Source organism: Oncorhynchus nerka, linkage group LG22, assembly GCF_034236695.1.
Source record: "Oncorhynchus nerka isolate Pitt River linkage group LG22, Oner_Uvic_2.0, whole genome shotgun sequence".
NCBI lineage: Eukaryota > Metazoa > Chordata > Actinopteri > Salmoniformes > Salmonidae > Oncorhynchus > Oncorhynchus nerka.
Genome location: NC_088417.1, coordinates 47711873 through 47781642, shown reverse-complemented (window position 1 = coordinate 47781642; position 69770 = coordinate 47711873). Strand labels below are relative to the sequence as shown.

The following is a 69770-nucleotide window of genomic DNA, read 5'->3' as shown; positions in this document are numbered from 1 at the left end:
TACAAAATTGCTTCCAACACTCTACTCAGAAAACTGGATGCAGTTTATCACAGTGCCATCCGTTTTGTCACTAAAGCACCTTATACCACCCACCACTGCGACTTGTACGCTCTAGTCGGCTGGCCCTCGCTACATATTCGTCGCCAGACCCACTGGTTCCAGGTCATCTACAAGTCCATGCTAGGTAAAGCTCCGCCTTATCTCAGTTCACTGGTCACGATGGCAACCCCCATCCGTAGCACGCGCTCCAGCAGGTGTATCTCACTGATCATCCCTAAAGCCAACACCTCATTTGGCCGCCTTTCGTTCCAGTTCTCTGCTGCCTGTGACTGGAACGAATTGCAAAAATCGCTGAAGTTGGAGACTTTTATCTCCCTCACCAACTTCAAACATCTGCTATCTGAGCAGCTAACCGATCGCTGCAGCTGTACATAGTCTATCGGCAAATAGCCCACCCATTTTTACCTACCTCACCCCCATACTGTTTTTATTTATTTACTTTTCTGCTCTTTTGCACACCAATATCTCTACCTGTACATAACCATCTGATCATTTATCACTCCAGTGTTAATCTGCAAAATTGTAATTATTCGCCTACCTCATGCCTTTTGCACACAATGTATATAGACTCCCCTTTTTTTTCTTCCTATTGTGTTATTGACTTGTTAATTGTTTACTCCATGTGTAACTGTGTTGTCTGTTCACACTGCTATGCTTTATCTTGGCCAGGTCGCAGTTGCAAATGAGAACTTGTTCTCAACCACCCTACCTGGTTAAATAAAGGTGAAAAAAAAAAAGAGATATACAGTGGGGAGAACAAGTATTTGATACACTGCTGATTTTGCAGGTTTTTCCTACTTACAAAGCATGTAGAGGTCTGTAATTGTTATCATAGGTACACTTCAACTGTGAGAGACGGAATCTAAAGCAAAAATCCAGAAAATCACATTGTATGATTTTTAAGTAATTCATTTGCATTTGATTGCATGACATACGTATTTGATCACCTACCAACCAGTAAGAATTCCGGCTCTCACAGACCTGTTAGTTTTAAGGTAAGCAAACCCTCGGCCCAGATCTTCGTCCGCCGCTGTCGTCATACCTGGAAGAGAGCCCGGTTGGCTCTTCTCAAGACCACCTCCAGGTATCGACGACAGGCGGACCGCCACCGGACCCCGGCTCCCCGTTGTCGCCTGTCCACTCGGCATCTGCCCCTCCGGGTAGAGTCCCGCAAACTGTCCCCCTGTTTTATCGTCCCTTTCCCATCTCAAAGATCCTTAGGGCTAAGGATCTTATGCTGTTTGTCTTCTGTTGCCCCGTACCCTCCGTATACATCCCACTTTTCATGTGTCTAAGATTAAACCGATGTCTCACAGCCCTTTGTCTCCTGTTTCCTGACCCCGAGCCAGCCTGCCGTCCTGTACCTGCTTGATTCTGACCCGATCACGAACCTCTGTCTGCCCTCGACTTGCCCTTTTCCTGCCCTGTGTTTATAAAAACATCATCTGTGAACGTTACTCTCTGCCTCCCGTGTCTGCATCTGGCTCATATCCTGAGTTGTGATATAATTAAATCAATGAATGAGGAGTTACCAGGGTTTTCATATTTAGCTATGTGGGTTTTGAGATCAGTTGAGTTAGTTTAAAATCAATGCATATACTCTTAAATTGATTTGAGGCCAATGATAGCCAATCCAGATTCAAATCCCCTAAAATGACCAACTCCGAGGACAGAAAAGGTGTTAAACACTTGGAAATAGCACCAATAACAACCATCATGGCAGCAGGGGGTAGGTAAATCCCAGCAATGAATAAATGTATATTCTGGTTTATGGACACATTTACAACCAAGAGCTAACATTTATCGGGTACTCAAAAATGCAAAGATTTGGATGCCGTCAAAAGTTTGGAAACACCTACTCATTCAAGGGATTTTCTTAATTTTTATATTTTCTACATTGTAGAATAATAGTGAAGACATCAAAACTATGAAATAACACATAAGGAATCATGTAGTAACCAAACACGTGTTAAACAAACCGATATATACTTGAGATTCTTCAAAGTAGCCACTCTTTGGCTTGATGACAGATTTGCACACTCATGGTATTCTCTCAACCAGCTTCATGAGGTAGTCACTTTCGAATGCATTTCAATTAACAGCTGTGACTTGTTAAAAGTTATTTTGTGGAATGTCTTTCCTTCTTAAATGTGTTTGAACCAATCAGTTGTGTTGTAACAAGGTAGGGGTTGTAATGTATACAGAAAATAGCCCTATTTACCACAGCATTCTGCAGTGATACGCCATCCCATCTGGTTTGAGCTAAGTGGGACTATCATTTGTTTTTCAACAGGACAATGACCCAAAACACACCTCCAGGCTGTGTAAGGGCTATTTGACCAAGGAGAGTGATGGAGTGCTGCATCAGATGACCTGGCCTCCACAACCACCCCACTTCAACCCAATTGAGATGGTTTGGGATGCTATGACCGCAGAGTGAAGGAAAATCAGCCAGCAAATGCTCAGCATATGTGGGAGCTCCTTCAAGACTGCTGGAAAAGCATTCCAGGTGAAGCTGGTTGAGAGAATGCCAAGAGTGTGCAAAGCTGTCATCAAGGCAAAAGGTGGCTACTTTGAAGAATAAAAAATATATTTTGATTTGTTTAACACTTTTGTGTTATTTCATAGTTTTCATGTCTTCACTAATATTATACAATGTAGAAAAGAGTACAAATAAAGAAAACTCTTGAATGAGTAGGTGTGTCAAAACGTTTGACTGGTACTGCATACGGCCACTACACCCCCTTTCTGTAATCTGTCACATCTAAATACATTGTAATAATTTACTTCAACGTCTTTATCAGATACATAACCTTTTAACCATGTTTCTGAACGAACCAGAATGTCAGGACACGAGTCCTGTACCCAAACATCAATTGTGTCCATTTTGAAACAATAGTTTGCGCATTTAGGTGCATTAGCCTAAGCCCCCAGCTCAGTCCCATAAGAGCTAACAGGCATAGGGTTATCTGCAGCTATTTGTTGAGTGAACTGGGACTTTGCCAAGGTCCCTGGTCAACCACATGAGAGCAGAGCAGACTGAACACTTTACAGACCTCCCTCAAGTCGCTGGATGCAGTGGCTAGAGCGGGAACTGGGAGAGCAGTGTTGGCAGATTTCAGTCCACCCTGATGAAGCACCTGCCAAATGAGTGGAGCTGCTGCAGGGGATCAGAGTGGCTGCCAATGCTTCATTCTGGGTGTGCCCAGGAGGCCTTGGTGTAGCTCTTGTTGCATGGTTGGGTCTGCTATAGTGTGCAGGAGTGTCCCAGGCCTGTCCTGGTGATGGGAGTAGGGAGGCTAACCAAAACTAACCAGCAACATCGTTTAAGGTGGGGACTGCCTCTTTGCACAGGTATACATTGTTTTAAAGACAGTTCAGGCTGAAGATGGGATGATGGGCCAGGTGTAGACTTGGGCATATCACACCGTCTGAGACAGGCTGGCATTGACCCTCTGGATGGTGTCAGGGTGGACATCTCTGGAGCAGGGTAGATATTACTTTTTTTTTTTTGTCCTCCACTGAAGACAGCCAGACAGGCAGGACAGACAGGGACAATACAGTATATGTACTCACTCTAGTAGTATGACCTCTGTAGGAAGAGCTTTAGCCCATTTGAGGGAATTTCCCCTTGCAAACAGACTATTTATTATTCTCAGTTCCTTCATCTCCAAAGCATGGCATGGAGGCTACTTTTTCCTCATTAGTTTAACATTCAGACATTTATTATATTATGCATCTAATCTGTTCAGACATTTAATGTGAGTTTTTGATTTATAAAGACCCAGGGGCTTCAGTGTAGATTTCTGATACATATTCTGTGACTGATTTAAAAGTTTTTTGACATTTTGAAGCATTTAAGCAATCAAAAAATAGGCACACAAAGAACAAAAAAGCGTCATAATTCATAAAGGTCCTGTTAACTGACTGATGTTATTTCATAGAACAAAAAAATCTAAAATATATGCCTGTGTTGACCTCAGACCATACATTCTGTGTTTATTACCAAACCCTACTCTTTCCCCATTAATTTCCCCCATTGGAATGGCTGAAGGAACCAGAGGTGTTCATTTCCGGTTTTTCGGACTACACGCTGGCAAGCTCTATAGACATACTGGACACTTCGCAAGGCCTTTAAATGAATCAACCAAAAATTGTATTAATGCACTATATGCTCATGCCCTCAAAAAGTTGCAATTAAAGACGTGAAGAAGTTTGCTGTCTATATTTCCTCTTCAGACAGATTTGTGGTGAGTTGTAATTTGAGAAGTAGTGAAATGAAAGCACTATACAAATGCAAGGGATGTCTTGCAAAGCATCCAGGTTGGGATTTAGCAACCATGTAAAACATATTGAAGTACTAGGCTACCCATTGCATGTGAGAAGACTCCTGGATAAGATATACCAAATAGTTAATTATACACACATTGGGTTGGTGGTAATCCAAATTATTTGTATAAAGGACAAATAATATTGACCACCATTAAAAGAGAGATATCCTTTTTTATATTGGGAAAACCCTGGGCTTTTTGAACGGAGCAAAAACTCCGCAGCAGGAAAATACCCTGCTTTTCCTCATTGGACTGGGACACACCCACACACTGTATTACACAACTCCCCCGCGCGCTCCGAGCTCAAACACAACAGTCATTTTATGGATAAAACGGGTGACGTGTTCCTGCTTGACGAAGGGTTTCCTGGCGGATTAACCTCTGCACTGTAAATCAGAACACTGTTAAATACGCGTTTCTGTATTTATGCAATATGAGACAATTGAGATGAAAGCAGATCACTCCAAGTCCTTATAATAAAGTGCATGGCAGTTTCATGCTGTTAACATTCGAACATTGGCGATTCTTGAATAGTAATACATAACATGATTACTTAACTTTGTAGCAGTTGGCAATTGGTATAAGTGCTTTCTTTTGTAAACAAGCAGCTCGTGTCAGCAGTGATTTACATGAAGTCTGACTGGAGTCTGTGGCACCCTGTACCAACTGAACAAGTCAACACTTCCCCTGTCGGCGCTTTTAATACCTACACCATTTCCGGGAAAAGCGCGACTTCTCAGTTCTATTGCGATTTATTTAAAAGGTCTTGCCTATGCCTGGGCTTTTGATGCTTGGCGGGACATAATTGCACCAATAATAGAATAGAAATACAACCCACTGGTTGAATTTGGCATAGTTATGCAATTAAATCATGGAATCGTTTTCTCTAATATAATTAAATTAAATTATAGGAATACGTGTGGGAGGATTACTTAACTGATAAGATAGCCTGTTCACTATGCATCATCTCTATATATTCTATAAACACAAGTTAAATGAATAAACTATCAATAGTCATGCAGAATTTAAAATTTTCACTGAAAACAATAAGAAATAAAAAAGCCTAGATATTGTAAATTATACTTCGTTATACTGCTACGATCAACATGCATAGCTACTTTATTGGGTCTGTTCACGCCTTATCATGACTATCATAGCTTCGCTCACAACGGCATGATTTCTCGGAAATCAGGTTGCCTGTAGTTTGAGCGCGCCGTCCTTGTTGTGACATTCCGCGCAGATGCGGACTGCTGCCAAAACCGTATGCATGCTACTAAGTGGGGAAGTCCCAGCATCTCTGTATAAAAACCATTGTTCCTTCAGCAGAGTGTACACACTGTCAATGAAGACCAGAGTGGATATTACAAGGAATAACAGAGGAACAACTTCTCGCTCCATCTTTACAAAAGAGAATACCTGCTTTTAGGCTACATTTCTAATCAATCGGATTAAGCGACATCATATTGCAGCTGTAAGTGATTTTATTTTATTTTTGCATGCACTACTAGGCCACATATAAACAGTGCTCATAGCTCTCTTTTACATAATTATAGACAATATGGTTTGTAATTTATAGTAGGCCTGTAGGCATGAAAAAAATAGGGACTCGCATTTGTTTTTACGTGTGTGCAGCAGCGTGCATCTTGTCATTGGGCACAGTCCACATATTTTGACAGATAATATTACACTGACACGAACGCGCCTTGAAGCAAAGGGTTGTGGCGGTACGGTCAACATGTTGGTGAATTAACCTAGCCGAAGTAATGCAAGTAACCAATACAAAATTACAGTAGTATATTATGACTTTTCAAGAGTTCTAGTTCAAATATAAATAATTGCACGTTTTAGTAGGTCTAGGTGTAACACTGTTTGTAACGTATCTAGGCACTGTAATGCATTGGTTTAAATCCGTTCGCTTGCTCAGTGCACGATCAGAGTGTGCATGTTATTTGTTGAATATGTCCATCGTGTTCTTTTTAAGCACTTCTAAAGAACCTGCTCCATTTAACCTGGGATGCACTAGGTATAACCAAACTCTTTATCTGCTTGAATAAGACAACGAAAAATACTTTCAAAGACGTTCAATGTAGTCCTATTAAATGCACACGACAGAAATACTAGTACTGCTTTCTTTCACTGATTTGGATAGTCCAGTAATTTGACAGTCGTAGCCATGACCATTGTCAACATCACACTTCCTGGTCATGACGAGACTAGGTATCCGATAGTGGGCGCTAGAGCTGCATATCGTCTAGAATTGATGTGCATTCCCGATACTACACTCGTGCTTCTCCTGGACCGGCTCGTACTTAAAGCATCCTCCATTCAGACTGTAAAGGCACAATTCCCCTCCTTAACTATCTTTAATGGCGAACCCCCGAAAAATATGTGTACTGTCTTAATAAAACACAATTTGCCACCACCATTTTTGTATTTTCGGGCAATTTAGGATGTTGTACACCGTTCGCTGAACGTGTTGTTCAACATCCTAAATTGTTTGAAAGCACGAAATGTTAATGGAAAATTGTGTTTTATTAAGACAGTACACATATTCTCTGGCAGCTCGCCATTAATGATAGCTACGGAAAGAAATGATGCCTTTGCAGCCTGAATGGAGGATGCTTTATGTATGAGCTGGTCCAAGGGGGATAGGAGTGTTTACTGGGAATGGACATTAATCTCAGACTATAGTCTGCCAAGGCTAGGTCATGAGCTTCACTGGACTAAACATCTGCACTAACTGAGAAGGGCAGTGGGAGGGCCTGAGTAACATGCTTGTACATCTACCTCACATTCCATGTGGCTAAAACTCAGCTAATCTATTCTCCTTGCTCTCCCAGGAACCATGCCTGTGTCTAGGATGAGAATGAGACCTTGGTTGGAGGAAAAGATTGAGTCCAACACCATCAGTGGATTGGTGTGGGTGGACAAGGTAAGACTCATCAGACTCATCTAATTAATTCTTTATGTACAAAGGAAACAAATACTCTCTGAAACATTGCAGTGGTCGGACACTCCATTGTAAGAAGAGAACTTAGTCCAGACATTGACAGCTCCAAGCATATTAAGCACTATTACCCATGAGAAGGACTACTCAAAACCAAGCATGTAGAGGAGAAGCTGAGGTGAGAGATAGGAGGCGCTCATTTGAAACTCATTGCTTTGTGGTTTTTGTCCAGGACAATAAGATTTTCTCCATCCCATGGAAGCACGCTGCACGTCATGGATGGGACTTGAACAAGGACGCATGTCTGTTCAAGCAATGGGCCATGCACACAGGTGAGCAAATAACACATACCTAGACTACCTACTATAGCCCCTCTCATAATAAAATGTCATTTCACCTAGATGCATCATATGCTCTGCGCAATATGCACTTCAGTATCGTAACGTTTTTTCAATATACTTATTGCATCGTAATAACAATGATGTCACTTGTCTGTGGATGCAGGGAAATTCATACAAGGCGAGACTAAACCGGACCCTAAGACATGGAAGGCTAATTTCCGCTGTGCAATGAACTCCCTTCCTGACATAGAGGAAGTGAAAGACAAAAGCATCAACAGAGGGAGTGGAGCGGTGCGTGTCTACAAGATGAAGAACGTCCACTCCAAGCCAAATAACAAGAGGTCAAAAGCAAACACTGTAAAGAAAAATAACAAGGTAAGGTTATATTCCTTTTTTAACTGCAACCCCCTTTAGAATCCATTCAACCCACTTTAGAATCCCTTAAACCCACTTTAGAATCCCTTCAACCCACTTTAGAACCCCTTCAACCCACTTTAGAACCCCTTCAACCCACTTTAGAACCCCTTCAACCCACTTTAGAACCCCTTCAACCCACTTTAGAATCCCTTCAACCCACTTTAGAACCCCTTCAACCCACTTTAGAATCCCTTCAACCCACTTTAGAATCCCTTCAACCCACTTTAGAATCCCTATCATCATTGTAGTAATGTATTCCCTGTGCATGTCTATTTCGGCTGGCTGTGTCCAAGCCAGTGTCAACAGAGATGAACATTATAATCTTACTTCATGTTTTGCTATTGTCTCTTCTAGGGGTCACAGATCAAGACAGAGGGAATGGCGTACAGCGAAACCATTTGCCCCGAGGACCTCAATACCAACACACACCCGCAGGAGGACAGTATGACACAGGAAAGCATAGTAGACAGCACAGACAACCTAGATGAATTCACATTTGCTCCAGAGTGTTCCACCAGTGTGGAAATAGGCCCAGACAGCACCAACAACTTCTACACATCCTTCCAAGTGTCACCAGACCACCCCACAGGTAAGATTAACCTTGCTAGATGCTTGGGTTTGACTAAACTCTTTGTGTTTGAGTGTGGGCTGCGAATGTAATTGAGGTTTGCACAATGCTCATGCCAATTGCCCTTCTTTAACTTTACAGACTATGAAGACAGTCACCAAGAAACCCTTATTGAGGTAAGTTTGTCTCTACCACTACAAGTTCAGTGTGCTTTTTTAATTATCAGGAATAATCCATGTTTGCCAGATATTCTGTATTGAATACTAGAAATTCGAACACAGTTAAACCTAACAAAAATTCAACCAGACTCATCACCTGTGTTTTGCTCATTTAGATGACACAGCATTGGGAGCAAAGCAGTGTAAACGATAAGGGGTTCCTGAGCAATGAAGTAGACACCTCAGAGTCCTTCGACACTGCAGAGTCTTACCACAGTCCAGAGAGCCAATGGAGTGATAACTCAGGTAAATTATGCTAGATGGAATCAGGCTGCTAATTATACTGTAGTATTCAACGGCAGGATTTTGTCCTGTCTCCATGCATTGTCTTTGTAAAACATTTGTTAGTCAAAATGAAAGACTACAAACAGGAAAAGGAATAGGAAAACTCTGGATTCTGTCGGCCATTGTAAACATATTTGTTAAACAAATCTGTCACATGTAAAACACTGAAGGCGATTGAGGACAGTGCTTCAATCAATAATATTTCCTTCTTATGTGCATAAGGTGTGAAACATGATAACGCATATATGGTAAATAGATGGCAGACATAGAAGTGAATGATTTGACCAGAGCCTAAGCTTCAGTTTTTACCATTGCATCACAAATCATCGAACAAGGCCGCTGTCACTATTGCAAAACATAAGACAAAGTCTGTACCATCTTTCAGCTGTGATTCTCTTGCATCCCTGACCTCCTTTGTTTTGTTCGTCTGACAGGGGCGGAAATAGAGCTGCGGCTGTACACAGAACTCATCTCAGGACTACCGATCATTGACGACATCCACCCTTACACCGACTACTGGTCACTGAACAACAACACATCCAGTTATCCCCAACAGATCACATGCCCACTCTGAGGCCCGCTCTCTCAGACCTTGAACAGAACCAAAAGACTTCATTCCCGACTTTTTCTTGAAGTCATGACCTCAAGCTACACCATCTTTGGCATTTGACGAATGCTGCTCTGTGACAGTTGGAGGATCTCTAAAACCTTTGGTAGCATTTTTGAAAGGAAGTATGTCTGGTACTCTCTACTGTGTTTCCACTCTTTGTTAAGTCGTGCTCATAGCTGTATTGTACTCAGTATGAATAGCTCATTTACAAGATCCACAGTTGATATGATGGCACCTAGCCCGTTGCCAAAACATCACATCAACTCTCCGCTTGGATGAGCAACATCAGGTTTTTCTGTTTCACTGTGACAAAATGTTCCGTTATTTACACACTATATGGTATACAGCAGTATATTCCCGGACGATAATCATTCATAACGAACTATTTTGAGAAAATGTCTGTTCATTTGGTGAAAGGTGTTAAAGATGTCATTTTGTGTATATTTGTATATATATTTTATATCATTGTTTTTTCTGTTTGTACAAATTAAATCAAATGCCAACCTATTGTGAGTTGTGTGTATACTGTATAGTTCATATATTGTATACTATACTTAATATCTAAAAATATTTATATCTGACATGACATACTTTTAGAGAGGTTTTGATGAGGGGAGAACAGCCTATGAGTTAGCTATCTAATACATGGGGAGCTGACAGTGTTCAATGCATCACTGCGCAACAGGCAACAGCCTGATGCAAGTCTATAGTAACATTGTAAATTACAATGTAATAATTGTAGAATAACACTTTATTGGAAACAGATTGGTTTTGAAGGGAGTCTTATTGCCATTCTTCAAAGTGGCAGGGCTTTTAACAGAGCATAAAAGTTTTTTTTTTAATGGTGAAGGGGATTTAACACAGCATTGTGTGTAAATCACATGATTATTCCCAGCTGTTGTAAACTACACTACTATATAAATTAGAGAGGAATTACTTTCTCAGACTCAAGCATATAAAACACTGTTGAATACCGATGCACATTTTTTCATGTCAGGTTTGTAAACGTTTCTCGGAAACGGGTCAAACTACTTTTGCAACTGCTTTCCACAGAAGCTATAAGGGCACAGGGCGAGACCCAGATGCAGACACGGGAGGCAGATGGTTAGAGTCTCTGATATTTATTATAATCCAAGGGGCAGGCAAAGAGAATGGTCGTGGACAGGCAAAAGATCACAACAAGGTCAGAGTCCAGGAGGTACAGAGTGGCAGGCAGGTTCGAGGTCAGGGCAGGCAGTATGTCAGGCAGGTGGGTTCAGAGTCAAGGCAGGCAAGCAGATAAACAGGTGGGTGGAGACAATCCTTGTTTTATAATTGTTCTCATTTCCTATTTCGGTAGTTTGTCAAATCATCGCAGTGTACTTAATACAAGGTATACATTTTATTGTCCATTGTATTATACAGTCGTGGCCAAAAGTTTTGTGAATAACACAAATATTAATATCCACAAAGTTTGCTGCTTCAGTGTCTTTAGATATTTTAGTCAGATGTTACTAGATATTTTAGTCAGATGTTACTATGGAATACTGAAGTATAATTATAAGCATATAATTATAAGCATTTCATAAGTGTTTATTGACAATTACATGAAGTTGATGCAAGGAGTCAATATTTGCAGTGTTGACCCTTCTTTTTCAAGACAGTTGCAATCTGCCTTAGCATGCTGTCAATTAACTTCTGGGCCACATCCTGACTGATGGCTGGCCATTCTTGCATAATCAATGCATGGAGTTTGTCAGAATTTGTGGGTTTTTGTTTGTCCACCTGCCTCTTGAGGATTGACCACAATTTCTCAATGGGATTAAGGTTAGGGGAGTTTCCTGGTCATGGACCCAAAATATCAATGTTTTTTTCTTCCCCGAGCCTCTTAGTTATCACTTTTGCCTTATGGCAAGGTGCTCCATCATGCTGGAAAAGGCATTGTTCATCACCAAACTGTTCCTGGATGGTTGGGAGAAATTTCTCTCTGAGGATGTGTTGGTACCATTCTTTATTCATGGCTGTGTTCTTAAGTAACATTGTGAGTGAGCCCACTCCCTTGGCTGAGAAGCAACCCCACACATGAATGGTCTCAGGATGCTTTACTGTTGGCATGATACAGGACTGATGGTAGTGCTCAACTTGTCTTCCGGATGCCCCAAACAATCGGAAAGGGGATTCATCAGAGAAAATGACTTTACCCCAGTCCTCTGCAGTCCAATCCCTGTACCTTTTGCAGAATATCAGTCTGTCCCTGATGTTTTTCCTGGAGAGAAGTGGCTTCTTTGCTGCCCTTCTTGACACCAGGCCAATCTCCAAAAGTCTTCGCCTCACTGTGCGTGCAAATGCACTCACACCTGCCTGCTGCCATTCCTGAGCATGCTCTGTACTGGTGGTGCCCTGAAGCCTTCTTCACAACAATTGAACCGCTCTTCTTGAAGTTCTTGATGATCCGATAAATGGCTGATTTAGGTGCAATCTTACTGGCAGCAATATCCTTGCCTGTGAAGCCCTTTTTGTGCAAAGCAATGATGACGGCACGTGTTTCCTTGCAGGTAACCATGTTGACAGAGGAAGAACAATGATTCCAAGCACCACCTTCCTTTTGAAGCTTCCAGTCTGTTATTCGAACTCAATCAGCATGACAGAGTGATCTCCAGCCGTGTCCTCGCCAACACTCACACCTGGTACTTTTGTGGCAGTGCTGAAATGCAGTGGAAATGTTTTTGTGGGGGGGTTCAGTTCATTTGCATGGCAAAAAGGGACTTTGCAATTAATTGCAATTCATCTGATCACTCTTCATAACATTCTGGAGTATATGCAAATTGCCATCATACAAACTGACGCAGCAGACTTTGTGAAAATTAATATTTGTGTCATTCTCAAAACTTTTGGCCACGACTGTATTGACCCATCTTGTTCTACATTCTAAAACTGGAGCTGAAAGAACTGTGCTGAATTTGAGCTAGTCTAGAAATACAGAATCATAATAATATTTAGATATAGAGTATAGTTGTTTAAACATTTAATTTTTATTCAAATACTTGTGCAATAATGCTAATGGAGTTTGAGATATTTTCCTCATAAGTAGTGACCTGTCCAGAATACTTGACAAGGATGGAATTGGTACAGAGAAATCACCACACTTTCAACTGTTAGCACGGCAACAGGAGCCTTATCCATACATCAAATCAAATCAACTGTTATTTTTCACATGCTTCCTGGACAACAGGTGTAGACTAACAGTGAAATGCTTACTTACCGGTCCTTTTCCAACAATGCAGAGCTAAAGATAAGGTCCCAAAAAATCAAAATAAATGAAATAGTGACACAAGAATAAAACAAGGAGTAGAAAATAACATGGTTATATACAGGGAGTACCGGTATAGTAATTATATACAGTGCATTCGGAAAGTATTCAGATCCCTTGACTTAATCCACATTTTGTTACGTTATAGCCTTATTCTAAAATGTTAAATGTTTTTTTCCCCTCATCAATCTACACACAATACCCCATAATGTAAAATAAAACATTGTTTTTTAGAATTCTTTGCTAATGTATATAAAAAAATAAAAAACTGAAATATTACATTTACATAAGTATTCAGACCCTTTACTCAGTACTTATTGAAGCACATTTGGCAGCGTTTACAGCCTCGAGTCTTCTTGGGTATGAGGCAACAAGCTTGGCACACCTGTATTTGGGGAGTTTCTCCCATTCTTCTCTGCAAATCCTCTCACGCTCTGTCAGGTTGTATTCGGAGCGTTGCCGCAGATCTATCTTCAAGTCTCTCTAGAGATGTTTGATCGGGTTCAATTCCGGGTGTCTGGCTGGGCCACAAGGATATTCAAAGACTTTTCCCGAAGCCACTCCTGCATTGTTTTGGCTGTGTGCTTAGGGTCATTGTCCTGTTGGAAGGTGAACCTTCACCTCGGTCTGGCGTCCTGAGCGCTCTGGAGCAGGTTTTCATTAAGGGTATCTCTGTACTTTGCTCCATTCATCTTTGCCTCAATCCTGACTAGTCTCCCAGTCCCTGCAGCTGAAAAACATACCAAAATCATGGTGCTAGGTTTCCTCCAGACATGATGCTTGGTATTCATGCCAAAGAGTTCAATCTTGGTTTCATTAGACCAGAGAATCTTGTTTTCTCACGGGCTGTCATCTGTATTTTACTGAGGAGTGGCTTCAGCCTGGCCACTCTACCATAAAGGCCTGATTGGTGGAGTGCTGCAGAGATGGTTGTCCTTCTGGAAGGTTCTCCCATCTCCACAGAGTGACTCTGGAGCTCTGTCAGAGTGACCATCGGGTTCTTGGTTACATCCCTGACCAAGGCCCTTCTCCCCCGATTGCTCAGTTTGTCCAGGTGGCCAGCTCTAGGAAGGGTCTTGGTGGTTCCAAACTGCTTCCATTTAAGAATGATGAAGGCAACTGTGTTCTTGGGAACCTTCAAGGCTGCAGAAATGTTTTGGTACCCTTCCCAAACCTGTGCCTTGACGCCATCCTGTCGCAAAGCTCTATGGACAAATTCTTCGACCTCATGGATTAGTTTTTGCTCTGACATGCACTGTCAACCGTGGGACCTTATATAGACAGGTGTGTGCCTTTCCAAATAATACCCAACCAATTGAATGTATCACAGGTGGAGTCCAATCAAGTTCTAGAAACATCAATGGATGATCAATGGAAACAGGATGCAGCTGAGCTCAATTTCGAGTCTCATAGCAAAGGGTATTTCTAAAAACCTGTTTTCACTTTGTCATTATGGGGTATTGTGTGTACAATAATGAGGAACATGTTTAATTGAATCCATTTTAGAATAAGGCTGCAACATAACAAAATGTGGAAAAAGGTCAAGGGATCTGAATACTTTCTGAATGCACTGTATGTTAAAGCAGCTTTACATAGACAGGATCACAGTATTGTTTTCAATAATTAAATTAGCAATTTCAAAAATTGGTTTCTCCATTGAATCCTATGGGAAATATTGATATCAAATTCTATGCATTTTTGTTAAAACGGCTGTCCATACATGCAGTGAAGTTGGTGTTAGAGGTATCAAAACTATACTTTTACAGTTTTTTTCACAGTCCATACGGTTTCCCTTCATAACGTCATAATTTGACCTGACTTATACTTATAAATGGGGCCCTGAGTTTTTCCTGGTCATTTGAGTTTATTATATGGCTTCAAGCTCCCTGCATGTTCAGCTGCTTCTCAATAAGTTGGGTCTTAGTTTCTAAATGTTCATGTGGCTTAGCTGATTCATGTCGGAAACATTCTCCCTAACTTGTCATTTTCTCGGGTACTGTACTCTGGGGCGGCAGGTAGCCTAGTGGTTAGAGCATTGGACTAGTCACTGAAAGGTTGCAAGATCGAATCCCTGAGCTGACAAGGTAAACATCTGTTCTGTCCCTGAATAAGGCAGTTAATCCACTGTGCCTAGGCCGTCATTGAAAATAAGAATGTATTCTTAATTGACTTGCCTAGTTAAATAAAGGTTAAACAAAATCACAACTCCACCACTGTCTTTGAGAGGGAGATGCATTCCTATGGTTCAGTTTGCCCTTGAGGACAAGTCTCCCACACATTTTGTTTCAGCTTGTAGACTTTATTCTGCATGGGAAGATATAAAAATAAGGAACCCCTCAGCATTAGTAGATTGGTATGGAAACCAGTGTATGCAGTTTAGGATAGGCATCTCCAATATACCCATGGCAAAGCAAGGAGGAAGTATGTATCCCTTTGATGTTACAAGACAACATTGCATTTTGGATTGTTAGACATTATACAACGGCTGGGTCCAATCCTGAATGCTGATTGGTTAAAACCGCATTCCAGCTGGTGTCTAATCGACAAGTTGCCACTGGCTAAATCTATGACATTATAATGCCTATTTACTCTGTTCTATTTGACTGTGCCATCTACTGTCTCATCAGCCCAGCCAAGCAATTTATAAACTTGATCTCGACTATAAAAAGCATCTGGACATTATCTGACATTTCTTTTAGACTAACATTTAGCTGCCAACAGCAGAGATTTGTATAAACCTTGTTGTCTGTCTCTCCGACTCTCGAAGCCTATGTTTGGAGGATATATTGGCACGGTTTGCCAGCCCTCAACTTCGTTTAGGGCTTAACAACACCCGTGCCAATATTGTTTATTGATAGGTTTGGTTTCTGAGCTTGAACTATTATGAATCATTTGTTTTAAAAGAGACATGAGGGGTGCCATAAGGAAGCTGGGGAGGGGCTGAGTGCAGGGAAAACGGTCACGTGTGGCAGTACTGATAAGGGCCGGCAGGTAGCCTCGTGTTTAGGGCATTGGGCCAGTAACCAAAAGGTAGATAGATCAAATCACCGAGCTGACAAGGTACACATCTGTCGTTCTGCCCCTGAACAAGGCAGTTAACCCACTGTTCCCTGGCTGTCATTGTAAATAAGAATTTGTTCTTAACTGATTGGCCTCGTTAAATAAAGGTTCAATTAAGAAAAAGGGGAGGAACCGTTTAAGTCCCGTATCACTCAGCGCCCTGCCTAGCAATTAAAATGCAATGTTTAGTGATAAGGAGGAGACTCCATCCAAAGTGGGGTATGTATACTACCACAGGTGAAACTTTGTCTGATGCAGCTGTATAGGCCCTCTGGGAATAATGAACTTGGCGTAAGCTTTCATAGAGTCCGTTGAGTTTGTACTCTGAAACTGAAAACGTGAATGATATGCTCCAAACACCGGCTTCTATGGCATTATCACTTCATTATCATCTGTATACATAACCTTTACACGGCTTCATTTCTTATTTCAAGCATGTGTATTACAATAGACTTAATCCATGATCCGTCCTGCCCATGAAAAGAACCAGTAAGCTCTGTCACAGTAGCTCATATGTAACCACAAACACACAAAGAGAGGGAGGGAGGAAAGGAGGGAGTGTACCAAAACCATGTGACAGATGAAAAACAGAGGTGCTTTCCAATCCACACACACACTGTAGTGTACATAGAATGTCTAACTGATACACAGGCTGTCCCATAAGAACAGCATTTCCATGACAAAAAAAAGAACCCTCTAACCTATGTGACTGTATTTCTCATTGACCAAAGGGGCTATTCGTCATGTCTATAATGAGATCATTTTACTGTTATCATTAAGATGCTATCCAGCAAAGTGGTAGTCTGGTAGTCGGTTTCACCTGCAGATAAACAGTATCTTAGTTGACAATTACAGTACCCGACCTGAAGACGTATTGTCAGGAATAAAAGTATACACCTTCATATTTTGTTGAAGACATACACTTTACCACTTTAAAGTGATGATTTATTGCTTCTGAACAAGCAGAAGTTGAACATGAGTTGTTTTGACGGTTGTGAAATGAGACGGGCAACACAACCTCACCACAACACAGCAGCATGGGTAACTTCCCTTATCACGTGGAGAGAAAAGTATGTTTGGTATTTCCAAAAACTTTCAGCCCTAATGACCCAGCATGGCTGTACATACTGACTCTCCACCCAGGGGTGAGTTTACGCTGCAACTCTGGTCTTCTGCAAACATTACCCAGAGAGAATATAAATGATCTATGACTGTAAGAGCATAATGTGTTGACGTAAATGTTTTAGTAGGTCTAGTACTGTAATATTGACTCCTACTGTCACATATCAAGCACACAAAGCATGTGACAGAAAGGGTGAGAGCTGAAATATTAACCACCCATGCCACTCATTAACAAACAAAACATATAGTCCTTATTGGGGGGGGGTCAAGGATATCAGGGTGAAGACTCTCAATGACATAGGTAAAACAAACATAGCGAGCGACAGAAAAGGTGAGAAGTGTGTTCGTGTGTGTGTGTGTGTGTGTGTGTGTACGTGTGTATGTGCAGGTTCTGAATTGAATGAGCAAATATCTAATCTCAGAACGGGAACAAAACTGAGGGGGAGGTTGTTATTTGAACAATATCAACAATGGGATTTTGAATTGTATTTCAAAGTGATGAATTATCATTTGTTCTCGCTCAATCAAAGCCAAGGGTTACCAAGGAAACAACAACTCAGATGTTTGATGATAATCAGAGATGATCAGAGATAATCAGATGGTACGTTTTTCTGCTCACCTGGGAAAAGAGCGAGGAGGAGGAAGGGGGATATGGCAAAGTCCAATGCCTTTCATTTAAATTAAGTCAATTTTACTGGAAAGGCAGACTCGACAAACACACATTGGCTTTATCACCTGTCTTTGCACCAGATAGTGTGAAAAAGCCAACAGGGTTGATAATAACCACAGGCTTTTCTGATTGACAGGATGTCAATAGGCAGAGATAAAGTAGAGTAGAGAGCATTAGGATGAATTTAGGGCAGTGATTCTGAATACCAATGCTCAGCAATGGGAATGCATTTATGAGTCACAGTCAAGACTCAGCTGATATGCATGCCTTTTGAACATATGTAAATGTGTTCCTATTAAACTCAGTTCTGTCTATGCAAACTCTGCTATTATAGATGAATTATTACACTATGGCCTATAATCAAATTGGATGGACATGTAGCAACGGAAGTGCCATAATCATTGTGGCATGGTGGTGATATTACTGTCGATGAGATGTTGCATGATCTTGTTGAACATAACACCATCCCCACCACTTTAAACCCCTCTCTTTAAATCCCTTCCTTTAACACTAAATCCCTCCTCAAACGCACCTGCTCAAACGAATAGTCAAACTAATAACATGTGATGTGTCAAGGCAAAATGATTTAAATGAATGCAAGGAATCACAACAAGGGCCAAACAAAACAACCTAATAGAGCCCGGCTGGGGTAGGTTGATTTTCAGGTTTAGTTTCTGTGTTTACTGTGTCTTTAAACTTGACTTTGATGCTTTTGTTTGGCTTCTCTGGAAACCCTTCTCCGGGCAGGCACACACACCTACCCACTGGCAGCTACTCCTCCCAATGATGACTCAGGGTACTAATGCACTACAACACAACAATGCACCCACGACACACAAGTATGAATACTGACTAACAGAATGATCTGACGTGATCTGATGTGGCACGGTTGTATGTGCGTCCCAACTGGCACCCTATTTAGGGCACTACTTTTGACCAGGGCCCTATGGCTGAGGAGGAAGAGATCCCTGAGTGACTCAGGCTCTAAGCCTCCCTATGTCTGTCTGCTGATTTACTAGAAATACCAAAGCTTCTCCGAAACACACAGAGACCAGGAATGCCTGGTATGACATCTACCATGTAGTGGAAGGGCGTGGGTTGATAAAAAAAACAACAATGGGTAAATCAAGGTACATTGCATCTGTTGGAATATTGTTATTTAGCTAGATAGCTCATGGTTAGCTATACTACACTACACTAAATGACCAAAAGGGGACACCCCTTCAAATTTGTGGATTCGGCTATTTCAGCCACACCCGTTGCTGACAGGTGTATAAAATCGAGCACATAGTCATGCAATCTCCATAGACAAACATTGGCAGTAGAATGTCCTGTACTGAAGAGCTCAGTGACTTTCAACATAGCACCGACATAGGATGCCACCTTTCCAAAAAGTCAGTTAGTCAAATTCCTGCCCTGCTAGAGCTGCCCCGGTGAACTTTAAGTGCTTTTATTGTGATGTGGAAACGTCTAGGAGAAACAACGGCTCTGGCGCGAAATGGTAGTCCACACAAGCTCACAGAATGGGACCGCAGAGTGCTAAAGCGCCTGTCCTCGGTTGCAACACTCACTACCAAGTTCCAAACTGCCTCTGGAAGCAACGTCATCACTAGAACTGTTTGTCGGGAGCTTAATGAAATTAGTTTCTGTGGTTGAGCAGCCGCACACAAGCCTAAGATCACTCCTGAGCAATGGAAACACTTTCTCTGGAGTGATGAATCACGCTTCAACATTTGGCAGTCCGATGGACAAATCTGGTTTTGGTGGATGCCAGGAGAACGCTACCTGCCCGAATGCATAGTGCCTGCTGTAATGTTTGGTGGAGGAGGAATAATGGACTGGGCTGTTTTTCATGGTTCGGACTAGGCGCCTTAATTCCAGTGAAGGGGTTTGATTCTGTGCTTCCAACTTTGTGGCAACAGGCCCTTTCCTGTTTCAGCATGACAATGCCCCCATGCACAAAGCGAGGTCCATACAGAAATGGTTTGTCAAGATCAGTGGGAAAGAACTTGACTGGACAGAGCCCTGACCTCAACCCATCAAATACCTTTGGGATGAATTATAATGCCGACTGTGAGCCTGGCCTAATTGCCCAACACCAGTGCCCGACCTCACTACTGTCCTTGCAGCTGAATTGAAACAAGTCTGCGCACTAATGTTCCAACATCTAGTGGAACGCCTTCCCAGAAAATGTTTTACACAAATTTGGTTATATCCATGTTAGTGAGCATTTCTCCTTTGACAAGATAATCCATCCACCTAAGAGGTGTTGCATATCAAAAAGTTGATTAAATAGCATAATTACACAGGTGCACCTTGTGCCGGGGACAATAAAAGGCCATTCCGGTTTCAACTGTACCGGGCAGATGGAAGACAGAGTGTATGAATTTGTGTGGGCGAGCGGTATGGTGATGTCAATGTTGTGAACAGAGTGCCCCATGGTGGCGGTGGAGTTATGGTATATGGGCAGGCATAAGCTATGGACAATGAACACAATAGTATTTTATCGATGGCAATTTGAATGCAAAGAGATAGGGTGACGAGATCATGAGGCCCATTGTCGTGCCATTCATCCGCCGCCATCCCTCATGTTTCAGCATGATAATGCACAGCCCCATGTCGCAAGGATCTGTACACAATTCCTGGAAGCAGAAACATCCCAGTTCTTCCATGGCCTGCATACTCACCAGACATGTCACCCATTGAGCATGTTTGTGTGGCTCTGGATTGCCATGTATGACAGCGTTATCCAGTTCCCGCCAATATCCAGGCACTTCTCACAGAAGAGGAGTGGGACAACATTCCACAGGCCACAATCAACAGCCGTACCAACTCTATGGGAAGGAAGTGGTGGTCACACCAGATACTGATCCACGTCCTTACCTTTTTTTTTAAAGGTATCAGACTCTGACCAACAGTCCAGTCATGTGAAATCAATAGATTTGGGCTGAATGAATTTTTTTCAATTGAGTGATTTCCTCATGAAATCTTTGAAATTGTTGCATGTTGCTTTTATATTTGTCACGACTCCGACCGAAAGACACTCCCCTTCCCGTTCGGGTGGCGCTCGGCGGTCGTCGTCGCCGGCCTACTAGCTGCTACTGATTATTTCCTCCCCCTCCTCATGTGTTGATTGAGTGCACCTGTTTTGAATTAGGTAGTAGGCTTTATTAGTCAGCCGGCCCGCAGAGTTCCTTGTGCGGGATTAATTATTGTGACCATCTGTTTTAGTGTACTTGTGTGCACGTCTATGGGTTTTGTGTTTTTCCCATTTTGTGGGTTTTCCCTGGACCGTTTAAGTCCCCCTGTTTGTTCATTACGCCCTGTGTGTTCGTGTGGGTTGGCTTATGTTCGCCGTTTGTCGGTGCATTAAAATAGCACTCACCTGAACTCTGCTTCCTGCGCTTGACTCCTCACCCACTACACTCAGATCGTTACAATATTTTTGTTCATGGGCCATAAACCAACAGGAAAATGCTCATCCAGAGGAAAAACGGAAAAAAAGACAGTCAAAAATAAATAAAGAACAAGGTTTTGAAGTGTCTGTCCTATACCGTATCTTGGAGTTAACAAAAGCTCATTTGTCTTTTTTTGGACACATATTTAACCTGTTATTTTTGTTGGCACAAAACTACAGTACATCCGGAAAGTATTCAGACCCCTTGACTTTTTCCAAATTTTGTTACGTTACAGCCTTATTCTACAATGGATCAACAAAAAAATCTCCTCATCAGTCTACACACTGTACCCCATAATGACAAAGCTAAAACTGTTTTTTTAGACATAAAAACAGAAATACCTTATTTACATAAGTATTCACACGCTTTGCTATGTGACTCGAAATTGAGCTCAGGTGCAGCCTGTTTCCAGTGATAATCCTTGAGATGTTTCTACAACTTGGACTGAGGTAAATTAAATTGATTGGACATGATTTTGGATAGGAACACACCTGTCTATATAAGGTCCCACAGTTGACAGTGCATGTTAGAGCAAAAACAAAGCCATGAGGTTGAAGGAATTGTCTGTAGATCTCCGAGACAGGATTATGTTGAGGCACAAATCTGGGGAAGGGTATCAAAACATATCTGCAGCATTGAAGGTCCCCAAGAACACAGTGGCCTCCATCATTCTTAAATGGAAAAGGTTTGGAACCACCAAGACTCTTCTTAGAGCTGGCCGCCTGTCCAAACTGAGCAATCGGGGGAGAAGGGCCTTGGTCAGGCAGTTGACCAAGCACCCGATGGTCACTCTGACAGAGCTCCAGAGATGTGGAGATAGGCGAACCTTCCAGAAGGACAACCATCTCTGCAGCACTCCACCAATCAGGCCTTTATGGTAGAGTGGCCAGACGGAAGCCACTCCTCAGTAAAAGGAACATGACAGCCCACTTGGAGGATGCCAAAGGCACCTTAAGGACTCTCAGACTATGATAAATGAGATTCTCTGGTCTGATTAAACCGAGATTGAACTCTTTGGCCTGAATGCCAAGAGTCATATCTGGAGGAAACCTGGTGCCATCCCTTTGGTAAAGCATGATGGGGGGAGCATCATGCTGTGGGGATGTTTTTCTGCAGCAAGGACAGGGAGACTAGTCAGGATCGTTAAAAAAATGAACAGAGCAAAGTACAGAGAGATCCTTGATGAAAACCTGCCAGGAAAATAGCTGTGCAGCGACGCTCTCCATCCAACCTGACAGAGCTTGAGAGGATCTGCAGAGAATAATGGCAGAAACTCCCCACATACAGGTGTGCCAAGCTCGTAGTGTCATACCCGAGAAGACTCAAGGCTGTAATCGCTGCCAAAGGTGCTTAAACAAAGTACTGGATAAAGGGTCTGAATACTTATGTAAATGTGATATTTCGTTTTTTTATTTGACACATTAGCCAATGTTGCATATACACTTTGCTAAACAACCAAAATAACTCTAGCTCTGCAGAGGGCAATTTCAACCCAGAAATTCCTACAATCACCTACAGTCTTTGGTCTCACATGCTTAAGTGTTGAAACATCAAAATCACGTGCAGAAACCAGAATGAAGAGTTTACAGTAGGAGCAGTGAAAGACAAAACCACAAATAAACTATTTTTGTATAAGCAAAATATTATACAAGGTATCCAAATTACAACCTTGAACTTTTCTTCACTCTCCCTCTGACTTGATGAATCGAAGGTTGAACTGAGAGTAATAAAATACAATCGTCAAACAGGATGCTGCTATAAAACAATCTCAGTGGACAAGCTCAGACATCTACAGTTGTTGTTGTCTGCAGCAGGCTGTGACTGCTGCTCTGAGCTGCAGGTCCGATTTCTTGTAAATCACGTGACTTTTCCTAGGGCTGCAGTGTGGGCCTCTGGCCAGGGAGTGTCGCGACTGAGAAGAGGAGTGTCACCACTGAGAAGAAGAGAGAAGCATTTATAGGAAACTATGGGCCCTGTCATGGGTCCACATCCATTACCTGTGCACACATGTTGAAATTGTCCAGGGCCTGGACAAATTAAGATGCCAAAAAGCATCTTAAGGCTAAGTTCATCATTAGAACCAACCACACCAATTGATATAATAAACCAGAGTCAGATAATTACTGCAATGACTGCGATTTACACTATACACAACATTGACAAATACCAGGTTACATAAGAACTAGGCTACATACCGGTGGCTGACTTGACACACGTACCAGAGAAATGCCCTTATCTCTGCATCAGCAGCATTAAAACAGATTTTTTTGAAAGATTTGATCCTTAATGTGAATCTTAATGGGCATTTAAGCACTGTAGTTTGTTTTCTGTAGGTTAATTGTTTGAGGTGAATACTTGTTGACATCAGGATTACACCAGTACTAGGCATCACATTATTTGGAATTCTGGCTCATAAGCAGTGGTGTAAAGTAGTTAAGTAAAAATACTTTAAAGTACTACATAAGTAGTTTTTTGGGGTATTTGTACTTTACTTTTTACAATTTAGATTTTTGACAACTTTTACTTTTACTTCACTAGAATTCGTAAAGAAAAGTATGTACTTTTTAGTCAACAAATTTTCCCTGACACCCAAAAGTTCTTGTTAAATTTTGAATGCTTAGCAGGACAGAAAATGGACCAATTCACACACTTATCAAGAGAACATCCCTGGTCATCCTTACAGCCTCTTACTGCCTCTGATCTGGTGGACTGATGAGTGTGACCCTGGCTATCCGCAAATTTAAAAAACTATTATATTGTGCCATTTTGTTTGCTTAATACAAGGAATTTTAAATCATTTGTACTTTTACTTTTGATATTTTAGCAACTACATTTACTTTTGATTGTTAAGTATATTTAAAACACAATACTTGTAGACTTTTCCTCAAGTCGTTTTTTTTTACTCAAGTTTTACTTCACTTTTATTTAAGTCATTTTCTATTAATGTATCTTTACTTTTACTCAAGTATGACAATGTGATACTTTTTCCACCACTGCTCACAAGTCTGGGTGCATTGCGTTTTCTGACCAAGTTGGTCACAATTTCCTTGATCACTATTACTGTCATACAATTGAGAGAGAAAACATCTTGCTTGGCAGCATTCCACATCCAAAACACTATTAAAAAAAACACATCTGTTCTGGCTCTGTCATGAAAATAGCATGAGGGATCATCAACCTAACTTTGATACATTCAATAGGCCTTTATTTAGGATTCAGCATGTTTAATACTAGAGAATGACCTGCATGCACAAAGGGCTACCAGTGCATTGAAGACAAGTGTGTCATTTCTAACTACCTTTAGGCTTAGTGACAAAACTCTTCACAATCATGCAAATACCTCTCATATTGTTTCACATTGACAGTACTGTCATAGTAAAAACCATATGACACCTGGTTAAAAGATTAGTTTTTATCTTTATTGTTATAAACTGTGAGAGTAACGAGAGTTTCCTTGTCCCTGCATGAACCCGTTTTAGGGCAATCAATGTTTTTGCAGTATACTCTTGGCGACATCTTGTGGTCTTTTATCAAACTTTTGAAGTGTGAAGTGATGCATTTTTTTGTGCCAATAAAGCTTGTGTTGTGGTATCAATCACATGTCACAAGGAAAGAAAGAGAAGCAGTGATGTAATCAATTCTTTGGAAATGTATAAAATGGCACCCGACACATTTCACTTAAACCCTACCAGTGACAATTTGCCTAGGGCTCCAATATACACAAACTCTGACACCAAAGAGACATTAAAGAACAGAAATACAAATGTTCTTTAAAGATATTCGCATTTACCTGCAAATTGTACACACACAGGCACAGAGGCACGGACACACGTACGCAAGCACAGACACCACCACACACACACATCTATACATTCTAAAACAAAGGTCCATCAAAATTGATCAGTTATAAACAGCCGGAATGAATCTATGCTGCTTACGTGGTACAGCAATTCAAGGTATGGGTGGACGAGTTTCAAAAAGAGCATAGAAGCCTACGAGACAAGGGCATTTAATTTTTCTTTACAGTACCTCACTTCCATTTTCTCACATAGCATTGTGGGTAACAGATTATATGAAACCATGGAGCAAGTCAATAAATGCTTTATTACCAATACACACATTTGTATTTAGTATTACATTCTTACATGTACAACAGAAATACACAACTATGTGTTGACCAATCTTCTGTGAAAACATTGCTTTGGCAATCCCTAAGGCCTAAGTAATAGTTGTGTCATATCCTTGGACATCTACATGCAAACTCACCTTCAATGCAGTGAGAAGATCATATTCCACAGTAAAACGCATTTCAATGAATACATCCATAAATACACAGAAAATATCCTTAACATAAGTAAAGATTGAGGGACCCAAGGATAGCAGGCTTGCGCTGTGTTTTCATGGCAGTCAGTTTTACTTTCACTTTTTGTTGTGATCCGTTGGGGGGAGGGCCCTGGCATGGAAACTCTTTGCTTCTATAAAACCAGCTGTATATTTGATCCGCTCAGGAAATGTAGATGTAAGTGTGATGATATTGCAAATTCAGTGCCTTCGGAAAGTAGTCAGACTCCTTGACCTTTTCCACATTTTGTAAGGTTACAGCCTTATTCGAAAATCGATTAAATCGTTTTTTTTTTGCCCTCCATCATCAATCCCTCAAACACAATACAATTTTAGAATAAGGCTGTAACCTTACAAAATGTGGATCACATGATGAAAAAGCAAAAACAGGTTATTAGAAATTTCAGCAAATGTATAAAAAAAACTGAAACATCACATTTACATAGGTATTCAGACCATACACTTTGTACTTTGTTTAAGCACATCTGGCAGTGATTACAGCCTCGAGTCTTTTTGGGCAAGACACTACATGCTTGGCACACCTATATTTGGTGAGTTTCTGACATTCTTCTCTGCAGATCCTCTCAAATTCAGTCAGGTTAGATTAGGAGCATCGCTGCACAACTGTTTTCAGGTCTCTCCTGAGATGTTTGATCAGGTTCAAGTCACGGCTCTGGCTGGGCCACTCAAGGACATGCAGAGACTTGTCCCGGAGACACTCCTGTGCTGTCTTGGCTGTGTGCTTAGGATCGTTGTCATGTTGGAAGGTGTACCTTCACCCCAGTCTGAGGTCCTGAGAGCTCTGGAGCAGGTTTTCATCAACGATCTCTCTGTACTCCTTTCATCTTTGCCTCGATCCTGACTAGTCTCCTAGTCCCTGCTGCTGAAAAACATCCCCGCAGCATGATGCTGCCACCACCATGCTTCACCATAGGTATGGTGCCAGGTTTCCTCCAGATGTGACACTTGGCATTCAGGCCAAAGAGTTCAATCTTGGTTTAATCAGACCAGACAATCTTGTTTCTATTGGTCTGAGAGACTTTAGGTGCCTTTTAGCAAACTCCAAGTGGACTGTCATGTGTCTTTTACTGATGAGTGGATTTCGTCTGGCCACTCTAACATAAAGGCCTGATTGGTGGAGCGCTGCAGAGATGGTTGTCCTTCTGGAAAGTTCTCCCATCTCCACAGAGGAACTCTAAAGCTCTGTCAGAGTGACCATCAGGTTCTTGGTTACCTCCCTGACCAAGGCCTTCTCCCCTGATTGCTCAGTTTGGTCGGGCTGCCAGCTCTAGGAAGGGTCTTGGTCGTTCCAAACTTCCTCCATTTAAGAATGATAGAGGCCACTGTGATCTTGGGGACCTTCAATGATTCAGACATTTTTTGGTACCCTTCCCCATATCTGTGCCTCGAACCACAATCCCGTCTTGGACAATTCCTTCAACCTCATGGCTTGGTTTTCGCTCTGACATTCACTGTCAACTGTGGGAACTTATATAGACAGGTGTGTGACTTTTCAAATCATGTCCAAACAATTGAATTTGCCACAGACGGACTCCAATCAAGTTGTAGGAACATCTCAAGGATGCGGCGCCGACTGAGATGGCCGCCTCGCTTCGCGGTCCTAGGAAACTATGCAGTTTTTTGTTTTTTTACGTGTTATTTCTTACATTAGTACCCCAGGTCATCTTAGGTTTCATTACATACAGTCGAGAAGAACTACTGAATATAAGATCAGCGTCAACTCACCATCAGTACGACCAAGAATATGTTTTCCGCGACGCGGATCCTGTGTTCTGCCTTACAAACAGGACAACGGAATGGATCGCATGCAGCGACCCAAGGAAACGACTCCGAAAAAGAGGGAAACGAGGCGGTGTTCTGGTCAGACTCCGAAAAAGGGCACATCGCGCACCACTCCCCAGCATTCTTCTTGCCAATGTCCAGTCTCTTGACAACAAGGTTGACGAAATCCGAGCAAGGGTAGCATTCCAGAGGGACATCAGAGACTGCAACGTTCTCTGCTTCACGGAAACATGGCTTACTGGGAAGACGCTATCCGATGCGGTGCAGCCAACGGGTTTCTCCACGCATCGCGCCGACAGAAAAAACATCTTTCTGGTAAGAAGAGTGGCGGGGGCGTATGCCTCATGACTAACGAGACATGGTGTGATGAAGGAAACATACAGGAACTCAAATCCTTCTGTTCACCTGATTTAGAATTCCTCACAATCAAATGTAGACCGCATTATCTTCCAAGAGAATTCTCTTCGATTACCAAGCAGACACATCGATGGCTCTGAACAAACTTTATTTAACTCTTTGCAAACTGGAAACCATTTATCCGGAGGCTGCATTCATTGTAGCTGGGGATTTTAACAAAGCTAATCTGAAAACAAGACTCCCTAAATTTTATCAGCATATCGATTGCGCAACCAGGGGTGGTAAAACCTTGGATCATTGTTACTCTAACTTCCGCGACGCATATAAGGCCCTGCCCCGCCCCCCTTTCGGAAAAGCTGACCACGACTCCATTTTGCTGATCCATGCCTACAGGCAGAAACTAAAACAAGAGGCTCCCACGGTGAGGTCTGTCCAACGCTGGTCAGACCAAGCTGACTCCACACTCCAAGACTGCTTCCATCACGTGGACTGGGACATGTTTCGTATTGCGTCAGATGAAAATATTGACGAATACGCTGATTCGGTGTGCGAGTTCATTAGAACGTGCGTCGAAGATGTTGTTCCCATAGCAACGATAAAAACATTCCCAAACCAGAAACCGTGGATTGATGGCAGCATTCGCGTGAAACTGAAAGCACGAACCACTGCTTTTAATCAGGGCAAGGTGTCTGGTAACATGTCCGAATATAAACAATGCAGCTATTCCCTCCGCAAGGCTATTAAACAAGCTAAGCGTCAGTACAGAGACAAAGTGGAATCTCAATTCAATGGCTCAGACACAAGAGGCATGTGGCAGGGTCTACAGTCAATCACGGACTACAAGACCCAGCCCAGTCACGGACCAGGATGTCTTGCTCCCAGGCAGACTAAATAACTTTTTTGCCCGCTTTGAGGACAATACAGTGCCACTGACATGGCCTGCAACGAAAACATGCGGTCTCTCCTTCACTGCAGCCGAGGTGAGTAAGACATTTAAACGTGTTAACCCTCGCAAGGCTGCAGGCCCAGACGGCATCCCCAGCCGCGCCCTCAGAGCATGCGCAGACCAGCTGGCCGGTGTGTTTACGGACATATTCAATCAATCCCTATACCAGTCTGCTGTTCCCACATGCTTCAAGAGGGCCACCATTGTTCCTGTTCCCAAGAAAGCTAAGGTAACTGAGCTAAACGACTACCGCCCCGTAGCACTCACTTCCGTCATCATGAAGTGCTTTGAGAGACTAGTCAAGGACCATATCACCTCCACCCTACCTGACACCCTAGACCCACTCCAATTTGCTTACCGCCCAAATAGGTCCACAGACGATGCAATCTCAACCACACTGCACACTGCCCTAACCCACCTGGACAAGAGGAATACCTATGTGAGAATGCTGTTCATCGACTACAGCTCGGCATTCAACACCATAGTACCCTCCAAGCTCGTCATCAAGCTCGAGACCCTGGGTCTCGACCCCGCCCTGTGCAACTGGGTACTGGACTTCCTGACGGGCCGCCCCAGGTGGTGAGGGTAGGCAACAACATCTCCTCCCCGCTGATCCTCAACACGGGGCCCCACAAGGGTGCGTTCTGAGCCCTCTCCTATACTCCCTGTTCACCCACGACTGCGTGGCCACGCACGCCTCCAACTCAATCATCAAGTTTGCGGATGACACAACAGTGGTAGGCTTGATTACCAACAACGACGAGACGGCCTACAGGGAGGAGGTGAGGGCCCTCGGAGTGTGGTGTCAGGAAAATAACCTCACACTCAACGTCAACAAAACTAAGGAGATGATTGTGGACTTCAGGAAACAGCAGAGGGAACACCCCCTATCCACATCGATGGAACAGTAGTGGAGAGGGTAGCAAGTTTTAAGTTCCTCGGCATACACATCACAGACAAACTGAATTGGTCCACTCACACTGACAGCGTCGTGAAGAAGGTGCAGCAGCGCCTCTTCAACCTCAGGAGGCTGAAGAAATTTGGCTTGTCACCAAAAGCACTCACAAACTTCTACAGATGCACAATCGAGAGCATCCTGGCGGGCTGTATCACCGCCTGGTACGGCAACTGCTCCGCCCTCAACCGTAAGGCTCTCCAGAGGGTAGTGAGGTCTGCACAACGCATCACCGGGGGCAAACTACCTGCCCTCCAGGACACCTACACCACCCGATGTTACAGGAAGGCCATAAAGATCATCAAGGACATCAACCACCCGAACCACTGCCTGTTCACCCCGCTATCATCCAGAAGGCGAGGTCAGTACAGGTGCATCAAAGCTGGGACCGAGAGACTGAAAAACAGCTTCTATCTCAAGGCCATCAGACTGTTAAACAGCCACCACTAACATTGAGTGGCTTCTGCCAACACACTGTCATTGACACTGACCCAACTCCAGCCACTTTAATAATGGGAATTGATGGGAAATGATGTAAATATATCACTAGCCACTTTAAACAATGCTACCTTATATAATGTTACTTACCCTACATTATTCATCTCATATGCATACGTATATACTGTACTCTACATCATCGACTGCATCCTTATGTAATACATGTATCACTAGCCACTTTAACTATGCCACTTTGTTTACTTTGTCTACATACTCATCTCATATGTATATACTGTACTCGATACCATCTACTGTATGCTGCTCTGTACCATCACTCATTCATATATCCTTATGTACATATTCCTTATCCCCTTACACTGTGTATAAGACAGTAGTTTTGGAATTGTTAGTTAGATTACTTGTTGGTTATCACTGCATTGTCGGAACTAGAAGCACAAGCATTTCGCTACACTCGCATTAACATCTGCTAACCATGTGTATGTGACAAATAAAATTTGATTTGATGATGGGACGGCAGGTAGCCTAGTGGCGGCAGGTAGCCTAGTGGTCAGAGCGTTGGGCCAGTAACTGAAAGGTGATAAGGTAAAAATCTGAACAAGGCAGTTAATCCACTGTTCCCCGGGTAGGCCGTCATCGTAAATACAAAATTTGTTCTTAACTGACTTGCCAAGTTAAGTAACGGTTAAATACAAATAAATAAATGATCAATGGAAGTCTCATAGCAAAGGGTCTGAATACTTATGTAAATAAGGTATTTCTGTTTTTCATTTTTAATGCATTTGCAAAAGTTTATAAAACCTATTTTCACTTTGTCACTATGGGGTATTGTGTGTGGATTGCTAAGGAGTTGTATTTATTTAATCCGTTTTAGAATAAGGCTGTAATGTAACAAAATGTTGAAAAAGTCAAGGGGTCTGAATACTTTCCAAAGGCACTGTATATGCACTGAGTGTACAAAACATTAGGAACACCTGCTCTTTCCATGACATAGACTGACCAGGTGAATCCAGGTGAAAGCTATGATCCCTTCTTGATGTCACCTGTTAAATCCACTTCAATCAGTGTAGATGAAGGGGAGGAGACAGGTTAAAGAATGATTTTTAAGCCTTGAGACAACGGAGACTTGGATTGTGTATGTGTGACAATCAAATAAAATTTTATTCGTCACATGTGCCAAATTCCACAGTGAAATGCTTACTTATGAGCCCCAAACTGACAGTGCAGTTTCAAAAAATATGGATAAGAATAAGAGATAAAAGTAACAAGTAATTAAAGAGCAGCAGTAAAAAATAACAGTATTTACAGGGCGGTGCCGGTACAGAGTACCGTACATGTAGTATATACATGTAGGTAGAGTTAATTAAAGTGACTATGCATAGATGACAACAGAGAGCGGAAGTGGTGTGGAGAGGGGAGGGGGTGTGCAATGCGAATGATCTGGATAGCCATTTGACTAGATGTTCAGGAGTCTTATGGCTTGGAGGTAAAAGCTGTTTAGAAGCCTCTTGGACCTAGACTTGGCGCACCGGTACCGCTTGCCATGTGTTAGCAGGGAGTATAGTCTATGACTAGGGAGGCTGGAATCTATGACAGTTTTTAGGGCCTTCCTCCGACACCGCCTGGTATAGAGGTCCTGGATGGCAGGAAGCTTGGCCCCAGTGATGTACTGAGCTGTTCGCACTAGCCTCTGTAGTGCCTTGCGGTCGGAGGCCGAGCAGTTGCCATATCAGGCAGTGATGCAACCAGTCAGGATGCTCTGAATGGTGCAGCTGTAGAACCTTTTGAGGATCTGAGTACCCATACCAAATCTTTTCAGTCTCCTGATGGGGAATATGTTTTGTCGTGCCGCTTCATGAATGTCATGGTGCGCTTGGACCGTGTTAGTTTGTTGGTGATGTGGATGCCAAGGAACTTGAAGCTCTCAACCTGCTCCACTGCAGCCCCATCGATGAGAATGGGGGCGGGCATGCTCGGTCCTCTTTTTTCCTGTAGTCCACAATCATCTTCTTTGTCTTGATCACGTTGATGGAGAGGTTGTTGTCCTGGCACCACATGGCCAGATCTCTGACCTTCTCCCTATAGGCTGTCTCATTGTTGTCGGTGATCAGGCCTACCACTGTTGTGTCATCGGCAAATTTAACAAGGGTGTTGGAGTCGTGCCTGGCCGTGCAGTCATGAGTGAACAGGGAGTACAGGGGGGGGGGGGGGGGGCCCTGTGTTGAGGATCAGCGTGGTGGATGTGTTGTTACCTACCCTTCCCACCTGGGGGTGGCCGGTCAGGAAGTCCAGGATCCAGTTGCAGAGGAAGGTGTTTAGTCCCAGGGTCCTTAGCTTATTGATGAGCTTTGAGGGCACTATGGTGTTGAATGCTGAGTTGTAGTCAATGAATAGCATTCTCACATAGGTGTTCCTTTTGTCCAGGTGGGAAAGGGCAGTGTGGAGTGCATCTGCGGATCTGTTGGGGCGACATGCACATGCAAAAGATTCGATATTAGTCCTGTATTTACGCTTTGCCTGTTTGATAGTTCGTCGGAGGGCATAGCGGGATTTGTTATAAGCTTCTGTCCTAGTCTTTAGCTCAGTGCGGATGCTGCCTGTAATCCATGGCTTCTGGTTGGGGTATGTACGTACGGTCACTGTGGGGATGACGTCATCGAAGCCAATGACAGATGTGGTGTACTCCTCAATGCCATTGGAGGAATCCTGGAACATATTCCAGTTTGTGCTTGCAAAACAGTCCTGTATCTGATCACTTTTTTATTAATCTAGTCACTGGTGCTTCCTGCTTTAATGCTTTGCTTGTAAGCAGGAATCAGGAGGATGAAATTATGGTCAGATTTGCTAAATGGAGGGAAAGGCAGAGCTTTGTATGCATCTCTGTGTGTGGAGTATAGGTGGTCCAGAGTTATTTTCCCTCTGGTTGCACATTTAACATGCTGATAGAAATTTGGCAAAGCTGATTTAAGTTTCTCATTCAATGCTATCTTAGTGCCAGCCTCTGAATGCGGTGGTATGTAAACAGCTACAAAGAATATAGATGAAAACTCTCTCGGTAGGTAACGGGGTCTGTAGCTTATCATGAGGAACTTTACCTCAGACGAGCAATAGCTTGAGACTTCCTTAGATATCGTGCACCAGCTGTTGTTTACAAAAATACAAAGACCGCCGCCCCTTGTCTTACCAGACGCCGCTGTTCTATCCTGCCGGTACATCGTAAGATGTTACAGTTTTTAATGTCCTGTTGGTAGTTTATTCTTCCCAATAATTTGTCCATTTTATTGTCCAAAGATTGCATGTTTGCTAGCAGAATTGAGGGGAGTGGGGGTTTATTCAATTGCCCTCCGGCCTCTCTTTCTCCGCCTCCTCTTCACACAGATCACTGGGGTCGGGGCCTGTTCCCGAGGGAGCCGTATATCCTCCGCCTCGGGCTCGTCGGAGTCATGAAATAAGAAAAAGGATTCTACAAGTCCGTGGTGAGTAATCGCAGTCCTGAGTTATTTTAGGTCACAAGAGGTGGTAGCGGCAATATTATGTACAAAAATAGTAAAGAAATAAGTTACAAACAATGCATATAAACAAACAAAAAAACACAATCGGTTGGGGGGTGTGTAAAATGTCTGCCTTCTGCTCCGGTGCCATTTTACAGTGCCCATTCAGAGGGTGAGTGGGGTTTGGTAGTTGTTGCCAGCCACACCAATTTGAGTGTGTCAAGAACTGCAACACTGCTGGGTTTTTCAAGCTCAACAGTTGCCTGTGTGTGTCAAGAATGGTCCACTACCCAAAGGACATCCAGTCAACCACAACAGTCAGAAGCAATGGAGTCAACATGGGCCAGCATCTCTGTGGAACGCTTTCGACACATTGTAGTCCATACCCCAACAAACTGAGGCTGCGTTGAGGGCAAAAGGGGGTGCAACTCAATAGTAGGAAGATTTTCCTAGTGTTTTGTACACTCAGTATATATGAACAATGACATATGAGATATACAGTACAGTGTCTTGTGGGAAGTAACAACGTGTGTCAGTTAAAATCTTTGTTCTTTTTCTACAATGCGATTGTTACTTGTATTTGCAGTTTTCTTCTTACTTCCGAACCTATTGCAAAATGAGAGGCGTATAAGTGCAGCACATTATACAACATACAGTGGGGAGAACAAGTATTTGATGCACTGCCGATTTTGCAGGTTTTCCCACATACAAAGCATGTAGAGGTCTCTAATTTTTATCACATGTACACTTCAACTGTGAGAGACAGAATCGAAGAAAAAAAATCCAGAAAATCACATTGTATGATTTTTAAGTAATTAATTTGCATGACATAAGTATTTGATCACCTACCAACCAGTAAGAATTCTGGCTCTCACAGACCTGATAGTTTTTCTTTAAGAAGCCCTCCTGTTCTCCACTCATTACCTGTATTAACTGCACCTGTTTGATGTCCACACACTCAATTAAACAGACTCCAACCTCTCCACAATGGTCAAGACCAGAGAGCTGTGTAAGGACATCAGGGATAAAATTGTAGACCTGCACAAGGCTGGGATGGGCTACAGGGCAATAGGCTTGGTGAGAAGGCAACAACTGTTGGCGCAATTATTAGAAAATGGAAGAAGTTCAAGATGATGGTCAATCACCCTCGGTCTGGGGTTCCATGCAAGATCTCACCTCGTGGGGCACCAATGATCATGAGGAAGGTGAGGGATCAGCCCAGAACTACACGGCAGGACCTGGTCAATGACCTGAAGAGAGCTGGGACAACAGTCTCAAAGAAAACCATTAGTAACACACTACGCCGTCATGGATTAAAATCCTGCAATGCACGCAAGGTCCCCCTGCTCAAGCCAGCGCATGTCCAGGCCGTCTGAAGTTTGCCAATGACCATCTGGATGATCCAGAGGAGGAATGGGAGAAGGTCATGTGGTCTGATGAGACAAAAATAGAGCTTTTTGGTCTAAGCTCCACTCGCCGTGTTTGGAGGAAGAAGAAGGATGAGTACAACCCTAAGAACACCATCCCAACCGTGAAGCATGGAGGTGGAAACATCATTCTTTGGGGATGCTTTTCTGCAAAGGGGACAGGACGACTGCACCGTATTGAGGGGAGGATGGATGGGGCCATGTATCGCGAGATCTTGGTCAACAACCTCCTTCCTTCAGTAAGAGCATTGAAGATGGGTCGTGGCTGGGTCTTCCAGCATGACAACGACCCGATACACACAGCCAGAGCAACTAAGGAGTGGCTCCGAAAGAACCATCTCAAGGTCCTGGAGTGGCCTAGCCAGTCTCCAGAACTGAACCCAATAGAAAATCTTTGGAGGGAGCTGAATGTCCGTATTGCCCAGCGGCAGCCCCGAAACCTGAAGGATCTGGAGAAAGTCTGTATGGAGGAGTGGGCCAAAATCCCTGCTGCAGTGTGTGCAAACCTGGTCAAGAACTACTGGAAACGTATGATCTCTGTAATTGCAAACAAAGGTTTCTGTACCAAATATTAAGTTCTGCTTTTCGGATGTATCAATATACTTATGTCATGCAATAAAATGCAAATTAATTACTTAAAAATCATACAATGTGATTTTCTGGATTTTTGTTTTAGATTCCGTCTCTCACAGTTGAAGTGTACCAATGATAAAAATTACAGACCTCTACATGCTTTGTAAGTGGGAAAACCTGCAAAATCGTCAGTGTATCAAATACTTGTTCTCCCCACTGTATACTTGCAACCTACTACTCGTACTACTGCTATTATAATTCTAATGCTATTCCTCATGATAATTGCTGTAATTATGATACTAATAAACATCGTTGTTTTCATTATTGTTGCTATTATCATTATGCCATCATAAGAACAAGCTATGAAACGTTACCATACGCTATTAACTATTATAACACCTATGAAATACATGAATTACCCTCTAAGCTTCTGCATCTGTGGTATTGTCTCAGGGAGAACCTTTCCAAAACTCTCTGATAGAACGAAACAACGTAGGCTGGATAACACAGCCAGACTCCCAATCAAAACATATGGCAGGTACTTGTAATAATTACCTGGTAAAAGAGGGCAAGATTATATAGATACACTTTATTAACAGTCCAATGTTGACTGTGTATCCCCTAGACTAGAGATGACATTTTAACATTACCTGCTGGGATAATCTGGATGAAGAGATTAACAGAATCGCCAAGAAACAGAGTGGATGATTGGCAGAATCTTCGATAGCAAAATTTCAGCAGTAACATAGCGATTATATAGGCTGGCACTTCTACAGCTGCAGACAGGAAGAAGTTGATATAGGAATTCCCATGCAGGTTATTGGTATTGAATAGCAGTGCCTAGTAGGCCACGATGATGATATCTAGAAAAATCCTCTGCCCTCAAATGATTCATACACTTTACCAAGGACCCAAACAAAATACTGAGCATTAGTCATCTCAATAGGATCTAATTGATATCTAAGTAACCTGCAACAATCTTTATGCATAGAATTCAATACAATCTGCTCTACGAAAAACAAATATGATCATAAAAGTGCATATTTCAATTCAAATAAGAATGATTGTCATTTAACTTAAATACATGACGTAACCTCAACACCACACAGGAAAAGTGTTCAATTCAAAACTAATTGTATTTGTCACAACAGGTGTGGACTAACAGTGAAATACTTTGACGGGCCCTCCCCAACAATGCAGAGAGAAAGAAAATAGAGCAATAGAAAAGTAAAACACAAAAAGGAGTAACAATATATGCCATGTACCAGACGATTATATCCAATAGAAACACAATGAGTAAGGTTAACTTGGCTATATATACTGAACAAAAATCTAAATGCAACATGCAACAATTTCAAAGATTTTACTGAGTTCATATATGGAAATAAATTAATGAGGCCCTAATCTATGGATTTCACATGACTGGGAATACAGATATGCACCTCCTGGTCACAGATAACTTTAAAAAAGGGAGGTGCGGGTATCAGAAAACCAGTCAGTATGTGGTGTGACCACCATTTGCCTAATGCAGCTCGACACATCTCCTTCACATAGAGTTGATCAAGCTGTTGATTGTGTGTAATGTTGTCCCACTCCTCTTCAATGGCTGTGCGAAATTCCTGGATATTGGCAGGAACTGGAACACGCTATTGTACACATCGATCCAGAGCAAGCCAAACATGCTCAATGGGTGACATGTCTGGTGAGTATGCAGGCCAGAAAAGGACTGGGACACTTTCAGCTTTCAGGAATTGTGTACAGATCCTTGAAACATGTGGCCGTGCATTATCATGCTGAAACCCGAGGTGATGGCGGCGGATGAATGGCACGACAATGGGCCTCAGGATCTTGTCATGGTATCTCTGTGCCATCGATAAAATGCAATCGTGTTTGTTGTCCGTACAGTAGCTTATGCCTGCACATACCATAACCCTACCATGGAGCACTTTGTTCACAACGTTTACATCAGCAAACCGGTCGCCCAGGCGACACCATACACTTGGTCTGTGGTTGTGAGGCTGGTTGGACGTACTGCCAAATTCTCTAAAACAACATTGGAGGAGGCTAATGGTAGAGAATACAATATAAAAGTATTTAGCAACAGCTCTGGTGGACGTTCCTGCAGTCAGCATGACAATTGTATGCTCCCTCAAAACTTGAGACATCTGTGGCATTGTGTTGTGTGACAAAACGGCACATTTTTAGAGTGGCCTGTTATTACAAGGTGCACCTGTGTAATTATCATGCTGTTTAATCAGCATGTTGATATGACACACCTGTCATGTGGATGGATTATCTTGGCAAAAGAGAACTGCTCACTAACCGGGATGTAAACAGATTTGTGTATACAATTTGATAGAAATAAGCTTTTTGTGCATATGGAACATTTCTGCAGTATACAGTGCATTCAGAAAGTATTCACTTTTCTTCACATTTTGTTACATTACAGCCTTACTATAAAATGGATTAAATGCATTTTGTTCCTAGTCAATCTACACACAATATTCCATAATGGGACATTTTTGCTAATTTATATAAAATAAAATAAACTGAAATACCTTATTACATACATATTTAGACCCTTTGCTATGAGACTTTAAATTGAGCTCAGATGCATCCTGTTTCTATTGATCATCCTTGTGATGTTTCTGTAACTTGATTGGAGTCCACCTGTGGTAAATTCAATTGATTGGACATGATTTGGAAAGTCACATACCTGTCTATATAAGGTCCCTCAGTTGACAGTGCATGTCAGAGCAAAAACCAAGCCATGAGGTCGAAGGAACTGTCCATATAGCTTGGAACCACCAAGACTTCCTAGAGCTGGCCGCCTGGCAAAACTTAGCAACCAGGAAAGAAGGGCCTTGGTCAAGGAGGTGACCAAGAACCTGATGGCCACTCTGACAGAGCTCCAGTTCAATCATCTCTACAGAATTCCACAAATCAGGCTTTAATGGTAGAGTGGCTAGAGGGAAGCCACTCCTCAGTAAAAGGCACATGACAGCCCACTTGGAGTTTGCCAAAAGGCACCTAAAGAACTCTCAGACCAAACAAGATTCTCTGGTCTGATGAAACCAAGATTGAGCTCTTTGGCCTGAATGCCAAAAGTCACGTCTGGAGGATACCTGGCACCATTCCTACGGTGAAGCATAGTGGTGGCACCATCATGTTGTGGGGATGTTTTTCAGCGGCCGGGACTGGAAGACTAGTCAGGATTAAAGGGAAAGATGAACAGAGTAAATTACAGACAGATTCTGGATGATAACCTTTGCCAGAGCGCTCAGGACCTCAGACTGGGGCGAAGGTTCACCTTCCAACAGGACAATGACCCTAAGCACACAGCCAAGATAACGCAGGAGTGACTTCTGGACAAGTCTCGGAATGACCTTGAGTGGCCCAGCCAGAGCTCGGATTTGAACATGATCGAACATCCCTGGAGAGACCTGAAAATAGCCGTGCAGCGACGCTCAACCTGACAGATCTTGAGAGGATCTGCAGAGAAGAATGGGAGAAACTCCCCAAATACAGGTGTGCCAAGATTGTAGTATCATACCCAAGAAGACTCACGGCTGTAATCGCTGCCAAAGGTGCTTCAACATAAAGGTTCTGAATACTTATGTAGATATCATATTTCAGTATATGTTGATATCTTTTTCAACAAAAAAAAAAACTGTTTTTGCTTTGTCATTATGGGGTGTTGTGTGTAGATTGATGAGAGAAAAAAAGCAATTTAATCAATTTTAGAATAAGGCTGTAATGTAGCAAAATTTGGAAAAGTCAAGGGGTCTGAATACTTTCCGAAGGCACTGTACAATTTCATAAAGTAAAAGATGGCTAATAATTTCAAACCAGAATACTGTTTTGTAGTTTTAATACACATCCAAGAGAAAACAATTGTATTGTAGAACAAGATTCACAATTTAGACTCCTTCCCGAAACTCAGATTTGCTATCAATGTTTTTGGTATCTTGGTCTGTGTTGCATCGACACCTGTAGAACAGACAAAAACACGTATTTGAAACAATTCTTCATTCATATTTTATACAGATGGACATAAAGAAGGACGGACAGTCAAACATACCCTTTGATTTGTTGCATCTGTGAGATGGTTTCTGGCAACACCCTCCCGTATGTCTCAGGTAAACTGAAGCAGCACAGACCCCCACATATTGCCAGGCTACCAATAACTATGTATGGGAGGTACTTGTAGTAATTTCCTGCAAATAACAAAATCAATACGTTTTCAGTACCAAGGGAGGGGTCTGAATATCAGCAAAGCAAATTCACAGTGAGAGACATTGTCAATCTTGTTCATCTCCACTGATCAAAGAAAGGGACCATGAGTCAGGTTTTACCGAGGTAGATGATGAAGGGGGAGAGGATGGTGACTGTGCGTGCTGCCATGGAGCACGTCCCCATAGCCATGTTCCTACCCACGGTGGGGAAGAGCTCCGACGTGACGGCGTACACCACACAGAATGCTGCGGTGATGGCAAACTTCCCCACCATCTCCAGAAAGATTGCCACTCCTGGGAGATCTGAAACATAGAGAGACAGCCAGGTGTAAACTGGGTGATAAATATCTGTAAATGAGACTCCCTCTGAGACTGTCAATTAATTTTACCTGTTGGGACCATGTTAATGAAGAGAATAACAGTGCCACCTAGGAAGAGAGTGGAGGACTGGCATAAGTGTCTGGAACAGTATCTGAGAAGCACCAGGGCGATGAAATAGGCGGGCACTTCTACAACTCCAGACAGGAAGCAGTTGATATAGGGATTTCCATTGAGGTTGTTTGTGTTCAAAATTAGGGCAAAGTAACCACAGGAGATTATCATCCTGCAGAGAAGGGAAATCAAAGATACAGAGCCCATTGAGCATGATGAACAGGCACAAACAAAGTCATATTCAGAGCCATTGATATTGCGTAGGACTTCAGCTGCTAGGACTTACCACAGAAGGGAACACAGAACTGTGATTGAGAGCATGTTGCTATTCCTCATGACATCCAGAATGTTGTGTTTCATGTCCTTCATGGCCAGAGCATCTTCTACCTGGTGATATGTGGGTAAGTCATCATCAGGATACATCATTTTAAAAAGCTAAATGCATAATGGTTGACATTTGTTAAGAGTAAATTCATACCCAGCCATCCCCTGTGTCTCAAGATGTCTTGAGTCATCTTAAAACACATTTCTAAGACTTGTCTTGAGACATGGACTGTGTCTCATTACACACCATGACATTTTGTGCCATGTCGTCACGAAGACATGCAAAGCGCTTGACAACATTTTAACACACACACACACACACACACACACACACACACACACACACACACACACACACACACACACACAGTTGAAGTCGGAAGTTTACATACACTTTAGCCAAATACATTAAAAATGATTTGTTTTAGGTCAGTTAGGATCACCACATTATTTTAAGAATGTGAAATGTCAGAATAATAGTAGAGAGAATGATTTGTTTATTATTTTACTTTTATTTATTTCATCACATTCCCAGTGGGTCAGAAGTTTACAAACACTCAATTAGTATTTGGTAGCATTGCCTTTACATTTTTTAATTTGGGTAAAAGATTTTGGGTAGCCTTCCACATGCTTCCCACAATATTGGCCCATTCCTCCTGACAGAGCTGGTGTCACTGAGGCAGGTTTGTAGGCCTCCTTGCTCGCACACACTTTTTCAGTTCTGCCCAAAAATGTTCAATAGGATTGAGGTCAGGGCTTTGTGTTGGCCACTCCAATACCTTGACTTTGTTGTCCTTAAGCCATTTTGCCACAACTTTGGAAGCATGCTTGGGGTCATTGTCCATTTGGAAGACCCATTTGCGAACAAGCTTTAACTGATGTCTCGTGACGTTGCTTCAATATATCCACATAATTTCCCCTTCCTCATGATGCCATCTATTTTGTGAAGTGCACCAGTCCCTCCTGCAGCAAAGCACCCCTCAACATGATGCTGCCACCCCTGTGCTTCACGGTTTGGATGGTGTTCTTCGGCTTGCAAGCCTTCCCCTTTTTCCTGCAAACATAACGATGGTCATTATAGCCAAACAATAGTCTGGCTTTTTGATGGTGGTTATAGAGCAGTGGCTTCTTCTTTGCTGAGCGGCCTTTCAGGTAATGTCGATATAGGACTCGCTTTACTGTGGATATAGATCATTTTGTGCCTGTTTCCTCCAGCATCTTCACAGGGTTCTTTGCTGTTGTTCTGGGATTGATTTACACTTTTCGCACCAAAGTACGTTCATCTCTTGGAGACAGAACACATCCCATGGTGTTTATACTTGCGTACTATTGTTTGTACAGATGAACGTGGTACCTTCAGGCATTTAAAAATAGCTCCCAATGATGAACCAGACTTGTGCAGGTCTACAATCTTTTTCTGAGGTCTTGGCTGATTTCTTTTGATTTTCCCATGATGTCAAGCAAAGAGGCACTGAGTTTGAAGGTAGGTCTTGAAATGCATCCACAGGTCCACCCCCAATTGACTCAAATTATGTCAATTAGCCTATCAGAAGCTTCTAAAGCCATCGCATAATTTTCTGGAATTTTCTAAGCTTTTTAAAGGTACAGTCAACTTAGTGTATGCAAACTTCTGACCCACTGGAATTGTGATAGAGTGAATCATAAGAGAAATAATCTGTCTGTAAATAATTGTTGGAAAAAATACTTGTGTCAAAGTAGATGTCTTATCCGACTTGCCAAAACTATAGTTTGTTAACAAGAAATGTGTGGAGTGGTATATATATATATATACACTGAGTGTCGAAACATTAGATGCTTCTTCCTAATATTGAGTTGCACCCCCTTTTGCCCTCAGAATAGCCTCAATTCGTCGGGGTATGGACTCTTCAAGGGGTCGAAAGCGTTCCCCCGGGATGTTGACTCCAATGCGCCCCTGGTAAAAACACACTTTGTTTCCTTGCTGTTTAAGGTGAAGAAAACATTACTTTGAGAAGCTCCACAGGTCATTAGAGGTGGTGTGTTAAACCAATGACAAATAGTATCAGATCCCCAAATGGGTACATGTATATGCTTACATTTGCCCGCGGGCCAGGTACTGTAGCTTATAGGCCTAGTTCTATGCGTCTGTGTTTCTCAACATTGACAGGAACGCTCCAAACAAAGACAATGACTAAATTGACAGAACTCGTAAATGGAATTAAATAAACTCAAAACTTTCTCACAATTGTAGCATAGTTTGTGCACTCTGCAAACTATGTGTCCACTCCGACAATGAGAACAGGAAGACTGGAATAATAATATTGAACACATTAAAGCTAAACCGTAACCAAAGAAATAAACATTGTAGACTAGAAATGACATGAATTAACTGTGAATGTACTACTTAAACTGAAACTGATATATGTAATGGGGAATTGATAGACACTAACAATCAAATGCAAACAATTCACACAATGCAGTGAAACAATGAATGTGCACAGATTGGCGGGAGAGCGCACATTCTGGAGAGAGAAGTGCGTTGTGCATCTGGATGTATGGTCAATCTGACGTCTGCATTGGCCATGCTGCATTTAGGGTGATATGGCCTCATTAGAAGTCAGGGCAAGAATTGAAAATCAGAGGCAAGGTTGAATTATTGCTGTCCATCAATGATTCCCAACCAAATGTAATGGGCTTGAGCAATTTTTTACAAAACAATGGATATACAGTATGATTGTTTATTTTTTGACGTGAACTGAAGCGGCAACTATGACAGGAGAAGGCTTGAAGGGCCCAAGCAAGACTATACCTACAGGCCAAGTTTGGTAGGCACATGCCCTGAAGTTGAACTCATTCAAATGGAATAAATGTGAACCTTTTAATCCTTACTTGATCTCAACTTGCCCTGTGACAGAAGCTTGTTTTAACACCCTCACAGGAGATTGGCCCCAAGGAGGACCTTGATCAGCTGACGTTGAGTGCAGAAAATGGTTTGCAAATCCCCTATGTAGGGTATGTGCTGGCAGAGGTAAAGGTGGGGACCTTGGTGTTGAGGAACAGAGAAATTGTGATTTCAGGGAAATGAAATTCATAACCCTGGAAATCTACCCATATTAGGAATGAATGTCATTGGATTATGTTGGGATGCTCTGGTACCTCTCATTTGTCAAACAGAACCAACCATGGTGAACATTGTCCAAATGGGCCAGGACCCTGAGCACTGGGAGGAGCTACAAGAACGAGATCCCACCCTCAGACGTCGACACCCATATGTTGCCCAAGGGGCAAGACCTGCCGATGAAGAAAATAACTGGGAGACTGCAGCTGTGCGCCGCCTCCTATTGGAGAGGGCTAGTATAGAGCTCAAAAATGGGGTACTCACTCGTCAGGTTTTGGACCCAGAAAAGCATCAGTATGCAGCCAAATCCATGGGAGAAATGGCCATGTTGGAATGGCCAAGATGCACACAGAAAAGGAAAGGCCATTCGAGGTGGATGTAACATCTTAACCTGAACATGTGTGCAATAAAACTTTTCATAAATCCATAGAGGACCTGGTGAGTCTACCCCCTGAAAAATCTACCTGTGGAAAAGTGGGGAAGGATGCCCAGAGGAAGACTAAGCCGGTGTGCTCTGAAGGGAAATATGGTAAAATCCAAACCATGTCTTATCAATGGCTGATGCTATGGAACAGAGGAATGTACTCCAGAGCATGCCCCCGACGAGAGACCCCGGTGGAGAACCAGGGGCAGACCGATGTCCAATACCCCAGACGGTCACCAAGGAGGAACATGGGAAGACAACCCTCCCAACTCCAATAGTGAGAAAAATACATGGGCCTAAAGTAGTTGCAAAGTGCACCCGAGGACAGGCGGCGAAAAGTGGAGAGTCATGATATGACTAAATAAAATGTTTTGAATTCTACCAGGAAATGGCTTGCTCTCACTCTTTTTTTGTGTGTGGGCATTTTGTGTGATTTGTGTTTCTGTTGGGCAGAGGAAGAATGCGCTCGAAGTCAAACGAATGGGGGCAAGAAAGGGGAACCAATGAAAGATAACTGGGGTAGCAGTAGATATAAACGTTGACCAGCAGACGGCAAAGATTCCCTGTGTATGTGATGCTCGTCGTTTGATGTGACACAGACAGGGTGGCGAGAGTGGGGAAACAGAAGAGTCAATGTCTGTTCTCAAGTTGATTCTTAGCCTGACAAGGTGAAGTTAGGATATAAGTTATCCTATACGAGCGTATGTGCCAAATACATTCAGATGTTACAGGGGTCAAGCGTATGGGCATGTGGCAGCAGTGTGTTGTAGAAGGGAGGGTCTAAGGTGTGAGCAATGTGCAGAAGGGCATGAGACAAAGGAATGTGTAGTATTGGGGAAAGTAGTGGAATGTGTTAATTGTAGGGGTGCCCATGGACCTTGGGGATCAGAAATGTCTTGTGCAAGAGAGGCAGGTTGAGGTTTCCAGGGTTAGAGTAGAGCAGAAGTTGTCATATGCTGAGGCAGTGAAGAAAGTAGAGGAAGATGGGTTAAGGGGGAGGATCTCAGAAACTGGAAAAGGGGCGGAGCTCTGACCACATTGATGGAAAACACAGACTGGCGTAACAGGGACGTTCTCAGTTTAACTCTTTTCCATTGGACTGGATTTTAATGAACGGATTTCTCATTTTAATGAGTAGACTCTGGTTTATTCTAACCATATATTCAAAGTTAAATGTGTAGCATTGTACTGCACATCATTTATTTGTGCTACAGGCCTAACCCACTTGGGGTGTTTCTGGAATGGACAGAGCAGAAGGAAAACCATGAATGGATTTCCCCACCCCCTAAACTGAAGAAAGACCTTTTTTTTCTTTTTGTGGAATAAAATGTCACTTTCGGCCATTTGTGTGTGGCCTAAATTTGTACCTACCTCTGTTCCCCCCAACAATCTATACTGTTTGTTGAAGCTCTGCCTCCTTGTGTTTTTGGTCACTGATGTGGTTCCCAACTGGCCACTCTGAACCTGAATCTTTAGAGTCCTGGTGCGCAAACTTTCCACCAGGTGGCGGTTACTTTATGACACATTCACGGGTCACGACAGAGGAGTTTTGGTTCCTGACTCAAAGGGAATACCCTGCCGTCTCCTTCGTCGGCTCATACAGTATCTGTGTGAAGCTGGATTCAGTGCTCTCGTCTGCATTAAAACCAATTATCAATCCAGGTTGAATGTGACAGCAGAGATGAGGTGCGTACTGTCGACCACGCCCCCTGACTTTGAGAAGCTCCGACCCGACATGCATCAAACGCACCCATCTCATTAGTAGTGGTGAGATATGAGACATTATGTAAGACTAATTTGCAATTGACTCTCTTAGCCCCACATTAAAAGTATGTGATAGTGAGTTGAGAAGACAGAAATACTGTTTTTTCAATTGACTGCCATAGCCCCAAATAAAAAATGTAACTGAGTTAGTGTCTTAATGTCTTATTTCTAAGATGTCTTATATATTTAAGACATTTTTACATATCTAACCTTTACATTGACAGAGAGTCAATGCTGAGACCAAGGTCTCTATTCCAGATAAGCCCTGTATAGCACCGCAATACACATAAAAATACAATGTACACATTAAACTACACATTCATATACACAAAATACACGTAATTACACACAATACACAAAACACAATCATAAAAAAAACACATTCTTCAAGATAAAAGGTCCCCCAACAGCTTTCTGAAACACCCTAGAGCAGGGGTGTCAAAGTCAAATGGACGGAGGGCCAAATAAAAAAATCAGCTACAAGACGAGGGCCGGACTGTTCGAATGTTCATTGAAAATTTTTTAAATGACGCATATAGTCTAGTGAACCTAATTGAACCTACTGAAAACCTAACAAATATATTACAATATGATCAGATAAATAAAGCAATATTTTCTTATGGCTCTGTCAGTAATCTTTAATTTTCAACAGACACAAAAGACAAATTTCCTTTATATAAATATCCCCATAACATGAACATTAAATGAAAGAAACCGGTATTCAAGGCACCATCAGTAGACTATATTTTCTATTTTAGCAAAAGTGGGCTAAATTTACTTCAAAGAAAAAAACAATAATAGCAATTTTCTATCATCCACTCAACTGAAATATTTTTAAAATATAATTGGATTGAAATACAAAAAAATAAAGTGCAAAAATCTATTAATCAAAAACAACACTTTGTTTAAGGAGAAGTAACATGCAGTGAAAACAAATATTAAATTTTAACTTTTAAACTTGAACTGAGTAAAAACTCTAAATATGTGATTGCACAGTAATGTTCACTTGTTTGAGGTTGAGGGTGATACTTGGTGGTGTCCCATCTTTTCCACAAGTTCATCAATGTTCGGGGTAAGGCTCTGAGCTGAAGAAATCCTCAGAATTGAGTGGAGGTGTTCAGCAGTAAGTCGACTTCTGTGTGATGTTTTGTTCAGGTTCATCAAAGAAAACAGTTGTTCACACAGGTATGTGCTGCCAAACATAGACAACGTTTGAGCAGCCTGGATGCGCAGCTGGGGCATTGTGCCGGGAGGAACGGGCGAACTCCGCAGCACCCACTGCCGCATATTTTGCCCTCAGTGCATCATTGCATTGGAGGTCAATCAACTCCATTTGGAGGTTTGGTGGTGAGCTTTCCACGTCAACAGCAAATGGGTTACAGCAGTTCCAACCTGCTTTTTGTGCTTCAAAGTCAGCAAATCGAGCGTCGAAAGTCAGCGGCAAGCATACCTATTTTATCAGCCAACTGTGTGCTCGGGAACGCACTGGTAGAGAGCTTCTCTTTCATGGTCTGGCAGCTGGGAAAGTGGCTCAAATTTTCTTTCCGCATCTGCGTCTCCCACAGAGTCAGTTTGGTTTTAAATGCCTTCACTGTACTGTACATATCAGAGATGACACGATCCCGACCCTGCAGCTGCAAGTTTATTGCATTCAGATGACTCGTAATGTCACACAGAAAAGCCATTTCACACAGAAACATTTCGTCTCGGAGTTGTGTTGTGTCTTTCCCTTTGCTGTCCAAGAACAGACAAATCTCCTCACGAAGCTCGAAACATCTTTGAAGCACCTTTCCCTGGCTTAGCCATCGCACCTCTGTGTGATAAGGCAAATCACCATGCTCCGTTTCTAACTCCGTCAGAAATGCCTTGAACTGGCGGTGATTCAAACCTTTGGCTCTGATAAAGTTAACTGTGCGCGTGATGATGCTCATTACATGCTCCATTTTCAAGGCTTTACCGCACAACGCTTCCTGGTGTATGATACAATGATAAGCTGTCAGCTCACCTGTCGCATTTTCCTCTTGCATCTTTTTCCCGTATCTTCGCCACCAGTCCGCTCCTGTGTCCACACATCGCAGGTGCTCCGTCGGTTGTCAAACCCACAAGTTTTCCCAAGGCAGCTCCATCTCATTTACACATCTTGACACCTCTTCATACAAATCATGCCCCGTAGTTGTGCCATGCATAGGACGTAAAGCCAAAAACTCCTCTGTCACGCTTAGGTTGGAGTCCACTCCGCGGATGAAAATTGACAACTGGGCAATGTCAGAAATGTCGGTGCTCTCATCCACAGCCAAGGAATATGCAATAAAATCTTTTCCCTTTTTCACAAGCTGCTCTTTTAGATTGATGGACAACTGGTCTACTCTCTCGGCAATGGTGTTTCTGCTCAGACTCACATTTAAAAAGAGTTGCCTTTTTCTGGGCAAACTTCGTCACAAACTTTAATCATGCAGTTTTTGATGAAATCCCCTCCGTAAATGGCCGGGCTGATTTAGCGATCTCTTCTGCCAAAATAAAACTGGCCTTGACAGCAGCCTGGCCTTGTGATTTGGCTTTTTTGAACAGAGCCTGTCGAGATTTGAGGCCTCGTTTTAATTCCTCTGCCTTTTGTAGCCTTTGTTCCATGTCCATATTCTTGTTTTTGTCCGCGTGTTTCGTTTCATAATGTCGTCTCAGATTATACTCTTTCAGTACCGCCACACTTTCTCCACACAGAAGACACACAGGTTTTCCAGCTACCTTCGTGAACATATACTCCGACTCCCACCTTGTTTGAAACCCCCGGTTCTCAGTATCCACCTTCCGTTTTGCCATTTTTGATGGGTATCTGAAAGTTAATTTTACTGTGATGCTGACGACTGCTGTGCCAATAAATATTGAAATGAAGCAGCCTACTGCTCGGTGCGTCACCTTTGCATTGTGGGAAATGTAGTATTGGTGCGTGTAAAAGATCTGCGGGCTGCCGGCTTGCTGCGGGCCGGTTCTAATAATAAATCAAGATCATCCCAGGGGCCGTAAAAAACCTTCTTGCGGGCCGGATGTGGCCCGCGGGCCTTGACTCTGACATATGTGCCCTAGAGGCACCAATTCCTAAAACGTTTAAGAACGTTGGAGATCATTCCACACATGATTGTCACGTTCGTCATAATGATGAGACCAAGGCGCAGCGTGAGTAGAGTTCCACATAATTTTTCTAAACTGAAACTCACCTAACATAACATAACAACAAACAAACAACCAACCAACCAACCAACCAACCAACCAACCAACCGGAACTTGACGCTATACAAATAGTGCAGACAGGCAACTAAACATAGACAAGATCACACAACACAAATGAGGAAAATGGCTACCTAAATATGATCCCCAATCAGAGACAACGATAAACAGCTGTCTCTGATTGGGAACCATATCAGGCCAACATAGACATACAAAAACCCCTAGAAATACAAAATCTAGAGTACCCATCCTAGTCACACCCTGACCTAACCAAAATATATAGAAAAACAGAGATATCTAAGGTCAGGGCGTGACAATGATGCAATTTCTTTTACTAAGAGCAGATATACCAAACTCATTGGAAATCGAAGGGGGGTCTCCAGAGTTAGTCATCCCTGAGACCGGGTTTGGTATCCTGTACAGAACGTCTTTAAGTTAACAATGAAGAAAGTTAAGGCAGAAGTTTATGCAGGAGGGCTTTATCAACAAAAACAGTTGAATGCATGACACTCTATGAGACTTCAAAGAGGGCCAGCCAACATATCGCTCGTAATAAAGCGCAGTGCACTATGATACACTGCGTACAATGTCTTCAATACAGTGGCAGCTGCATTCATACGTCTCAAGACATGTCTTAGAGATGGTGATGAATGGGAAGGTTGCCCCTGCATTCTATCACCTGCATATCTCCGTTAGCACAGAGTCCACCATCTATCTCACGTTTGTTATTCTGCAGTGATTCACTGCATTGGTTAAAACGCATCAGAAACCTTAACTAGAGTATTCTGATGAATGACCTGGATTACGCCATAAAACAGGAAGGAATGCATTAGCCTCTCAAATGATTTACCATTGGTTGATCTACTTCATTCAGGTTATGTACTGCAGCAAAAACGGACTTTGACTTCAAATGGATTGGTACCTAAAATATATATTTGACATCAGATTCAAAGACATAAACACTTTTGTAATTCTTCTGTGGATGGTTTTTGTTACTCCATATCCATAGGAAGTTTATCTTATGAAATGACGTAAGCTAAACTGTAACTAAGTAAGGTAGCTCACCTCTGAGGGAGTGAAGATGACCTCTGGGGCTTCAACTCTGTTCCTCCTGGCAGCGTCTCTCAGTATGGCCTCAGCCTCCTCAACTCTTCCCTGAGAGAGCAGCCATCTGGGAGACTCTGGGATGACCCTATACCAATTCATACACAGTCATAAAAAACTAAACTGAAGCACTTTGTGCAGTCAGGCTAATGAAGTATGCAAGAAGTAATGCACCTTGCTGAAAGAAGAGGCCACAGATCATTGACTAAGTAGAAGGTTTTGCGGGAAATACATTTTTGTGGGGATAAATTGTGCTTACCACCATAGAGGGATGTATATGAGTCCAGAGCCTGCCATGGGCACCAGCAACCACCTCCACTCACGGATGAAGTATGCCACAGGTGACATTAACATGTAGCCAATCGCAGAGCTCAGGAAAACTCCGAGAGAGGAGAATACCACTCGAACTCCAGGGCTCAGTATTTCTGTCCCTAGGACCAGATATGCAAGTTCAGTAAATTGACCAAATGTACAAGAGATACTGTAGTTACAAGGAATGCGTATTTTCAACCTACCAAGAACATACGCTATGACATAGTTGGAGACTGATCCAGCACCAACAAAGAAGAACATAATACTGAATGCCTCCCAGTTTGGGGAGAATATTTGTGCGAATGTGGCCACAACCTGGATTATTATAGTAGTGAAGAGTGCTGGTTTTCTTCCAAACCTATTGATGAAAAAGAATGCAAGGTCACATCTCACATGATTCTCCATTAGCACTGAGGGTCACAGTATGAGAGTATACAGTATGACAGGATACAGTACTGACCTGTCGGACATCTGGCCAGAGATGAATGTTCCCACAAACGCACCAAAGTAGTTAATTGATGTGGTCAAAGGAACTTTGTACGCGTTATCACACACCACATCCCACTGCAAAATACACATATTTACACATTTACACAAATGTATTTTCTCTACCCTTTACAAAAAGTGAAACTGCAGTTACAGTACAGTAACTGTTATTCTGAATTCCAGTAACTGTTGTATGCTGTAACTGCAAAAATAATCACAGTAGAATTGCAAAATGATGACAAGACAACATAGTAACACATCAGTTAGTTTCTGGATGCAGTAATTGCAGTACAACTGCAACATACACTGCCTGTCACGTTGTATCAATGATTGGGAGACAGGCGCAGGAATTCGTAATAGGGGGGTTTAATAATCCACCCAAAATATACAACATGCCACGAAAAGGCACGGGACGAAGCCCAAAACAAACGCGTATACAAAAACACATCGAAGTAACCCAAACAGAAGAAGTAACCCAAACAGAAGAGCGAGGAAAAAACTCTAATAAATACACGGAACGAGACTCGCAATACACTACACAGGGCAGGCCCATAATAACAAGTGCACAATACATGCAGCACGAAAGCCGAAATAACAAAGCACAGGTACTCACAGACCAACGGACATGGGAACAATAACCGACAAGACAATGGTGAACAGAGGGCAGAGACATTTAATTACTAATCAGGGGAATTGGAATCAGGTGTGCGTAATGAGACAGTTCAGTGATGCCTAGACGCTGGTGACATAGACCTCCGGAACTGGTGCTTGAAATGAGCAGCAGTACCGGGGGAATCTGTGACAGTACCCCAGTACCCCCCCCCCCCCCCCAACACGCTGCAAGAGCAGCGGACGTCAACGGAATCGGGGACGATAACAGGGATGCGGTGCGGGTGACCACCGGCCTCGTGGTGACCACATGGTCATAGTGCGGGTCGGTCAGGGAGCTGATGGTGAAAATCCCTGGTCAGCGAAGTGTCCAGGATGTCCACCGCAGGAACCCAGCACCACTCCTCTGGGCCGTACCCCTCCCCTGACGCGCTGCACCAGCAGCGGGACGACACCTGCCTCGAGGACGACCACAGGAATGTGTGGCTGGTTGATCAGGGCCAGTTGCAGCTACTGAAGTTGCGTCGTTGGACGGGCCAGTTGCAGCTGCCGAAGTTGTGTCAGCATCAGAGGGCCAGTTGCAGCTGCCGAAGTTGCAGCGCCACCGGACGGATCAGTTGCAGCTGCCGAAATTGAGGCGGCGTCGGACGGGCCAGTTGCAGCTGCCGAAGTTGTGTCAGCATCAGAGGGCCAGTTGCAGCTGCCGAAGTTGTGTCAGCATCAGAGGGCCAGCTGCCGAAATTGAGGCGGCATCGGACGGGCCAGTTGCAGCAGTGTCGGACGGGCCAGTTGCAGCAGCGTCGGATGGGCCAGTTGCAGCTGCCGAAGTTGCGGCGGCTTCGGATGTGCCAGTTACAGCGGCCAAAGTTGCGTCAGATGGGCCAGTTCCAGCTGTCTCCATTTAGGGTCAGTTATTCTGTCACGTTGTATAAATGATTGGAGACAGGCGCAGGAATTCGTAATAGTTTTTTTGGGGGAAACTGACTAATTGACTTGAAAACGTTATAGTACGTTTATAACTTTATAAGTGACCTAACAGTTGTCATTAATGTGATATGGGTTAGATGGAATGATCTTTGCTCCTGAGTGGAGCAGCGGTCTAAGGCAGTGCCTCTCAGTGCTCGAGGCGTCACGACAGTCCCCATGGTTTGAATCCAGGCTGTAACACATCCGGCCGTTATTGGAAGTCCCATAGGGCGGCGTACAATTGGCCCAGCGCCATCCGGGTTTGGCCGGTGTAGGTCGTCATTGTAAGTAAGAATTTGTTCTTAACTCACTTGCCTAGTTAAATAAAAGTTACATTTAAAAAAAGGCCAGTGGCCACGAACAAAGGTGGCCTGAGGAAGAAGAGGAAGTCTGGGTACAAGCGTGGGGTGTATAGAGCCTTCATTTTTGTGGACCCCAGCGGAACAGTATCCCAAAGGTATGGAGTCAGGCTAAGGGAGTGCAGGAATCGTCCTGTTATCAAACTTCAGTTTTTTTGCCATATATGATTATAGCTTAACGCATTACTAATACTTGTTTTGTGTTTTTAATACTTGTTTTTATTTATTTTCAAGTCTTTTGTTATCACTCTCTTAGGAAGAGAAAGTCAAAAGCTCCAGCTGAAGTATCGGTGTAAACATACAAATCAACTGAGAATATGGTTTATTTTTTCAAAGTTTCGAAGTTTATATATAGTTGAACAGTATGGAGTTACTATTAAAAAAGGAGGGACTGTTGGGTTCTAGCTTGAAATTGAGTAATTATTGTTATCATACTATAATGTATTGATTACTTTTACTGAGTGAGACAAGGGGGAGTGCAGAACGTTTTAACTTCTGTCAAAACATGTTATTGTTAAATCTCATGGCTCCTAAGGAGGGAGGCAAAGGGCAACAGTCTGGTTTCAGTCACTGATAAGGTAGGACATTTGTAGAGTAGGGAGAGGTGAGGAATTCGGCCCGAGGTCAGGTCAGATGAAGAAGGAACAGTTCTATTTCACACACATACAGTATACCTCCACGCCCACGAAGGTTCTAGCATTAGGCAGGGCCATGACTACACTAGTGAGAGGAACCAATTAAGTTCTTGACTAGCAACATGTGTTGGCTGTCTAGATGTGCAAGGAGTTGACTCCGCCTAGTAGGAGGGTATAAATATATGTAATTGTGTAACCATGTCTTTGTCTTTGCAGCTGTATGGCCCAGTGGATGAATAAAGTTGGTTTGAGATTTTCCTAGTCGTCCGTTTGAGTTTTTACTCTGTTGGTTCAGAACCTAACAACGGATAATCAGTGCGAAAGTTACAGAAGTATAAATATCATACACTCCCACCAAATGCTAACATCCCCTGGTAATAGGATGGCATGTCTTGGGGGTATGATATTTGTGCCTCTGTAACTTTCTAATTCATCATTATTCACAATTTATTCATAATTATCCATAATCATGGTAGCATCCACATTAATGTAGAAGTGTTCAGAAACATATTCTACTCTTATTTACAATAAAAGTGACTCTGACACAACCAAAACGAACTGCAAATACCTCCAACAAGTGTGTAGAGTCATAAGCGGGATGTTGTCATTGTGTGCTAGGAACATTTCAAGCTGGTCTATGCTGGTCAGATGCTGGTCAAGCTGGTCTAGCTGGTCAAACTTCTCTGACCAGCATGGTCTAGCTGGTTTTGCTGGCCAACCAGAATGCTCTAGCTGGTTTTTGCTGGTGACCAGACTTTGTTGTGATTTTGCTGGCGACCAGCATTGGCTCTGTGTTTTGGACAAGCTAAAGCAAAACCAGCATCAAGTTTTGGTGTGCAGTTCAGAAACTATTTGTTATTTTTGAACGACTCTGTTTACTGACTCGAGAGTTGTGATACGTTTTTTTTCAGAGTGACTTGTTTATTTCTGTTGTTCGTTTGACCTGGCCGCAATGAATTTATGCAGCAGGATTTATAGATGCTCCTCATATTTAAGATACTATTAACATAGACCATCAAGCTATTTGATTATCTGATTTTCTATTTTAGGACACTTGGGGGTATCAGAAACAAATGTGTAAAATAATTTGACGAATCTTTAGAATCTGACTTTATTAGTCACTATTATTATCTCAATAAAAGTTATAGCACAATATACTGTATGTCAAATCAGGTAATGGCAAATGTGAGCCCGAAGGAAGTATGCTTTGGTATGATTTGCATCAGAAAGGTATTAGAAAGTTCAGGAAAACCTCAGGGATGATCATCAAACAATCTTGTGTAGCCCATGATCGTTTGTGGAGAATCAATTAATTTCCCTCAGTTATTCTATGCAGATTCATCACTCTCTCTTTAAACGAGTCCTCCACAGATTGTGTTGCGTCATATGAAACATGTTATTTCAAATCCATAATGCTGGAGTACAGAGCCAAATGAAACGTTTTAGCTTCACTGTCCAAATAAATACATTAGGGGAGTGTAACTACAATGTACTGTGCTGTAACAGTATTAGAGGTCACCCGATTATGATTTTTCAACGCTGATATTGATACCGATTATTGGAGGACCAAAAAAAGCTGATACCGATTTTTTAAATGTATTTGTAATAATGACAATTACAACAATACTGAATGAACACTTATTTTAATGTAACATAATACATCAATAAAATCCATTTAGCCTCAAATAAATAATGAAACATGTTCAATTTGGTTTAAATAATGCAAAAACAAAGTGTTGGAGAAGAAAGTAAAAGTGCAATATGTGCCATGTAAGAAAGCTAACGTTTCAGTTCCTTGCTCAGAACATGAGAACATATGAAAGCTGGTGGTTCCTTTTAACATGAGTTTTTAATATTCCCAGGTAAGAAGTTTTAGGTTGTAGTTATTATAGGAATTTTAGGACTATTTCTCTCTATACCATTTGTATTTCATTAACCTTTGACTATTGGATGTTCTTATAGGCACTTTAGTATTGCCAGTGTTAACAGTATAGCTTCCATCCCTCTCCTCGCTCCTACCTGGGCTCGAACCAGGAACACATCGACAACAGTCACCCTCGAAGCAGCGTTACCCATGCAGAGCAAGGGGAACAACCACTCCAAGTCTCAGAGCGAGTGATGTTTGAAACGCTATTAGCGCACACCCCGCTAACTAGCTAGCCATTTCACATCGGTTACACCAGCCTAATCTCGGGAGTTGATAGGCTTGAAGTCATAAACAGCGCAATGCTTGAAGCACAACGAAGAGCTGCTGGCAAAACGCACAAAAGTGCTGTTTGAATGAATGCTTACGAGCCTGCTGCTGCCTACCACCGCTCAGTCAGACTGCTCTATCAAATCATAGACTTAGTTATGAAATAATAACACACAGAAATACGAGCCTTAGGTCATTATAATGTGGTCGAATGTGGAAACTATCACCTCGAAAACAAGAGGTTTATTCTTTCAGTGAAATACGGAACCGTTCGGTATTTTATCTAACGGGTGGCATCCCTAAGACTAAATTTTCCTGTTACATTGCACAACCTTCAATGTTATGTCATAATTACGTAAAATTCTGCCAAATTAGGCCGGCCCAAACTGTTGCATATACACTGACTCTGCGTGCAATGAACGCAAGAGAAGTGACACAATTTCACCTGGTTAATATTGCCTGCTAACCTGGATTTCTTTTAGCTAAATATACAGGTTTAAAAATATATACTTCTGTGTATTGATTTTAAGAAAGGCATTGGTGTTTATGGTTAGGTACACGTTGGAGCAACGACAGACCTTTTTCGCGAATGCATCGATTATATGCAACGCAATATCATCAACCATGTGTAGTTATAACTAGTGATTATGATTGATTACGTTTAATGCTAGCTAGCAACTTACCGTGGCTTCTTACTGCATTCACGTAACAGGCGGGCTCCTCATGAGGCAGGTGGTTGGAGCGTTGGACTAGTTAACTGTAAGGTTGCAAGATTGAATCCCCCGAGCTGACAAGGTAAAAATCTGTAGTTCTGCCCCTGAACGAGGCAGTTAACCCACCTAGAGGCAGTTAACCCACGAGGCAGTTAACCCACTGTCATTGAAAATAAGAATGTGTTCTTAACTGACTTGCCTAGTTAAATAAAGTTTAAATAAAGGTGTAACATTTTTTTTATAATAATTCGGCCAAATCGGTGTCAAAAAATACCCATATCCGATTGTTATGAAAACTTGAAATCGGCCCTAATTAATCGGCCATTCCGATTAATCGGTCGACCTCTAAACAGTATTTCTGTTACATTTATTTGAAATACATATTTAAAATTACACTTGATCATTTTGTCATTGTATTTCACTGACCTGAACTACAATCCAATGTATTCTGAAACAAGATACTTTCGAGACCTGTAATATGTACTTGAAAATACAAAATCATTTTCTATACCATTTTTGTTGTTGTTGTGATTCACAATTTTGTGGCCCCTTTTCACCCTGCATTGGTATCAGAAGTCTGATGGCACTAGGATGTGAATGAGTCAATAATAATACCCAGTGTGCAATTGTACATTTTTACATTTTCATTTTGGTCACAGCAGAATGTCACCATGTCATTGGTTTTAGGTTAAAGAGTTGGATAGAAAAAAATACAATTCCCTGATGTTGATGATTTTTGCAAATCCAATCAGTTTTCCACATTGATACAACATCATCACATCGATTTTATTTGTTGAAATGACGTGTACCAGTTTTTAGCCCAGTGGGTCTTATGCAGTGTGACTAACAGTCAGTGCATTCAACTAAGGTTGTCATACAAGCACATTTCACAGTCATAGCAAATAAAATGTTTATTATTATTTTTTTTTACTGTTACTGAGAATGTTGCTGTAGTGAATGCGTGGCACTTGCAAATGTATTTTGTGTTTTTCGAAATGACAAAATACCTCAACATACCTGTATTTTATGTAAATACAATACTTTGCAAAAGTATATTGCATTTTGGTTGAATAAAAATGGAATTTAGAGTATCTTGTATTTGTATCAAGATACATTTTGATGTGTAGCTGCACCTTCCTGACTGTAACTGCAAATCTTTGTTTCTGTAAGCATTGGAAGTTTATCATACACACATTTTTTAGGTGCTTGGTAATAGTCAATCATGTTTGCAGTGATTTGCAATACATTTTTCTCACCTCCGTGACAAATGTTGACTGGTAGACGTCTTTGCTGTATTTCCAACCGTCCAAGCAACTCTCCAGCTCAATTTCACTCACGTTGACATCCACATTTGGAATGATATTCAGGCGAGAGTAGTTTTTAACCGTCTCCAGTTTGAGTCTTGAGCACGAGCTACGCTGTGACACACCATTCGTTGTCACCATGGGGATGGTCACATTTCTCCACATGTCACTGACATTATAATCCTCAGGAATAAAGCACTCATGTGGCGGGGTATCACCTACAAACACTATATAAATACCAGTAAATCCATTGGGCAGGATGCTGATGGCCAATGCCAAGAAGATTGTCCGCTGAAAGGGTCCCCATGTTCCCAAGAAAGCTGTAATTTCATCGTAATCTCTCATATTGGTGCTGTGTTCAGTTAACCTTTATTTATAGTCAAGAAACTTCTTTACTTAAAGCAAACTGCCTGAACCATATAGCTGCTCCGGAGGTTGTTGTAGTGTTGTTGGATAGCATCTGTCCCCATCTGACATCGACATTAAACATCAGAGCTCTCTCCTTTTATGGGCCATCCCCTCACTTGGAGGCATTAAGATAACATACAGTATTAACGCATCTTGAATTACTCCACTCCGTAGTGCTAATGTATTGGAAGGCCATTAAAAGTGAAGGATAATCATTACAATTCCCTCTCTGAACTGTGTTCAAGTGTGGTTCACAGAATCCTGGCCAACAGTGAATCAGAGGACAATACCTGTAACTAGATGGCTGTATGGTTATGCCTTTGAAGAATTGTTTTACACCCACGGTAATGGACTGAAATGACCAATTAGAATGTGCGGACTGGAGAAAAAGGAACTATGTGCTGGAGCTCAAATTTGTTAAACCTATAAAATATGAAAAACAGCAGGACTAACATATGTCACAAAGTACCGACTACACCACCTGGTGGAGGGTCAGAGCACCTTGACTCTTAATAACTTCAGGTTCATTTAGCAGTGACCAGTTGGGAACCACTGTAACCATAAAACACAAAGTGGCAAGATTCCAACAAAAAGGAAAAACAAATTTATTTTGGAAATGTATCAAAATTATGGTATATTGGAAATTTAGCAAAATTATGTAGGTCATCCACTAAAGGGTTTAGGGTTTTCTCCTGTTTTAGGGGATGGGGGATCTCAGGCAGCCTGCCCATCAGCTCCGCTCCACGTTTTACTCTGGTTCTGTCCACTCCTCTGAGTGGGCCTGATAGTGACCAGTCAACCGAGAAAAAGTGCTTGAAAAAAATGTGCTTCTTAAACAATTATGAGGTGGTACACATAGTTAGGCCTGATGTCCCCTGAAATGTTGATTTATAAGGCCATTTTTAATGGGTCAAAGGTCAAATATGGTGAAAATGGACATAATGGAAATACTAATAGATTTAGGTTAAATAACCTGAAATTCTAAAAAGAACCGGAGTGGATTATCAAAAATAAACACGTAGACTATGGAATGGATGCATTAATAGTTACTTTACATACAGTTATTATGCTTTCGAGACAGGCAAATATACAGAAAATAGGAAAATGCAGATGTGTAAATGAACCAAATATAAAATGTACAGTACCAGTCAAAAGTTGACACACCTAGTCATTCAAGGATTTTTCTTTAGTTTGACTATTTTCTACATTGTAGAATAATAATGAATGCATCAAAACAATTCAATAACACATATGCAATCATGTAGTAACCAAAAAAGTCAAAATATATTTAATATTATAGATTCTTCAAAGTAGCCACCCTTTGCCTTGATGACAGCTTTGCACACTCCTGGCATTCTCTCAACCAGCTTCATGAGGTAGTCACCTGGAATGCATTTCAATTAACAGGTGTGCCTTGTTAAAAGTACATTTTTGAGCCAATCAGTTGTGTTGTGACAAGGTAGGGGTGGTATACAGAAGATAGTCCTGTTTGGTAAAACACCAAGCCCATAATGACAAGAAGAGCTCAAATAAGCAAAGAGAAATGACATTCCATCATTGCTTTAAGATATAAAGGTCAGTTAAACTTTGAAAGTTTCTTCAAGTGCAGTCGCAAAAACCATCAAGCGCTATGATGAAACTGCCACAGGAAAGGAAGACCCAGAGTTACCTCTGCTGCAGAGGATACGTTCATTAGAGTTAACTGCACCTCAGATTGCAGCCCAAATAATTACAGTCAAATTTGACAGACATTTTAACAATTTAGTCAGAGATTTTAGAAGGAAGACTAGTAGACGACAAGTACGTTGCAATACACTTTAGTGAACTATTAACAGAGTATATGTACAAAATAATAAATACAGTGAATTTAGAAAGTATTCAGGCCCCTTGACTTTATCCACATTTTGTTACGTTACAGCCCTATTCTAAAATTGATTAAATTAGTTTTCTTCCTCATCAATCTACACACACTACCCTGCAATGACAAAGCAAAAACAGGTTGTTAGAAATGTTTGAAAATGTATATAAAAAATAAACAAAAATACTTTATTCAGATCCTTCGCTATGAGACTCGAAATTGAGGTCAGGTGCATTCTGTTTCCAATGATCATCCTTGAGATGTTTCTACAACTTGATTGGAGTCCACCTGTGGTACATTCAATTGATTGGACATGATTTGGAAAGGCATACACCTGTCTATATAAGGTCCCACTGTTGACAGTGCATGTCAGAGCGAAAACAAAGCCTTGAGGTCGAAGGAATTGTCCGTAGAGCTCTGAGACAGGATTGTGACAAGTCACAGATCTGGGGAAGGGTACCAAAATATTTTAGCAGCCTTGAAGGCCCCCAAGAACACAGTGGCCTCCATCATTCTTAAATGGAAGATGTTTGGAACCACCAAGACTCCTCCTAGAGCTGGCCACCCGGCCAAACTGAGCAATCGGCGGAGAAGGGCCTTGGTCAGGAGGTGACCAAGAACTTGAGGGTCACTTTGACAGAGCTCCATAGTTCCTCTGTGGAGATGGGAGAACCTTCCAGAAGGACGACCATCTATGCAGCACTCTACCAATTAGGCCTTTATAGTTGAGTGGCCACTCCTCAGTAAAAGACACATGAAAGCCTGCTTGGAGTTTGCCAAAAGGCACCTAAAGGACTCTCAGACCATGAGAAAACAAGATTCTCTGGTCTGATGAAACCAAGATTGAACTCTTCGGCCTGAATGCCAAACGTCACGTCTGGAGGAAACTTGGCACCATCCCTACAGTGAAGCATGGTGATGGCAGCATCATGCTGTGGGAATATTTTTCAGTGGTAGGGACTAGGAGACAAGTATCGAGGGAAAGATGAACGGAGCAAAGTACAGAGAGATCCTTGACGAAAACCTGCTCCAAAGTGCTCAGGACCTCAGACTAGGGCGAAGGTTCACCTTCCAACAAGACAACAACCCTACGCACATAGCCAAAACAACACGGGAGTGGCTTAGGGACAAGTCTCTGAATGTCCTTGAGTGGCCCAGCCAGAGCCCAGATCCTGATCGAACATCTCTGGAGAGACCTGAATGCACTGAGTAAAGTGTCTAAATACTTATGTAAATGTAATATATATATATATTTATATATATACATTTGCTTACATTTTTGCATTGTCATTATATGGTATTGTATGTAGATTTGAGGGAAAAAACAAATCAATTTCAGAATAAGGCTGTAACTTAACAAAATGTGGAAAAAGTCAAGGGGTCTGAATACTTTCTGAATGCCCTGTACTACTAGAGTCTTCCTCAGGCACCATTTAGTGGCCTACCTTCCCACATCTCACCTGTGAGTCAGAGATACACATTTTATCTGTGATTATCAACAAATACCACCAATTTAACAGAACTGGAGTATTGTAGTGCTTACAAAATCAAATGTCTGTGCTAAGATCTGAATAGCAGTTTGGAGGTTGTGTGGGTATGTGGAAGGTATGGAACATATATTCCATTGCAATTACATTGTGAAATGAATGCAACCAAGCTTTTAGTGTATGCGAGCAGCAGGACAGACTACATATTCCTTTGTTACGGTATCAATCTAGCTACTTGTACTCGGAAATGCTACTAACTTAATACTTTACTGGCATTACTACTATGCACACAATAAAATATAAACCCTGAGATAAAAAAAGACTGATATATTTTGTGAAAATTGGCCAAACCATATCCAAATGTTTGTTTCCTATATCGACACACAATATAAAAATGTAAATCTTTGGCCATACATAATACATTTGTCTTGGATGAAGTGTTTTTATCGTGACTTCAGAGGGTGGCTAAATTCCCATAGAATGCTTTAGAAATGATGTGCATTTATTTTTGTGTCATAAATTAATGTAATCATCTTTAATAACATGCCATCATGGTTTCCAAGTATATATATGATATATAATTTTTTTTGTATTCACACTACCTTTCAAAAGTTTGGGGTCACTTAGAAATGTCCTTGTTTTTGAAAGAAAAGCAATTTTTTGGTCCGTTAAAATAGCATCAAATTGATCAGAAATACAGTGTAGACATTGCTCATGCTGTAAATGACTATTGTAGCTGGAAAAGGCTGATTTTTAATGGACTATCTACATAGCCGTACAGAGGTCAATTATCAACAACCATCACTCCTGTGTTCCAATGGGACGTTGTGTTAGCTAATCCAAGTTTATCATTTTAAAAGGCTAATTGATCATTAGAAACCCCTTTTGCAATTATGTTAGCACAGCTGAAAACTGTCGTACTGATTAAAGAAGAAATAAAACTGGCCTTCCTTAGACTAGTTGAGTATCTGGAGCATCAGCATTTGTGGGTTCGATTACGGGCTCAAAATGGCCAGAAACAAATAACTTTCTTCTGAAACTCGTCAGGTTATTCTTGTTCTCAGAAATGAAGGCTATTCCATGCTAGATTGGACCTTCCACAGTCCAATAGCATTAACAACGTTTCACTTCCCTCTGTTCCAATCCGGGTTTTGCCAGTGGACTGTTGTATGTGCTGCCAAAACTGCCCCTTTTTCCAAGCTCTGCTGCCAGTTGTCCCGGTCAGTTTTCATAGAGTCCCGAACCGATTTGGCACACTTTGCTTACATGGTCTTTAAATACACACCTCAATCTTGTCAAGCATCAAAGGGAATGTACGAATATAGAATTACTGATACTTGCATTTATCACAGAGGAGATGACATTCTAATGAGAGGTTGAGAATTCTGGGAAGCGATGTTCCTGTTCGTACCCTTACAAAAAAGTCCCACAGGAATCTTGCAGGCTGGACAAAATCCTGCAGGAAAAGTCCCTGATGCTCCTGCAGAACTCCTGCATTAGTATGACTTGTCCTGCAGAATTTTTGAAAATCTTGTACAACCATGACAATCCCTGCTGGAATCATGCAGGACCGAAACCTGCAGGATTTGGATATTTCCTGCATGATTTGGCAATTCCTGCAGGACCTGACAATTGCTGCACAACCAAGTAAATTCCAGCACAAATCCTGCAGGATTTTGATATTACTAGGGACATATCGAGTAGTCAAACTACTGAAGGAGGAGATAAAGGTGGGTGCACATAATTTTATATATAGCTAGCTAGTTTTTTTTAATGAAAAAAAGTGTATTGAACTCTCCTTTGCAATTTATAACAAGAAGATGAATGATCATGTGACATATTGTTCACCATAGCAACAGTCAGCCTGGCTCAAAGCCATACAAAACATAGCCTACTGTATGTATTTCTGAGCACCTCCAAGACATATTATACCTACTAATAGGCTAGTGGTAAGGCCCCTCAATTTTTTTTGACACCCCTACCGGAGTCAGAACATAAAACACAATCATGACTCCTATTTATTAAATTAATGGTTGTGTAAAAAATATTTTTGGGGAAAAGTGGTTAAATTGATAGATATTGTGACACACCCCATCAACTTAAAAAGTGAAGAATAATGCCTGAATGTATATGCTTCTGTTTTTCAACACCAAACCCACCAGTGGTGTGCGTGGTCAAAGAGCTCTATTTTCATGTCATCTGACCATAGCTTCCAGTTCCAATCCAAGTGCTAATGCCATTTATCAAATTCCAGGTGGTGCTATGGTCAGATGACATGAAAATAGAGCTCTTGGCCACGCACACCAGTGGTCGATTTGGCGTTGAAAAACAGAAGCATAAGCAGAAAAGTACCTCATACTGTACCTATGGTAAAAGATGGGGGTGCATTGGCTATTTTGATTCCAATGGTCTTGTGGTCCTTGTTAAGGTCAACGGCATCATGAACTTTATCAAGTACTAGGACACTTTAGCCACAAACCTGGTTGCCTCTGCTAGAGGCTGACACTTGGCTGCAAGTGGCTCTTCCAGCAAGGATATAACCCCAAGCACACATCAAAATCGTCAAAGAAATGGTTTTAATAACTGAAAAAGTCTTGCATTGAGGAATGGTCTAAGATGCCTTCCAATGTGTTCTCCAATCTCATAAACCATTTTTGTGCTCAGTGTCGTTATCCTCGCAAGGGGAGGGTGCTGGAGTCCTGAAAAAAAGGGTGGCAATAATTTTGACCACTATCTTTTATAGATTTGTTCAATAAAACGTCTTTCTCTGAGCAATTTATTTGACCATGCAATACTGTATAGCTCAGTATTTTTATAGCTCAGTATTTATTTTATATGGTATTTTTGCTCGTGTTTGTCAAAGGTGCCAATAATTATTTGGCTATTGTAATTGGCTCTAAGGAAAACAAGTGGGCTCAGATATATATATAAATTACATTTTTGGGGGTCCAAGGTTATGGTTGAAGGATTTTGTATCTTTAACCCCTACTCTTGCAATTAAGTCAGGGGGACACCACAGTTTGTTTTTGGGGCCACCCTTTTTCCCCATATCCAATATAGAGTCCAAAATCCAATATGGTTGCCATAATACCATTTGATGGAGGTTAAATCAAGTGTAAATAGGAATTTTGTGGATGAGGCATTTTTTCAGAATTGTGTACAATGCCCTCCCATAAAGACTGCTTTGGTGTAAATAAATTGTTTTCTGAATCCGATTTGACCAACATGAATACACTCAAACACCTTCGCCTAGTGAAAGTTTACACACCCCTTGCAAAATTTTCACAGTTTGCTGCCAAAAATGTTAACATTTTTTCCTAATGATCAATACAACCTACTCCACATTTTCAAAGTAAAATAAAATGTATAGAAAATATCTAAAATGAATAAAAATTAAGAAACAAAGATATCTTGATTGCATAGGTCTTCACACCCCAAAGTTAATACTTGGTGGAAGCACCATTGGCAGCAATTACAGCTGTGAGTGATTTTTACAAGATTCCACCAACCTTTTGGGCCACATACACTATATATACAAACGTATGTGAACACCCCTTCAAATGAGTAGATTCGGCTATTTCATCCACACCCGTTGCTGACAGGTGTATAAAATCCACCACACAGTCATGCAATCTGCATAGACAAATATTGGCAGTAGAATGGCTTACTGAAAAGCTCATTGACTTTCAACGTGACTCTGTCATAGGATGCCACCATTCCAACAAGTCAGTGTGTCCAATTTCTGCCCTGCTAGAGCTGCCCTTGTCAACTGTAAGTGCTGTTATTGTAAAGCGGAAACGTCTAGGAGCAACAACGGCTCAGCCGCGATGTGGTAGGCCACACAAGCTCACAGAACGGGACCGTCAAGTGCTGAAGCGTGTAATGCATAAAAATCGTCTGTCCTCAGTTGCAACACGCACTACGGAGTTCCAAACTGCCTCTGGAAGCAACGTTTGCACAAGAACTGTTCGTCGGGATCTGCATGAAATGGGTTTCCATGGCCGAGCAGCCGCACACAAGCCCAAGATCACCATGCGTAATGTCAAGCGTCGGTTGGAGTGGTGTAAAGCTAGCTGCCATTGGACTCTGGAACAGTGGAAACGCGTTCTCTGGAGTGATGAATCACACTTCACCATTTGGCAGTCCGATGGACGAATCTGGGATTGGGGGATGCCAGGAGTACGCTACCTGCTCCAATGCATAGTGCCAACTGTAAAGTTCGGTGGTGGAGGAGGAATATTGGTCTAGGGCTGTTTTTCATGGTTCATGGCTAAGGCCCCTTAGTTCAAGTGAAGGGAAATATTAATGCTACAGCATACAATGACATTCTAGACAATTCTGTGCTTCCAACTTTTGGGGAAGGCCCTTTTCTGTTTCAGCCTGACAATAACCCTGTGCACAAAGCAAGATCCATACTGAAATGGTTTTTCGAGTTTGGTGTGGAAGAACTTGACTGGCCTACACAGAACCCTGAACTCAACCCCATAGAATACCTTTGGGATGAATTGGGCCAGGCCTAATTGCCCAACATCAGTGCCCAACCTCACTAATGCTCTTGTTGCTGAATGGAAGCAAGGCCCCGCAGCAATGTTCCAACATCTAGTGGAAAACCTTTCCAGAAGAGTGCAGCAAAGGGGCTGTAACGGGTCATTCTGGGCAAACTGTAGAGACAAGTGCAGTATCCTTCCTGTTTGACTGGATTTTTGGGCCGTGGGGTGATCCGTTTCCAACAGCTACAGCAGGGGTTTCCAAACTTGTCCCTGGGGCCCACCCTGGGTGCACGTTTTGGCTTAACCCTAGCAATACACAGATAATTCAAATAACCATCTCATTATCAAGCTTTGATTATTTGAATCAGCTGTGTAGTGCTAGGGTCCAGGGGTGGCCCCAGGACCGAGTTTTTTTTTTAACCTTTATTTTGGGAAGTTTGGGAGTTTGGGAAGCCCAGAGCTACACTATGGGTGGTAGCATCATGGGTACGTACATGTATGAGGGTAATGTAGGCCAGCTCTTTCCAGATGGCATTTTGGCTGTTGAATGGCCTCCTGACAAGTGGCAGTCCAGTTCCATGGTGTCTCTGTCTCTAGTAACTGCAAGAGTGGAGAACTAATGGTGGAGTGGTCCTATCGATGTCCTGGGAGATTAAGGACGGCATTAAAAGCAGAGAGGTGAAATTCCTATGACGTGAAGGTCTACGGCAACGGAAAGCTTTACACATAAATCTATAAGTACGGATATGAATGTCATTCGCTTCATGGTGATGTATCCTAAATAGGTACACAAAGGTAGAAATATGCAATATCCTCCTTTGGACCGGATCAAATCTGAACCAATCAAAGACATCTAATTTGAAGTACAGTACAGTACAGAGAGTACAGTACAATACACCACAGAAGAGTACAGGACAGTAGAGTATAGTCAAGTGGAGTTTAATTTAGGACAGTACAGTAGAGTTTAGTACAGTACAGTAAAGCATAGTGTGCCGTACTGTGTACTGAACTCTACTCCACTCCACTCTATTCTGTACTGTATAGTACAGTACACTCAGTATACAAAACATTAAGAAGCCGGGGACTTTAATGCAGGGAAATGCAGGGAAACTTAAATCGGTCTTACCAAATTTCTATCAGCATGTTAAATGTGCAACTAGAGTGAAAAAATATATATAAACCACCTTTACTCCACACACAGAGACGCATACAAAGCTCTCCCTCGCCCTCCCTTTGGCAAATCTGACCATAATTCTATCCTCCTGATTCCTGCTTACAAGCAAAAACTAAAATAGGAAGCACCAGTGACTCGGTCAATAATAAAGTGGTCAGATGAAGCACATGCTAAGCTACAGGACTGTTTTGCTAGCACAGACTGGAATATGTTCCGGGATTCTTCCGATGGCATTGAGGAGTACACCACATCAGTCACTGGCTTCAATAAGTCCCCACAGTGACTGTACGTACACACACCAACCAAAAGCCATGGATTGCAGGCAACATCCTCCCTGAGCTAAAGGGTAGAGCTGCTGCTTTCAAGGAGTGGGACTCTAACCCGGAAGCTCATAAGAAATTCCGCTATGCCCTGCGACGAACCATCAAACAGGCAAAGCGTTAATACAGGACTAAGATTGCACTACAAATTGCACTACACCGGCTCCGATGCTCGTAGGATGTGGCAGGGCTTGCAAACTATTACAGACTACAAAGAGAAGCACAGCCACGAGCTTCCCAGTGATGCGAGCCTACCAGACAAGCTAAATAACTTCTATGCTCGCTTCAAGGCAAGTAAATCTGAAACATGCATGAGAGCATCAGCTGTTCTGGATGACTGTGTGATCATGCTCTCCATAGCCTATGTGAGTAAGACCTTTAAACAGGTCAACATTCACAAGGCTGCAGGGCCAGACGGATTACCAGGACGTGTACTCTGAGCATGCGCTGACCAACTGGCAAGTGTCTTAACTGACATTTTCAACCTCTCCTTTTCTGAGTCTGTAATACCAACATGTCTAAATGACTACCGATCCATACCCCTCACATCTGTAGCAATGAAGGGCTGGTCATGACTCACTTCAACACCATTATCCCAGAAACCATAGACCCACTCCAATTTGCATACCGCCCCAACAAATCCACAGATGTTTAAATCTCCATTCCACTTCACACTGCCCTTTCACACCTGGATAAAATGAACACCTGTGAGAATGCTATTCATTAACTATAGCTCAGTGTTCAACATCATAGTGCCCTCAAAGCTCACCACTAAGCTAAGAACCCTGGGACTAAACACCTCCCTCTCCAACTGGATGCTAGACTTCCTGACGGGCCACCCCAAGGTGGTAAGGGTAGATAACACCACATCTGCCACGCTGATCCTCAACACTGGGCCCCCTCAGGGGTGCATGCTCAGTCCCCTCCTGTACTCCCTGTTCACTCATGACTACATGGCCAGGCACCACTTCAACACCATCATTGAGTTTGCCAATGACACAACAGCGTTAGGCCTGATCACCGACAACGACGAGACAGCCTATAGGGAGGAGGTCAGAGACCTGGCTATGTGGTGCCAGGACAACAACCTCTCCCTCAACATGGTCAAGACAAAGGAGATGATTGTGGACTACGGGAAAAGGAGGACCGAGCAAGCCCCCATTCTCATCGATGGGCCTGTATTAGAGCAGGTTGAGACCAAAGATTAGCAGTTAATGAAGATAATGACCAAGTTGGATGACAAAACAGAGGAACTCATTGAAGTCGCTGTTCAAATGAATGATGAGAGAACCCAGGTGAGGAAGGTGGAAAAATGATCTCTAAGCAAGCGGAGGAAATTTCATCACTGAATCTCTCGCTCTGCACTCAATACCTTACCATGCAAACCATGACAGATAAGTATGAAGGCGAACGGAGCAAGTGCGAGGAACTCCAAAACAGTCACACGCTACAGCGTGATTACCCAACCAAGCAACCGGTGCTCGGTACACAAAGGAGTGACGACTACAGAATGTTTCAGACTTCACCTCTCTCAGGTGTCCCTTAGTCTTTTCCTCTTGGCCATTCGACAGAGCCTCCTCACCAAAAAAACCTATGCTTGGCTTCTCCTCTTGGCCTTTCGGCCCAAAATTCCCCATAGGATGAAGCCAACCCTCTCCACGCTCTTTGCGCAGAATGCCTTGACAAAATCATCTAAAACCTCCGCACCTTTGGCCCCATTCCAGGGAAGCTAAATGACACTGAGACGTTCTTAGCAGATATAGAGGATGCCTTTGATGGCTACCCGAAAGCTACGGATCCTGACAGGCTTTACCTGTTGAAGCAAACGCCAAATAGATACGTGACAAGGTTCATCCGTCTACAACAGCAACACATGCAAAACATGTACCCCAACTTGGGCCCTAGGTTTGCCAATCTCAGAACTTAGAAAGCTAGGGAGCACAGCTTTTGAGGCATCAAAAGTGAGCCACGCTCAGCCCTGACATTTTCAATATTGAGCAGGAGCACTCACTCCAGTTAGAGGGTGCGGCATCAAGAATAGGAGCGGTGAGTGATGACTGTCAAAAACGGTATCTACAATGAAACCACAACACCAATAACCACAGCGGTAAAATAACTATAAAGAACG

General features: G+C 42.3%; 2 protein-coding genes and 1 long non-coding RNA gene across 3 annotated transcripts; 1 reads left to right on the top strand and 2 right to left on the bottom strand.

The window, feature by feature from the left end:
• The first annotated feature begins 5706 nt into the window (after positions 1 to 5706).
• Positions 5707 to 10284, top strand: irf1b (interferon regulatory factor 1b). The gene is made up of 8 exons (XM_029627092.2): positions 5707 to 5862; positions 7232 to 7323; positions 7571 to 7670; positions 7843 to 8054; positions 8451 to 8685; positions 8806 to 8840; positions 8999 to 9128; positions 9602 to 10284. Exons 2-8 carry the CDS (start codon positions 7237 to 7239, stop codon positions 9739 to 9741), a joined length of 939 nt encoding a protein of 312 aa, XP_029482952.1. The 5' UTR covers positions 5707 to 5862; positions 7232 to 7236; the 3' UTR covers positions 9742 to 10284.
• A 12484-nt stretch (positions 10285 to 22768) lies between these two features.
• Positions 22769 to 25962, bottom strand: LOC115104625 (uncharacterized). The gene is made up of 2 exons (XR_003859778.2): positions 25643 to 25962; positions 22769 to 23309 (listed from the first exon to the last, which is right to left on the bottom strand). It is a non-coding gene; the product is annotated as an uncharacterized LOC115104625 (long non-coding RNA).
• A 13617-nt stretch (positions 25963 to 39579) lies between these two features.
• LOC115104624 (solute carrier family 22 member 4-like) lies at positions 39580 to 58612 on the bottom strand. The gene is made up of 10 exons (XM_029625981.2): positions 57858 to 58612; positions 51100 to 51203; positions 50843 to 50997; positions 50587 to 50758; positions 50289 to 50415; positions 40679 to 40779; positions 40350 to 40564; positions 40081 to 40263; positions 39807 to 39942; positions 39580 to 39715 (listed from the first exon to the last, which is right to left on the bottom strand). Exons 1-10 carry the CDS (start codon positions 58248 to 58250, stop codon positions 39646 to 39648), a joined length of 1656 nt encoding a protein of 551 aa, XP_029481841.1. The 5' UTR covers positions 58251 to 58612; the 3' UTR covers positions 39580 to 39645.
• Positions 58613 to 69770: the final 11158 nt, after the last annotated feature.

What these genes read in the sequence shown, in the direction of transcription:
- irf1b (XM_029627092.2), top strand. Translation starts at nt 7,237, where the DNA reads ATGCCTGTGTCTAGGATGAGAATGAGACCTTGGTTGGAGGAAAAGATT. An exon ending in GATTGGTGTGGGTGGACAAG is followed by an intron (nt 7,324 to 7,570) that starts GTAAGACTCATC and finishes GTTTTTGTCCAG; the next exon opens with GACAATAAGATTTTCTCCAT. An exon ending in ACCAAGAAACCCTTATTGAG is followed by an intron (nt 8,841 to 8,998) that starts GTAAGTTTGTCT and finishes TTGCTCATTTAG; the next exon opens with ATGACACAGCATTGGGAGCA.
- LOC115104624 (XM_029625981.2), bottom strand. Translation starts at nt 58,250, where the DNA reads ATGAGAGATTACGATGAAATTACAGCTTTCTTGGGAACATGGGGACCC. An exon ending in CATTAACATGGTCCCAACAG is followed by an intron (nt 40,264 to 40,349) that starts GTAAAATTAATT and finishes TCTATGTTTCAG; the next exon opens with ATCTCCCAGGAGTGGCAATC. An exon ending in CAGATGCAACAAATCAAAGG is followed by an intron (nt 39,716 to 39,806) that starts GTATGTTTGACT and finishes TCTGTTCTACAG; the next exon opens with GTGTCGATGCAACACAGACC.